The following is a 70,079-nucleotide window of genomic DNA, read 5'->3' as shown; positions in this document are numbered from 1 at the left end:
TGGATGGGGGATGGTGGACGGTGGACAGTTTGGTCCTGGATGGTGGATTGTTTGATCCTCGATGGTGGATGATCTGATCGTGGATGGTTTGTTCCTGGATGATACATGGTGGAGAGCTTGATACTGTCTGGTGGATGGTGGACGGATTGATCCTGGATGGTTTGATCCTGGATGGTGGATTGTGGATGATTTGATCCTAAATGGTGGATGGTGGGTGGTGGACTGTTTTATCCTGGATGGTGGATAGTTGATGGTCTGATCCTGGATGGGTGATGGTGGCTGGTTTGATCCTGGATGGTGGATGGTTTGGTCCAGGATGGTGGCTTGTGAATGCTGTATGATGAATGTTGGATGGTTTGATAGTGGATGGTGGATCGTTGATGGTGGATTGTGGATTGTTTGACGCAATTCTTTGAAGCAATGTGAACACTTCTGCTTCCCAGGCACAGAGAAGGTGCTAGCAGGGAATTCTCTGCCTGCCTTTCCCCAGTGCTCTGCAAGCTCTCCAGGACAACATAAAATGTGGGGCTCTGTGCTTTCTTTCGTTCTGAACAAGTGTTACTGTTTTCTGCACAAAAGCGATTCTGCGAAGCAATGTGAACACTTCTGCTTCCCAGGCACAGAGAAGGTGCTAGCAGGGAAATCTCTCCCTGCCTTTCCCCAGTGCTCTGCAAGCTCTCCAGGACAACATAAAATCTGGGGCTCTGTGCTTTCTTTCGTTCTGAACAAGTGTTACTGTTTTCTGCACAAAAGCGATTCTGCGAAGCAATGGGAACACTTCTGTTTCCCAGGCACAGAGAAGGTGCTAGCAGGGCAATCTCTGCCTGCCTTTCCCCAGTGCTCTGCAAGCTCTCCAGGACAACATAAAATGTGGGGCTCTGTGCTTTCTTTCGTTCTGAACAAGTGTTACTGTTTTCTGCACAAAAGCGATTCTGCGAAGCAATGTGAACACTTCTGCTTCCCAGGCACAGAGAAGGTGCTAGCAGGGAATTCTCTGCCTGCCTTTCCCCAAGTGCTCTGTAACCTGGATGGCGGATGGTAGATGCTTTGATACTGGATGGTGGATGGTTTGATCCTAGATGGTGGATGGTTTGGTCCAGGATGGTGCATGGTAGAGAGTTTGATACTGTATGGTGGACGGTTTGATCCTGGATGGTGGATGGTTTGATGCTGGATGGTGGATGATCTGATGGTGGATGGTTTGATCGTTGATGGTGGACGGATTGATCCTGGATGGTGCATGGTGGTTGGTTAAATGCTGGATTGTGGATGGTGGTCGGTTTGATCCTGGATGGTGGATGGTGGATGGTGGTCGGTTTGATCCTGGATGGTGAATGATGGACGGTTTAATCCTGGATGGTGGGTGATGGACGCTTTGATCCTGGGAGGGGTGTATGGTGGATGGTTTGTTCCTGGATGATGCATGGTGGAGAGTTTGATACTGTCTGGTGGAATGTGGAGGCATCGATCCTTGATGTTTTGATCCTGGATGGAGGATTATGGATGATTTGATCCTAAATGGTGGATGGTGGGTGGTGGACTGTTTTATCCTGATGGTGGCTGGTGGACGGTTTGTTCCTGGATGGTGGATAGTTGATGGTCTGATCCAGGATGGTTTGATCCTGGATGGTGGATGGTTTGGTCCAGGATGGTGGCTTGTGAATGGTGTATGATGATGGTGGGATGGTGGATCGTTGATGGTGGATTGTGGATTGTTTGACGCAATTCTTTGAAACAATGTGAACACTTCTCCTTCCCGCGCAGAGAGAAGGTGCTAGCAGGGAATTCTCTGCGTGCCTTTCCCCAGTGCTCTGCGAGCTCTCCAGGGCAACAGCAAATCTGGGGCTCTGTGCTTTCTTTCGTCCTGAACATGCGTTTGTGTTGTCTGCAGCGACGCAAATGCGATTCTGTGAAAAAATGTGAACACTTCTCCTGCCCGCGCAGAGAGAAGGTGCTAGCAGGGAAGTCTCTGCCTGCCTTTCCCCAAGTGCTCTGTAACCTGGATGGCGGATGGTAGATGCTTTGATACTGGATGGTGGATGGTTTGATCCTAGATGGTGGATGGTTTTGTCCAGGATGGTGCATGGTGGAGAGTTTGATACTGTATGGTGGACGGATTGATCCTGGATGGTGGATGGTGGTTGGTTAGATCCTGGATTGTGGATGGTGGTCGGTTTGATCCTGAATGGTGGATGGTTTGATAGTGGATGGTGGATGATCTGATGGTGGATGGTTTGATCCTGGATGGTGCATGGTGGATGGTGGACGGATTGATCCTGGATGGTGCATGGTGTTTGGTTAGATGCTGGATTGTGGATGGTGGTCGGTTTGATCCTGGATGGTGGATGGATTGATCCTGGATGGTGGATTGTGGATGGTGGTCGGTTTGATCCTGGATGGTGGTTGGTGGATGGTTTGATCCTAAATGGTGGATGGTGGATGGTGGTCGGTTTGATCCTGGATGGTGGATGATGGACGGTTTGTTCCTGGGTGGTGAATGATGGACGGTTTAATCGTGGATGGTGGGTGATGGACGCTGTGATCCCGCGGGGTGTATGGTGGATGGTTTGTTCCTGGATGATGCATGGTGGAGAGTTTGATACTGTATGGTGGAGGGATCGATCCTTGATGGTTTGATCCTGGATGGAGGATTATGGATGATTTGATCCTAAATGGTGGATGGTGGGTGGTGGACTGTTTTATCCTGGATGGTGGATGATGGACGGTTTGTTCCTGGGTGGTGGATAGTTGATGGTCTGATCCGGGATGGTTTGATCCTGGATGGTGGATGCTTTGGTCCAGGATGGTGGCTTGTGAATGGTGTATGATGATGGTTGGATGGTGGATCGTTGATGGTGGATTGTGGATTGTTTGACGCAATTCTTTGAAACAATGTGAACACTTCTCCTTCCCGCGCAGAGAGAAGGTGCTAGCAGGGAATTCTCTGCGTGCCTTTCCCCAGTGCTCTGCAAGTTCTCCAGGGCAACAGCAAATCTGGGGCTCTGTGCTTTCTTTTCTCCTAAACAAGCGTTAGTGTTCTCTGCAGAAAAGCGATTCTGCGAAGCAAAGGTGAACTCTCTTCCTTCCCAAACACAGAGAAGGTGCTAGCAGGGAACTCTCTGCCTGCCTTTCCCCAGTGCTCTGCAAGCTCTCCAGGGCAACAGCAAATCTGGGGCTCTGTGCTTTCTTTCGTCCTGAACATGCGTTTGTGTTGTCTGCAGCGACGCAAATGCGATTCTGCAAAAAAATGTGAACACTTCTCCTTCCCGCGCAGAGAGAAGGTGCTAGCAGGGAAGTCTCTGCCTGCCTTTCCCCAAGTGCTCTGTAACCTGGATGGCGGATGGTAGATGCTTTGATACTGGATGGTGGATGGTTTGATCCTAGATGGTGGATGGTTTTGTCCAGGATGGTGCATGGTGGAGAGTTTGATACTGTATGGTGGACGGATTGATCCTGGATGGTAGATGGTGGTTGGTTAGAACCTGGATTGTGGATGGTGGTCGGTTTGATCCTGGATGGTGGATGCTTTGATGCTGGATGGTGGATGATCTGATGGTGGATGGTTTGATCCTGGATGGTGCGTGGTGGATGGTGGACGGACTGATCCTGGATGGTGCATGGTGGTTGGTTAGATGCTGGATTGTGGATGGTGGTCGGTTTGATCCTGGATGGTGGATGGTGGATGGTTTGATCCTGGATGGTGGATGATTTGATCCTAAATGGTGGATGGTGGATGGTGGTCGGTTTGATCCTGGATGGAGGATGGTGGCTGGTTTGATCCTGGATGGTGGATGATTTGATCCTAAATGGTGGATGGTGGTCGGTTTGATCCTGGATGGTGAATGATGGACGGTTTAATCCTGGATGGTGGGTGATGGACGCTTTGATCCTGGGGGGGTGTATGGTGGATGGTTTGTTCAGGATGGTGCATGGTGGAGAGTTTGAAACTGTGTGGTGGATGGTGGATGGATTGATCCTGGATGGTGGTTGGTTTGATCCTGGATTGTGGATGGTGGATGCTGGTCGGTTTGATCCTGGACGGTGGATGGTGGATGATTTGATCCTAAATGGTGGATGGTGGGTGGTGCACTGTTTTATCCTGGATGGTGGCTGGTGGACGGTTTGGTCGTGGATGGTGGATGGTTTGATCCTGGATGGGCGATGGTGGATTGTTTGGTCCAGGATGGTGGATTGTGGATCGTGTATAATGGGTGTTGGATGGTTTGATGGTGGATCGTTGATGGTGGATGGTGGCTTGTTTGATCCTGGATGGTGGATTGTGGATGGTGGACGGTTTTATCCTGGAAGGTGGATGGTGGACGGTTTGGTCCTGGATGGTGTATTGTGGATCGTGAATTGTTTGATCCTGGATGGGGGATGGTGGATGGTGAATGTTGAATGGTTTTATACTGGATGGTGGACGGTTGTGTCCTGGATGTTGGATGGTGGATGGTTTCATCCTGGATGGTGGATGATTTGATCCTGGATGGTGATTCCTGGACGGTTTGATCCTGGATTGCTGATGGTGGCTGGTGGACGGTTTGGTCCTGGATGGTGGACGGTTTGATCCTGGATGGTGGATGGTAGACTGTCTGGTCCTGGATGGTGTATTGTGGATCGTGAATTGTTTAATCCTGGATGGGGGATGGTGGACGGTGGACAGTTTGGTCCTGGATGGTGGATTGTTTGATCCTCGATGGTGGATGATCTGATCGTGGATGGTTTGTTCCTGGATGATACATGGTGGAGAGCTTGATACTGTCTGGTGGATGGTGGACGGATTGATCCTGGATGGTTTGATCCTGGATGGTGGATTGTGGATGATTTGATCCTAAATGGTGGATGGTGGGTGGTGGACTGTTTTATCCTGGATGGTGGATAGTTGATGGTCTGATCCTGGATGGGTGATGGTGGCTGGTTTGATCCTGGATGGTGGATGCTTTGGTCCAGGATGGTGGCTTGTGAATGCTGTATGATGAATGTTGGATGGTTTGATAGTGGATGGTGGATCGTTGATGGTGGATTGTGGATTGTTTGACGCAATTCTTTGAAGCAATGTGAACACTTCTGCTTCCCAGGCACAGAGAAGGTGCTAGCAGGGAATTCTCTGCCTGCCTTTCCCCAGTGCTCTGCAAGCTCTCCAGGACAACATAAAATGTGGGGCTCTGTGCTTTCTTTCGTTCTGAACAAGTGTTACTGTTTTCTGCACAAAAGCGATTCTGCGAAGCAATGGGAACACTTCTGTTTCCCAGGCACAGAGAAGGTGCTAGCAGGGAAATCTCTGCCTGCCTTTCCCCAGTGCTCTGCAAGCTCTCCAGGACAACATAAAATGTGGGGCTCTGTGCTTTCTTTCGTTCTGAACAAGTGTTACTGTTTTCTGCACAAAAGCGATTCTGCGAAGCAATGTGAACACTTCTGCTTCCCAGGCACAGAGAAGGTGCTAGCAGGGAATTCTCTGCCTGCCTTTCCCCAGTGCTCTATAACCTGGGTGGCGGATGGTAGATGCTTTGATACATGATGGTGTATGGTTTTATCCTAGATTGTGGATGGTTTAGTCCAGGATGGTGGATTGTGGTTGGTTAGATCTTGGATGGTGCATGGTGGATGTTTGATCCTGATGGTGGATGGTGGGTGGTGTAGAATTTGATCCTCAATGGTGCATGGTGGGTGGTGTAGAATTTGGTCCTCGATGGTGGATGGTAGATGCTTTGATCCTGGATGGTGAATGATGGACTGTTTAATCCTGGATGGTGGGTGATGGACGCTTTGATCCTGGGGGGTGTATGGCTGACGGTTTGATCCTGGATGGTGGACGCTTTGAATGTGGATGCTGGATGGTAGATGCTTTGATCCTGGATGGTGGATGGTGGATGGTCTGATCCTTGATGGTTGATGGTTTGATCCTGGATGGTGCATGGTGGATGGCGGATGGTTAGATTTTGGATGGTGCATGGTGGATGTTTGATCCTGATGGTGGATGGTGGATGCTTGGATCCTGGATGGTGAATGATGGACGGTTTCATCCTGGATGGTGGGTGATGGACGCTTTGATCCTGGGGGCGTTGTATGGTGGATGGTTTGTTCAGGATGGTGCATGGTGGAGAGTTTGATACTGTGTGGTGGATGGTGGACGGATTGATCCTTGATGGTTTGATCCTGGATGGTGGATTGTGGATGATTTGATCCTAAATGGTGGATGGTGGGTGGTGCACTGTTTTATCCTGGATGGTGGCTGGTGGACGGTTTGGTTGTGGATGGTCAATGGTTTGATCCTGGATGGGCGATGGTAGATTGTTTAGTCCAGGATGGTGGATTGTGGATCGTGTATAATGGGTGTTGGATGGTTTGATGGTGGATCGTTGATGGTGGATGGTGGCTTGTTTGATCCTGGATGGTGGATTGTGGATGGTGGACGGTTATATCCTGGAAGGTGGATGGTGGACGGTTTGGTCCTGGATGGTGTATTGTGGATCGTGAATTGTTTGATCCTGGATGGGGGATGGTGGATGGTGAATGTTGAATGGTTTTATACTGGATGGTGGACGGTTGTGTCCTGGATGTTGGATGGTGGATGGTTTCATCCTGGATGGTGGATGGTGGATGATTTGATCCTGGATGGTGATTCCTGGACGGTTTGATCCTGGATTGCTGATGGTGGCTGGTGGACGGTTTGGTCATGGGTGGTGGACGGTTTGATCCTGGATGGTGGATGGTGGAGGGTTTGGTCCTGGGTGGTGGATGGTGGATCGTGAATTGTTTAATCCTGGATGGGGGATGGTGGACGGTGGACAGTTTGGTCCTGGATGGTGGAATGTTTCATCCTCGATGGTGGATGATCTGATCGTGGATGGTTTGTTCCTCGATGATACATGGTGGAGAGCTTGATACTGTCTGGTGGATGGTGGACGGATTGATCCTGGATGGTTTGATCCTGGATGGTGGATTGTGGATGATTTGATCCTAAATGGTGGATGGTGGGTGGTGGACTGTTTTATCCTGGATGGTGGATAGTTGATGGTCTGATCCTGGATGGGTGATGGTGGCTCGTTTGATCCTGGATGGTGGATGCTTTGGTCCAGGATGGTGGCTTGTGAATGCTGTATGATGAATGTTGGACGGTTTGATGGTGGATGGTGGACCGTTGATGGTGGATTGTGGATTGTTTGACGCAATTCTTTGAAGCAATGTGAACACTTCTGCTTCCCAGGCACAGAGAAGGTGCTAGCAGGGAATTCTCTGCCTGCCTTTCCCCAGTGCTCTGCAAGCTCTCCAGGACAACATAAAATGTGGGGCTCTGTGCTTTCTTTCGTTCTGAACAAGTGTTACTGTTTTCTGCACAAAAGCGATTCTGCGAAGCAATGTGAACACTTCTGCTTCCCAGGCACAGAGAAGGTGCTAGCAGGGAATTCTCTGCCTGCCTTTCCCCAGTGCTTTGCAAGTTCTCCAGGACAACATAAAATCTGGGGCTCTGTGCTTTCTTTCGTTCTGAACAAGTGTTACTGTATTCTGCACAAAAGCGATTCTGCGAAGCAATGGGAACACTTCTGCTTCCCAGGCACAGAGAAGGTGCTAGCAGGGAATTCTCTGCCTGCCTTTCCCAGTGCTCTGCAAGCTCTCCAGGACAACACAAAATCTGGGGCTCTGTGCTTTCTTTCGTTCTGAACAAGTGTTAGTGTTTCCTGCACAAAAGCGATTCTGCGAAGCAATGGGAACACTTCTGTTTCCCAGGCACAGAGAAGGTGCTAGCAGGGAATTCTCTGCCTGCATTTCCCCAGTGCTCTGCAAGCTCTCCAGGACAACATAAAATGTGGGGCTCTGTGCTTTCTTTCGTTCTGAACAAGTGTTACTGTTTTCTGCACAAAAGCGATTCTGCGAAGCAATGGGAACTCTTCTGCTTCCCAGGCACAGAGAAGGTGCTAGCAAGCAATTCTCTGCCTGCCTTTCCCCAGTGCTCTGCAAGCTCTCCAGGACAACAGCAAATCTGGGGCTCTGTGCGTCCTTTCATTCTGAACAAGTTTTAGTGTTTTCTGCACAAAAGCGATTCTGCGAAGCAGTGTGAACACATCTGCTTCCCAAGCACAGAGAAGGTGCTAGGAGGAATTCTCTGCCTGCCTTTCACCAGTGCTCTACAAGCTCTCCAGGACAACAGCAAATCTGGGGCTCTGTGCTTTCTTTCGTTCTGAACAAGTGTTACTGTTTTCTGCACAAAAGCGATTCTGCGAAGCAATGGGAACACTTCTGCTTCCCAGGCACAGAGAAGGTGCTAGCAGGGAATTCTCTGCCTGCATTTCCCCAGTGCTCTGCAAGCTCTCCAGGACAACATAAAATGTGGGGCTCTGTGCTTTCTTTCGTTCTGAACAAGTGTTACTGTTTTCTGCACAAAAGCGATTCTGCGAAGCAATGGGAACACTTCTGTTTCCCAGGCACAGAGAAGGTGATAGCAGGGAATTCTCTGCCTGCCTTTCCCCAGTGCTCTGCAAGCTCTCCAGGACAACATAAAATGTGGGGCTCTGTGCTTTCTTTCGTTCTGAACAAGTGTTACTGTTTTCTGCACAAAAGCGATTCTACGAAGCAATGGGAACACTTCTGCTTCCCAGGCACAGAGAAGGTGCGAGCAGGGAATTCTCTACCTGCATTTCCCCAGTCCTCTGCAAGCTCTCCAGGACAACATAAAATGTGGGGCTCTGTGCTTTCTTTCGTTCTGAACAAGTGTTACTGTTTTCTGCACAAAAGCGATTCTGCGAAGCAATGGGAACACTTCTGCTTCCCAGGCACAGAGAAGGTGCTAGCAGGCAATTCTCTGCCTGCCTTTCCCCAGTGCTCTGCAAGCTCTCCAGGACAACATAAAATGTGGGGCTCTGTGCTTTCTTTCGTTCTGAACAAGTGTTACTGTTTTCTGCACAAAAGCGATTCTGCGAAGCAATGGGAACACTTCATCTTCCCAGGCACAGAGAAGGTGCTAGCAGGGAATTCTCTACCTGCATTTCCCCAGTGCTCTGCAAGCTCTCCAGGACAACAGCAAATCTGGGGCTCTGTGCTTTCTTTCGTTCTGAACAAGTGTTACTGTTTTCTGCACAAAAGCGATTCTGCGAAGCAATGGGAACACTTCTGTTTCCCAGGCACAGAGAAGGTGCTAGCAGGGAATTCTCTGCCTGCCTTTCCCCAGTGCTCTGCCAGCTCTCCAGGACAACAGCAACTCTGGGGCTCTGTGCTTTCTTTCGTTCTGAACAAGTGTTACTGTTTTCTGCACAAAAGCGATTCTGCGAAGCAATGGGAACACTTCTGTTTCCCAGGCACAGAGAAGGTGCTAGCAGGGAATTCTCTGCCTGCCTTTCCCCAGTGCTCTGCCAGCTCTCCAGGACAACAGCAACTCTGGGGCTCTGTGCTTTCTTTCGTTCTGAACAAGTGTTACTGTTTTCTGCACAAAAGCGATTCTGCGAAGCAATGTGAACACTTCTGCTTCCCAGGCACAGAGAAGGTGCTAGGAGGAATTCTCTGCCTGCCTTTCCCCAGTGCTCTGCAAGCTCTCCAGGACAACATAAAATGTGGGGCTCTGTGCTTTCTTTCGTTCTGAACAAGTTTTAGTATTTTTTGCACAAAAGCGATTCTGCGAAGCAGTGTGAATACTTCTGCTTCCCAGGCACAGAGAAGGTGCTAGGAGGAATTCTCTGCCTGCCTTTCCCCAGTGCTCTGCAAGCTCTCCAGGACAACAGCAAATCTGGGGCTCTGTGCTTTCTTTCGTTCTGAACAAGTGTTACTGTTTTCTGCACAAAAACGATTCTGCGAAGCAATGGGAACACTTCTGCTTCCCAGGCACAGAGAAGGTGCTAGCAGGGAATTCTCTGCCTGCCTCTCCCCAGTGCTCTGCAAGCTCTCCAGGACAACAGCAAATCTGGGGCTCTGTGCTTTCTTTCGTTCTGAACAAGAGTTATTGTTTTCTGCACAAAAGCGATTCTGCGAAACAATGGGAACACTTCTACTTCCCAGGCACAGAGAAGGTGCTAGGAGGAATTCTCTGCCTGCCTTTCCCCAGTGATCTGCAAGCTCTCCAGGACAACAGCAAATCTGGGGCTCTGTGCGTCCTTTCATTCTGAACAAGTTTTAGTGTATTCTGCACAAAACCGATTCTGCGAAGCAGTGTGAACACATCTGCTTCCCAGGCACAGAGAAGGTGCTAGCAGGGAATTCTCTGCCTGCCTTTCCCCAGTGCTCTGCAAGCTCTCCAGGACAACAGCAAATCTGGGGCTCTGTGCTTTCTTTCGTTCTGAACAAGTGTTACTGTTTTCTGCACAAAAGCGATTCTGCGAAGCAATGGGAACACTTCTGCTTCCCAGGCACAGAGAAGGTGCAAGCAGGGAATTCTCTGCCTGCCTTGCCCCAGTGCTCTGCAAGCTCTCCAGGACAACAGCAAATCTGGGCTCTGTGATTTCTTTCGTTCTGAACAAGTGTTACTGTTTTCTGCACAAAAGCGATTCTGCGAAGCAATGGGAACACTTCTGCTTCCCAGGCACAGAGAAGGTGCTAGGAGGAATTCTCTGCCTGCCTTGCCCCAGTGCTCTGCAAGCTCTCCAGGACAACATAAAATGTGGGGCTCTGTGCTTTCTTTCGTTCTGAACAAGTGTTACTGTTTTCTGCACAAAAGCGATTCTGCGAAGCAATGGGAACACTTCTGTTTCCCAGGCACAGAGAAGGTGCTAGCAGGGAATTCTCTACCTGCATTTCCCCAGTGCTCTGCAAGCTCTCCAGGACAACATAAAATGTGGGGCTCTGTGCTTTCTTTCGTTCTGAACAAGTGTTACTGTTTTCTGCACAAAAGCGATTCTACGAAGCAATGGGAACACTTCTGCTTCCCAGGCACAGAGAAGGTGCGAGCAGGGAATTCTCTACCTGCATTTCCCCAGTCCTCTGCAAGCTCTCCAGGACAACATAAAATCTGGGGCTCTGTGCTTTCTTTCGTTCTGACCAAGTGTTACTGTTTTCTGCACAAAAGCGATTCTGCGAAGCAATGGGAACACTCCTGCTTCCCAGGCACAGAGAAGGTGCTAGGAGGAATTCTCTGCCTGCCTTTCCCCAGTGCTCTGCAAGCTCTCCAGGACAACATAAAATGTGGGGCTCTGTGCTTTCTTTCGTTCTGAACAAGTGTTACTGTTTTCTGCACAAAAGCGATTCTGCGAAGCAATGGGAACACTCCTGCTTCCCAGGAACAGAGAAGGTGCTAGCAGGGAATTCTCTGCCTGCCTTTCCCCAGTGCTCTGCAAGCTCTCCAGGACAACATAAAATGTGGGGCTCTGTGCTTTCTTTCGTTCTGAACAAGTGTTACTGTTTTCTGCACAAAAGCGATTCTGCGAAGCAATGGGAACACTCCTGCTTCCCAGGCACAGAGAAGGTGGTAGCAGGGAATTCTCTGCCTGCCTTTCCCCAGTGCTCTGCAAGCTCTCCAGGACAACATAAAATGTGGGGCTCTGTGCTTTCTTTCGTTCTGAACAAGTTTTAGTGTTTTTTTGCACAAAAGCGATTCTGCGAAGCAGTGTGAATACTTCTGCTTCCCAGGCACAGAGAAGGTGCTAGGAGGAATTCTCTGCCTGCCTTTCCCCAGTGCTCTGCAAGCTCTCCAGGACAACATAAAATGTGGGGCTCTGTGCTTTCTTTCGTTCTGAACAAGTGTTACTGTTTTCTGCACAAAAGCGATTCTGCGAAGCAATGGGAACACTTCTGCTTCCCAGGCACAGAGAAGGTGCTAGCAGGGAATTCTCTGCCTGCCTCTCCCCAGTGCTCTGCAAGCTCTCCAGGACAACAGCAAATATGGGGCTCTGTGCTTTCTTTCGTTCTGAACAAGTGTTACTGTTTTCTGCACAAAAGCGATTCTGCGAAGCAATGGGAACACTTCTACTTCCCAGGCACAGAGAAGGTGCTAGCAGGGAATTCTCTGCCTGCCTTTCCCCAGTGCTCTGCAAGCTCTCCAGGACAACATAAAATCTGGTGCTCTGTGCTTTCTTTCGTTCTGAACAAGTGTTACTGTTTTCTGCACAAAAGCGATTCTGCGAAGCAATGGGAACACTTCTGTTTCCCAGGCACAGAGAAGGTGCTAGCAGGGAATTCTCTGCCTGCCTTTCCCCAGTGCTCTGCCAGCTCTCTAGGACAACAGCAACTCTGGGGCTCTGTGCTTTCTTTCGTTCTGAACAAGTGTTACTGTTTTCTGCACAAAAGCGATTCTGCGAAGCAATGTGAACACTTCTGCTTCCCAGGCACAGAGAAGGTGCTAGCAGGGAATTCTCTGCCTGCCTTTCCCCAGTGCTCTTCAAGCTCTCCAGGACAACATAAAATGTGGGGCTCTGTGCTTTCTTTCGTTCTGAACAAGTGTTACTGTTTTCTGCACAAAAGCGATTCTGCGAAGCAATGGGAACACTTCTGTTTCCCAGGCACAGAGAAGGTGCTAGCAGGGAATTCTCTGCCTGCCTCTCCCCAGTGCTCTGCAAGCTCTCCAGGACAACAGCAAATCTGGGGCTCTGTGCGTCCTTTCATTCTGAACAAGTTTTAGTGTATTCTGCACAAAACCGATTCTGCGAAGCAGTTTGAACACATCTGCTTCCCAGGCACAGAGAAGGTGCTAGCAGGGAATTCTCTACCTGCATTTCCCCAGTGCTCTGCAAGCTCTCCAGGACAACATAAAATGTGGGGCTCTGTGCATTCTTTCGTTCTGAACAAGTGTTACTGTTTTCTGCACAAAACCGTTTCTGCGAAGCAATGGGAACACTTCTGCTTCCCAGGCACAGAGAAGGTGCTAGGAGGAATTCTCTGCCTGCCTTTCCCCAGTGCTATGCAAGCTCTCCAGGACAACAGCAAATCTGGGGCTCTGTGCTTTCTTTCGTTCTGAACAAGTGTTACTGTTTTCTGCACAAAAGCGATTCTGCGAAGCAATGGGAACACTTCTGCTTCCCAGGCACAGAGAAGGTGCTAGCAGGGAATTCTCTACCTGCATTTCCCCAGTGCTCTGCAAGCTCTCCAGGACAACATAAAATGTGGGGCTCTGTGCTTTCTTTCGTTCTGAACAATTGTTAGTATTTCCTGCACAAAAGCGATTCTGCTAAGCAATGGGAACACTTCTGTTTCCCAGGCACAGAGAAGGTGCTAGCAGGGAATTCTCTACCTGCATTTCCCCAGTGCTCTGCAAGCTCTCCAGGACAACAGCAAATCTGGGGCTCTGTGCTTTCTTTTGTTCTGAACAAGTGTTACTGTTTTCTGCATAAAAGCGATTCTGCGAAGCAATGGGAACACTTCTGCTTCCCAGGCACAGAGAAGGTGCTAGCAGGGAATTCTCTGCCTGCCTTTCCCCAGTGCTCTGCAAGCTCTCCAGGACAACAGCAAATCTGGGGCTCTGTGCTTTCTTTCGTTCTGAACAAGTGTTACTGTTTTCTGCACAAAAGCGATTCTGCGAAGCAATGGGAACACTTCTGCTTCCCAGGCACAGAGAAGGTGCTAGCAGGGAATTCTCTGCCTGCCTCTCCCCAGTGCTCTGCAAGCTCTCCAGGACAACAGCAAATCTGGGCTCTGTGATTTCTTTCGTTCTGAACAAGTTTTAGTGTTTTTTGCACAAAAGCGATTCTGCGAAGCAATGGGAACACTTCTGCTTCCCAGGCACAGAGAAGGTGCTAGGAGGAATTCTCTGCCTGCCTTGCCCCAGTGCTCTGCAAGCTCTCCAGGAGAACATAAAATGTGGGGCTCTGTGCTTTCTTTCGTTCTGAACAAGTGTTACTGTTTTCTGCACAAAAGCGATTCTGCGAAGCAATGGGAACACTTCTGTTTCCCAGGCACAGAGAAGGTGCTAGCAAGCAATTCTCTGCCTGCCTTTCCCCAGTGCTCTGCAAGCTCTGCAGGACAACAGCAAATCTGGGGCTCTGTGCGTCCTTTCATTCTGAACAAGTTTTAGTGTTTTCTGCACAAAAGCGATTCTGCGAAGCAGTGTGAACACTTCTGCTTCCCAGGCACAGAGAAGGTGCTATGAGGGAACTCTCTTCCTGCCTTTCCCCAGTGCTCTGCAAGCTCTCCAGGACAACATAAAATCTGGGGCTCTGTGCTTTCTTTCGTTCTGAACAAGTGTTACTGTTTTCTGCACAAAAGCGATTCTGCAAAGCAATGGGAACACTTCTGCTTCCCAGGCACAGAGAAGGTGCTAGCAGGGAATTCTCTGCCTGCCTTTCCCCAGTGCTCTGCAAGCTCTCCAGGACAACATAAAATCTGGTGCTCTGTGCTTTCTTTCGTTCTGAACAAGTGTTACTGTTTTCTGCACAAAAGCGATTCTGCGAAGCAATGGGAACACTTCTGTTTCCCAGGCACAGAGAAGGTGCTAGCAGGGAATTCTCTGCCTGCCTTTCCCCAGTGCTCTGCCAGCTCTCTAGGACAACAGCAACTCTGGGGCTCTGTGCTTTCTTTCGTTCTGAACAAGTGTTACTGTTTTCTGCACAAAAGCGATTCTGCGAAGCAATGGGAACACTTCTGCTTCCCAGGCACAGAGAAGGTGATAGCAGGGAATTCTCTGCCTGCCTCTCCCCAGTGTTCTGCAAGCTCTCCAGGACAACAGCAAATCTGGGGCTCTGTGCTTTCTTTCGTTCTGAACAAGTGTTACTGTTTTCTGCACAAAAGCGATTCTGCGAAGCAATGGGAACACTTCTGTTTCCCAGGCACAGAGAAGGTGCTAGCAGGGAATTCTCTGCCTGCCTCTCCCCAGTGCTCTGCAAGCTCTCCAGGACAACAGCAAATCTGGGGCTCTGTGCGTCCTTTCATTCTGAACAAGTTTTAGTGTATTCTGCACAAAACCGATTCTGCGAAGCAGTGTGAACACATCTGCTTCCCAGGCACAGAGAAGGTGCTAGCAGGGAATTCTCTACCTGCATTTCCCCAGTGCTCTGCAAGCTCTCCAGGACAACATAAAATGTGGGGCTCTGTGCATTCTTTCGTTCTGAACAAGTGTTACTGTTTTCTGCACAAAACCGTTTCTGCGAAGCAATGGGAACACTTCTGCTTCCCAGGCACAGAGAAGGTGCTAGGAGGAATTCTCTGCCTGCCTTTCCCCAGTGCTCTGCAAGCTCTCCAGGACAACAGCAAATCTGGGGCTCTGTGCTTTCTTTCGTTCTGAACAAGTGTTACTGTTTTCTGCACAAAAGCGATTCTGCGAAGCAATGGGAACACTTCTGCTTCCCAGGCACAGAGAAGGTGCTAGCAGGGAATTCTCTACCTGCATTTCCCCAGTGCTCTGCAAGCTCTCCAGGACAACATAAAATGTGGGGCTCTGTGCTTTCTTTCGTTCTGAACAATTGTTAGTATTTCCTGCACAAAAGCGATTCTGCTAAGCAATGGGAACACTTCTGTTTCCCAGGCACAGAGAAGGTGCTAGCAGGGAATTCTCTACCTGCATTTCCCCAGTGCTCTGCAAGCTCTCCAGGACAACAGCAAATCTGGGGCTCTGTGCTTTCTTTCGTTCTGAACAAGTGTTACTGTTTTCTGCATAAAAGCGATTCTGCGAAGCAATGGGAACACTTCTGCTTCCCAGGCACAGAGAAGGTGCGAGCAGGGAATTCTCTACCTGCATTTCCCCAGTGCTCTGCAAGCTCTCCAGGACAACATAAAATGTGGGACTCTGTGCTTTCTTTCGTTCTGAACAAGTGTTACTGTTTTCTGCACAAAAGCGATTCTGCGAAGCAATGGGAACACTTCTGTTTCCCAGGCACAGAGAAGGTGCTAGCAGGGAATTCTCTGCCTGCCTTTCCCCAGTGCTCTGCAAGCTCTCCAGGACAACAGCAAATCTGGGGCTCTGTGCTTTCTTTCGTTCTGAACAAGTTTTAGTGTTTTTTGCACAAAAGCGATTCTGCGAAGCAGTGTGAACACTTCTGCTTCCCAGGCACAGAGAAGGTGCTAGCAGGGAATTCTCTGCCTGCCTTTCCCCAGTGCTCTGCAAGCTCTCCAGGACAACATAAAATCTGGGGCTCTGTGCTTTCTTTCGTTGTGAACAAGTGTTACTGTTTTCTGCACAAAAGCGATTCTGCGAAGCAATGGGAACACTTCTGTTTCCCAGGCACAGAGAAGGTGCTAGCAGGGAATTCTCTGCCTGCCTTTCCCCAGTGCTCTGCAAGCTCTCCAGGACAACAGCAAATCTGGGGCTCTGCGCTTTCTTTCGTTCTGAACAAGTGTTAGTGTTTTTTGCACAAAAGCGATTCTGCGAAGCAGTGTGAACACTTCTGCTTCCCAGGCACAGAGAAGGTGCTAGGAGGAATTCTCTGCCTGCCTTTCCCCAGTGCTCTGCAAGCTCTCCAGGACAACATAAAATGTGGGGCTCTGTGCTTTCTTTCGTTCTGAACAAGTGTTACTGTTTTCTGCACAAAAGCGATTCTGCGAAGCAATGGGAACACTTCTGCTTCCCAGGCACAGAGAAGGTGCGAGCAGGGAATTCTCTACCTGCCTTTCCTCAGTGCTCTCCAAGCTCTCCAGGACAACAGCAAATCTGGGGTTCTGTGCTTTCTTTCGTTCTGAACAAGTGTTACTGTTTTCTGCACAAAAGCGATTCTGCGAAGCAATGGGAACACTCCTGCTTCCCAGGCACAGAGAAGGTGCTAGGAGGAATTCTCTGCCTGCCTTGCCCCAGTGCTCTGCAAGCTCTCCAGGACAACAGCAAATCTGGGGCTCTGTGCTTTCTTTCGTTCTGAACAAGTGTTACTGTATTCTGCACAAAAGCGATTCTGCGAAGCAATGGGAACACTTCTGCTTCCCAGGCACAGAGAAGGTGCTAGCAGGGAATTCTCTGCCTGCCTTTCCCAGTGCTCTGCAAGCTCTCCAGGACAACACAAAATCTGGGGCTCTGTGCTTTCTTTCGTTCTGAACAAGTGTTAGTGTTTCCTGCACAAAAGCGATTCTGCGAAGCAATGGGAACACTTCTGTTTCCCAGGCACAGAGAAGGTGCTAGCAGGGAATTCTCTGCCTGCATTTCCCCAGTGCTCTGCAAGCTCTCCAGGACAACATAAAATGTGGGGCTCTGTGCTTTCTTTCGTTCTGAACAAGTGTTACTGTTTTCTGCACAAAAGCGATTCTGCGAAGCAATGGGAACTCTTCTGCTTCCCAGGCACAGAGAAGGTGCTAGCAAGCAATTCTCTGCCTGCCTTTCCCCAGTGCTCTGCAAGCTCTCCAGGACAACAGCAAATCTGGGGCTCTGTGCGTCCTTTCATTCTGAACAAGTTTTAGTGTTTTCTGCACAAAAGCGATTCTGCGAAGCAGTGTGAACACTTCTGTTTCCCAGGCACAGAGAAGGTGCTAGCAGGGAATTCTCTGCCTGCCTTTCCCCAGTGCTCTGCAAGCTCTCCAGGACAACATAGAATCTGGGGCTCTGTGCGTCCTTTCATTCTCAACAAGTTTTAGTGTATTCTGCACAAAAGCGATTCTGCGAAGCAGTGTGAACACATCTGCTTCCCAAGCACAGAGAAGGTGCTAGCAGGGAATTGTATGCCTGCCTTTCACCAGTGCTCTACAAGCTCTCCAGGACAACAGCAAATCTGGGGCTCTGTGCTTTCTTTCGTTCTGAACAAGTGTTACTGTTTTCTGCACAAAAGCGATTCTGCGAAGCAATGGGAACACTTCTGCTTCCCAGGCACAGAGAAGGTGCTAGCAGGGAATTCTCTGCCTGCATTTCCCCAGTGCTCTGCAAGCTCTCCAGGACAACATAAAATGTGGGGCTCTGTGCTTTCTTTCGTTCTGAACAAGTGTTACTGTTTTCTGCACAAAAGCGATTCTGCGAAGCAATGGGAACACTTCTGTTTCCCAGGCACAGAGAAGGTGATAGCAGGGAATTCTCTGCCTGCCTTTCCCCAGTGCTCTGCAAGCTCTCCAGGACAACATAAAATGTGGGGCTCTGTGCTTTCTTTCGTTCTGAACAAGTGTTACTGTTTTCTGCACAAAAGCGATTCTACGAAGCAATGGGAACACTTCTGCTTCCCAGGCACAGAGAAGGTGCGAGCAGGGAATTCTCTACCTGCATTTCCCCAGTCCTCTGCAAGCTCTCCAGGACAACATAAAATGTGGGGCTCTGTGCTTTCTTTCGTTCTGAACAAGTGTTACTGTTTTCTGCACAAAAGCGATTCTGCGAAGCAATGGGAACACTTCTGCTTCCCAGGCACAGAGAAGGTGCTAGCAGGCAATTCTCTGCCTGCCTTTCCCCAGTGCTCTGCAAGCTCTCCAGGACAACAGCAAATCTGGGCTCTGTGATTTCTTTCGTTCTGAACAAGTTTTAGTGTTTTTTGCACAAAAGCGATTCTGCGAAGCAATGGGAACACTCCTGCTTCCCAGGCACAGAGAAGGTGCTAGGAGGAATTCTCTGCCTGCCTTGCCCCAGTGCTCTGCAAGCTCTCCAGGACAACATAAAATGTGGGGCTCTGTGCTTTCTTTCGTTCTGAACAAGTGTTACTGTTTTCTGCACAAAAGCGATTCTGCGAAGCAATGGGAACACTTCATCTTCCCAGGCACAGAGAAGGTGCTAGCAGGGAATTCTCTACCTGCATTTCCCCAGTGCTCTGCAAGCTCTCCAGGACAACAGCAAATCTGGGGCTCTGTGCTTTCTTTCGTTCTGAACAAGTGTTACTGTTTTCTGCACAAAAGCGATTCTGCGAAGCAATGGGAACACTTCTGTTTCCCAGGCACAGAGAAGGTGCTAGCAGGGAATTCTCTGCCTGCCTTTCCCCAGTGCTCTGCCAGCTCTCCAGGACAACAGCAACTCTGGGGCTCTGTGCTTTCTTTCGTTCTGAACAAGTGTTACTGTTTTCTGCACAAAAGCGATTCTGCGAAGCAATGTGAACACTTCTGTTTCCCAGGCACAGAGAAGGTGCTAGCAGGGAATTCTCTGCCTGCCTTTCCCCAGTGCTCTGCCAGCTCTCCAGGACAACAGCAACTCTGGGGCTCTGTGCTTTCTTTCGTTCTGAACAAGTGTTACTGTTTTCTGCACAAAAGCGATTCTGCGAAGCAATGTGAACACTTCTGCTTCCCAGGCACAGAGAAGGTGCTAGGAGGAATTCTCTGCCTGCCTTTCCCCAGTGCTCTGCAAGCTCTCCAGGACAACATAAAATGTGGGGCTCTGTGCTTTCTTTCGTTCTGAACAAGTTTTAGTATTTTTTGCACAAAAGCGATTCTGCGAAGCAGTGTGAATACTTCTGCTTCCCAGGCACAGAGAAGGTGCTAGGAGGAATTCTCTGCCTGCCTTTCCCCAGTGCTCTGCAAGCTCTCCAGGACAACAGCAAATCTGGGGCTCTGTGCTTTCTTTCGTTCTGAACAAGTGTTACTGTTTTCTGCACAAAAACGATTCTGCGAAGCAATGGGAACACTTCTGCTTCCCAGGCACAGAGAAGGTGCTAGCAGGGAATTCTCTGCCTGCCTCTCCCCAGTGCTCTGCAAGCTCTCCAGGACAACAGCAAATCTGGGGCTCTGTGCTTTCTTTCGTTCTGAACAAGAGTTATTGTTTTCTGCACAAAAGCGATTCTGCGAAACAATGGGAACACTTCTACTTCCCAGGCACAGAGAAGGTGCTAGGAGGAATTCTCTGCCTGCCTTTCCCCAGTGATCTGCAAGCTCTCCAGGACAACAGCAAATCTGGGGCTCTGTGCGTCCTTTCATTCTGAACAAGTTTTAGTGTATTCTGCACAAAACCGATTCTGCGAAGCAGTGTGAACACATCTGCTTCCCAGGCACAGAGAAGGTGCTAGCAGGGAATTCTCTGCCTGCCTTTCCCCAGTGCTCTGCAAGCTCTCCAGGACAACAGCAAATCTGGGGCTCTGTGCTTTCTTTCGTTCTGAACAAGTGTTACTGTTTTCTGCACAAAAGCGATTCTGCGAAGCAATGGGAACACTTCTGCTTCCCAGGCACAGAGAAGGTGCAAGCAGGGAATTCTCTGCCTGCCTTTCCCCAGTGCTCTGCAAGCTCTCCAGGACAACAGCAAATCTGGGCTCTGTGATTTCTTTCGTTCTGAACAAGTGTTACTGTTTTCTGCACAAAAGCGATTCTGCGAAGCAATGGGAACACTTCTGCTTCCCAGGCACAGAGAAGGTGCTAGGAGGAATTCTCTGCCTGCCTTGCCCCAGTGCTCTGCAAGCTCTCCAGGACAACATAAAATGTGGGGCTCTGTGCTTTCTTTCGTTCTGAACAAGTGTTACTGTTTTCTGCACAAAAGCGATTCTGCGAAGCAATGGGAACACTTCTGTTTCCCAGGCACAGAGAAGGTGCTAGCAGGGAATTCTCTACCTGCATTTCCCCAGTGCTCTGCAAGCTCTCCAGGACAACATAAAATGTGGGGCTCTGTGCTTTCTTTCGTTCTGAACAAGTGTTACTGTTTTCTGCACAAAAGCGATTCTACGAAGCAATGGGAACACTTCTGCTTCCCAGGCACAGAGAAGGTGCGAGCAGGGAATTCTCTACCTGCATTTCCCCAGTCCTCTGCAAGCTCTCCAGGACAACATAAAATCTGGGGCTCTGTGCTTTCTTTCGTTCTGACCAAGTGTTACTGTTTTCTGCACAAAAGCGATTCTGCGAAGCAATGGGAACACTCCTGCTTCCCAGGCACAGAGAAGGTGCTAGGAGGAATTCTCTGCCTGCCTTTCCCCAGTGCTCTGCAAGCTCTCCAGGACAACATAAAATGTGGGGCTCTGTGCTTTCTTTCGTTCTGAACAAGTGTTACTGTTTTCTGCACAAAAGCGATTCTGCGAAGCAATGGGAACACTCCTGCTTCCCAGGAACAGAGAAGGTGCTAGCAGGGAATTCTCTGCCTGCCTTTCCCCAGTGCTCTGCAAGCTCTCCAGGACAACATAAAATGTGGGGCTCTGTGCTTTCTTTCGTTCTGAACAAGTGTTACTGTTTTCTGCACAAAAGCGATTCTGCGAAGCAATGGGAACACTCCTGCTTCCCAGGCACAGAGAAGGTGGTAGCAGGGAATTCTCTGCCTGCCTTTCCCCAGTGCTCTGCAAGCTCTCCAGGACAACATAAAATGTGGGGCTCTGTGCTTTCTTTCGTTCTGAACAAGTTTTAGTGTTTTTTTGCACAAAAGCGATTCTGCGAAGCAGTGTGAATACTTCTGCTTCCCAGGCACAGAGAAGGTGCTAGGAGGAATTCTCTGCCTGCCTTTCCCCAGTGCTCTGCAAGCTCTCCAGGACAACATAAAATGTGGGGCTCTGTGCTTTCTTTCGTTCTGAACAAGTGTTACTGTTTTCTGCACAAAAGCGATTCTGCGAAGCAATGGGAACACTTCTGCTTCCCAGGCACAGAGAAGGTGCTAGCAGGGAATTCTCTGCCTGCCTCTCCCCAGTGCTCTGCAAGCTCTCCAGGACAACAGCAAATATGGGGCTCTGTGCTTTCTTTCGTTCTGAACAAGTGTTACTGTTTTCTGCACAAAAGCGATTCTGCGAAGCAATGGGAACACTTCTACTTCCCAGGCACAGAGAAGGTGCTAGCAGGGAATTCTCTGCCTGCCTTTCCCCAGTGCTCTGCAAGCTCTCCAGGACAACATAAAATCTGGTGCTCTGTGCTTTCTTTCGTTCTGAACAAGTGTTACTGTTTTCTGCACAAAAGCGATTCTGCGAAGCAATGGGAACACTTCTGTTTCCCAGGCACAGAGAAGGTGCTAGCAGGGAATTCTCTGCCTGCCTTTCCCCAGTGCTCTGCCAGCTCTCTAGGACAACAGCAACTCTGGGGCTCTGTGCTTTCTTTCGTTCTGAACAAGTGTTACTGTTTTCTGCACAAAAGCGATTCTGCGAAGCAATGTGAACACTTCTGCTTCCCAGGCACAGAGAAGGTGCTAGCAGGGAATTCTCTGCCTGCCTTTCCCCAGTGCTCTTCAAGCTCTCCAGGACAACATAAAATGTGGGGCTCTGTGCTTTCTTTCGTTCTGAACAAGTGTTACTGTTTTCTGCACAAAAGCGATTCTGCGAAGCAATGGGAACACTTCTGTTTCCCAGGCACAGAGAAGGTGCTAGCAGGGAATTCTCTGCCTGCCTCTCCCCAGTGCTCTGCAAGCTCTCCAGGACAACAGCAAATCAGGGGCTCTGTGCGTCCTTTCATTCTGAACAAGTTTTAGTGTATTCTGCACAAAACCGATTCTGCGAAGCAGTTTGAACACATCTGCTTCCCAGGCACAGAGAAGGTGCTAGCAGGGAATTCTCTACCTGCATTTCCCCAGTGCTCTGCAAGCTCTCCAGGACAACATAAAATGTGGGGCTCTGTGCATTCTTTCGTTCTGAACAAGTGTTACTGTTTTCTGCACAAAACCGTTTCTGCGAAGCAATGGGAACACTTCTGCTTCCCAGGCACAGAGAAGGTGCTAGGAGGAATTCTCTGCCTGCCTTTCCCCAGTGCTATGCAAGCTCTCCAGGACAACAGCAAATCTGGGGCTCTGTGCTTTCTTTCGTTCTGAACAAGTGTTACTGTTTTCTGCACAAAAGCGATTCTGCGAAGCAATGGGAACACTTCTGCTTCCCAGGCACAGAGAAGGTGCTAGCAGGGAATTCTCTACCTGCATTTCCCCAGTGCTCTGCAAGCTCTCCAGGACAACATAAAATGTGGGGCTCTGTGCTTTCTTTCGTTCTGAACAATTGTTAGTATTTCCTGCACAAAAGCGATTCTGCTAAGCAATGGGAACACTTCTGTTTCCCAGGCACAGAGAAGGTGCTAGCAGGGAATTCTCTACCTGCATTTCCCCAGTGCTCTGCAAGCTCTCCAGGACAACAGCAAATCTGGGCTCTGTGATTTCTTTCGTTCTGAACAAGTGTTACTGTTTTCTGCACAAAAGCGATTCTGCGAAGCAATGGGAACACTTCTGCTTCCCAGGCACAGAGAAGGTGCTAGGAGGAATTCTCTGCCTGCCTTGCCCCAGTGCTCTGCAAGCTCTCCAGGACAACATAAAATGTGGGGCTCTGTGCTTTCTTTCGTTCTGAACAAGTGTTACTGTTTTCTGCACAAAAGCGATTCTGCGAAGCAATGGGAACACTTCTGTTTCCCAGGCACAGAGAAGGTGCTAGCAGGGAATTCTCTACCTGCATTTCCCCAGTGCTCTGCAAGCTCTCCAGGACAACATAAAATGTGGGGCTCTGTGCTTTCTTTCGTTCTGAACAAGTGTTACTGTTTTCTGCACAAAAGCGATTCTACGAAGCAATGGGAACACTTCTGCTTCCCAGGCACAGAGAAGGTGCGAGCAGGGAATTCTCTACCTGCATTTCCCCAGTCCTCTGCAAGCTCTCCAGGACAACATAAAATCTGGGGCTCTGTGCTTTCTTTCGTTCTGACCAAGTGTTACTGTTTTCTGCACAAAAGCGATTCTGCGAAGCAATGGGAACACTCCTGCTTCCCAGGCACAGAGAAGGTGCTAGGAGGAATTCTCTGCCTGCCTTTCCCCAGTGCTCTGCAAGCTCTCCAGGACAACATAAAATGTGGGGCTCTGTGCTTTCTTTCGTTCTGAACAAGTGTTACTGTTTTCTGCACAAAAGCGATTCTGCGAAGCAATGGGAACACTCCTGCTTCCCAGGAACAGAGAAGGTGCTAGCAGGGAATTCTCTGCCTGCCTTTCCCCAGTGCTCTGCAAGCTCTCCAGGACAACATAAAATGTGGGGCTCTGTGCTTTCTTTCGTTCTGAACAAGTGTTACTGTTTTCTGCACAAAAGCGATTCTGCGAAGCAATGGGAACACTCCTGCTTCCCAGGCACAGAGAAGGTGGTAGCAGGGAATTCTCTGCCTGCCTTTCCCCAGTGCTCTGCAAGCTCTCCAGGACAACATAAAATGTGGGGCTCTGTGCTTTCTTTCGTTCTGAACAAGTTTTAGTGTTTTTTTGCACAAAAGCGATTCTGCGAAGCAGTGTGAATACTTCTGCTTCCCAGGCACAGAGAAGGTGCTAGGAGGAATTCTCTGCCTGCCTTTCCCCAGTGCTCTGCAAGCTCTCCAGGACAACATAAAATGTGGGGCTCTGTGCTTTCTTTCGTTCTGAACAAGTGTTACTGTTTTCTGCACAAAAGCGATTCTGCGAAGCAATGGGAACACTTCTGCTTCCCAGGCACAGAGAAGGTGCTAGCAGGGAATTCTCTGCCTGCCTCTCCCCAGTGCTCTGCAAGCTCTCCAGGACAACAGCAAATATGGGGCTCTGTGCTTTCTTTCGTTCTGAACAAGTGTTACTGTTTTCTGCACAAAAGCGATTCTGCGAAGCAATGGGAACACTTCTACTTCCCAGGCACAGAGAAGGTGCTAGCAGGGAATTCTCTGCCTGCCTTTCCCCAGTGCTCTGCAAGCTCTCCAGGACAACATAAAATCTGGTGCTCTGTGCTTTCTTTCGTTCTGAACAAGTGTTACTGTTTTCTGCACAAAAGCGATTCTGCGAAGCAATGGGAACACTTCTGTTTCCCAGGCACAGAGAAGGTGCTAGCAGGGAATTCTCTGCCTGCCTTTCCCCAGTGCTCTGCCAGCTCTCTAGGACAACAGCAACTCTGGGGCTCTGTGCTTTCTTTCGTTCTGAACAAGTGTTACTGTTTTCTGCACAAAAGCGATTCTGCGAAGCAATGTGAACACTTCTGCTTCCCAGGCACAGAGAAGGTGCTAGCAGGGAATTCTCTGCCTGCCTTTCCCCAGTGCTCTTCAAGCTCTCCAGGACAACATAAAATGTGGGGCTCTGTGCTTTCTTTCGTTCTGAACAAGTGTTACTGTTTTCTGCACAAAAGCGATTCTGCGAAGCAATGGGAACACTTCTGTTTCCCAGGCACAGAGAAGGTGCTAGCAGGGAATTCTCTGCCTGCCTCTCCCCAGTGCTCTGCAAGCTCTCCAGGACAACAGCAAATCTGGGGCTCTGTGCGTCCTTTCATTCTGAACAAGTTTTAGTGTATTCTGCACAAAACCGATTCTGCGAAGCAGTTTGAACACATCTGCTTCCCAGGCACAGAGAAGGTGCTAGCAGGGAATTCTCTACCTGCATTTCCCCAGTGCTCTGCAAGCTCTCCAGGACAACATAAAATGTGGGGCTCTGTGCATTCTTTCGTTCTGAACAAGTGTTACTGTTTTCTGCACAAAACCGTTTCTGCGAAGCAATGGGAACACTTCTGCTTCCCAGGCACAGAGAAGGTGCTAGGAGGAATTCTCTGCCTGCCTTTCCCCAGTGCTATGCAAGCTCTCCAGGACAACAGCAAATCTGGGGCTCTGTGCTTTCTTTCGTTCTGAACAAGTGTTACTGTTTTCTGCACAAAAGCGATTCTGCGAAGCAATGGGAACACTTCTGCTTCCCAGGCACAGAGAAGGTGCTAGCAGGGAATTCTCTACCTGCATTTCCCCAGTTCTCTGCAAGCTCTCCAGGACAACATAAAATGTGGGGCTCTGTGCTTTCTTTCGTTCTGAACAATTGTTAGTATTTCCTGCACAAAAGCGATTCTGCTAAGCAATGGGAACACTTCTGTTTCCCAGGCACAGAGAAGGTGCTAGCAGGGAATTCTCTACCTGCATTTCCCCAGTGCTCTGCAAGCTCTCCAGGACAACAGCAAATCTGGGGCTCTGTGCTTTCTTTTGTTCTGAACAAGTGTTACTGTTTTCTGCATAAAAGCGATTCTGCGAAGCAATGGGAACACTTCTGCTTCCCAGGCACAGAGAAGGTGCTAGCAGGGAATTCTCTGCCTGCCTTTCCCCAGTGCTCTGCAAGCTCTCCAGGACAACAGCAAATCTGGGGCTCTGTGCTTTCTTTCGTTCTGAACAAGTGTTACTGTTTTCTGCACAAAAGCGATTCTGCGAAGCAATGGGAACACTTCTGCTTCCCAGGCACAGAGAAGGTGCTAGCAGGGAATTCTCTGCCTGCCTCTCCCCAGTGCTCTGCAAGCTCTCCAGGACAACAGCAAATCTGGGCTCTGTGATTTCTTTCGTTCTGAACAAGTTTTAGTGTTTTTTGCACAAAAGCGATTCTGCGAAGCAATGGGAACACTTCTGCTTCCCAGGCACAGAGAAGGTGCTAGGAGGAATTCTCTGCCTGCCTTGCCCCAGTGCTCTGCAAGCTCTCCAGGAGAACATAAAATGTGGGGCTCTGTGCTTTCTTTCGTTCTGAACAAGTGTTACTGTTTTCTGCACAAAAGCGATTCTGCGAAGCAATGGGAACACTTCTGTTTCCCAGGCACAGAGAAGGTGCTAGCAAGCAATTCTCTGCCTGCCTTTCCCCAGTGCTCTGCAAGCTCTGCAGGACAACAGCAAATCTGGGGCTCTGTGCGTCCTTTCATTCTGAACAAGTTTTAGTGTTTTCTGCACAAAAGCGATTCTGCGAAGCAGTGTGAACACTTCTGCTTCCCAGGCACAGAGAAGGTGCTAGCAGGGAATTCTCTGCCTGCCTTTCCCCAGTGCTCTGCAAGCTCTCCAGGACAACATAGAATCTGGGGCTCTGTGCGTCCTTTCATTCTCAACAAGTTTTAGTGTATTCTGCACAAAAGCGATTCTGCGAAGCAGTGTGAACACATCTGCTTCCCAAGCACAGAGAAGGTGCTAGCAGGGAATTGTATGCCTGCCTTTCACCAGTGCTCTACAAGCTCTCCAGGACAACAGCAAATCTGGGGCTCTGTGCTTTCTTTCGTTCTGAACAAGTGTTACTGTTTTCTGCACAAAAGCGATTCTGCGAAGCAATGGGAACACTTCTGCTTCCCAGGCACAGAGAAGGTGCTAGCAGGGAATTCTCTGCCTGCATTTCCCCAGTGCTCTGCAAGCTCTCCAGGACAACATAAAATGTGGGGCTCTGTGCTTTCTTTCGTTCTGAACAAGTGTTACTGTTTTCTGCACAAAAGCGATTCTGCGAAGCAATGGGAACACTTCTGTTTCCCAGGCACAGAGAAGGTGATAGCAGGGAATTCTCTGCCTGCCTTTCCCCAGTGCTCTGCAAGCTCTCCAGGACAACATAAAATGTGGGGCTCTGTGCTTTCTTTCGTTCTGAACAAGTGTTACTGTTTTCTGCACAAAAGCGATTCTACGAAGCAATGGGAACACTTCTGCTTCCCAGGCACAGAGAAGGTGCGAGCAGGGAATTCTCTACCTGCATTTCCCCAGTCCTCTGCAAGCTCTCCAGGACAACATAAAATGTGGGGCTCTGTGCTTTCTTTCGTTCTGAACAAGTGTTACTGTTTTCTGCACAAAAGCGATTCTGCGAAGCAATGGGAACACTTCTGCTTCCCAGGCACAGAGAAGGTGCTAGCAGGCAATTCTCTGCCTGCCTTTCCCCAGTGCTCTGCAAGCTCTCCAGGACAACAGCAAATCTGGGCTCTGTGATTTCTTTCGTTCTGAACAAGTTTTAGTGTTTTTTGCACAAAAGCGATTCTGCGAAGCAATGGGAACACTCCTGCTTCCCAGGCACAGAGAAGGTGCTAGGAGGAATTCTCTGCCTGCCTTGCCCCAGTGCTCTGCAAGCTCTCCAGGACAACATAAAATGTGGGGCTCTGTGCTTTCTTTCGTTCTGAACAAGTGTTACTGTTTTCTGCACAAAAGCGATTCTGCGAAGCAATGGGAACACTTCATCTTCCCAGGCACAGAGAAGGTGCTAGCAGGGAATTCTCTACCTGCATTTCCCCAGTGCTCTGCAAGCTCTCCAGGACAACAGCAAATCTGGGGCTCTGTGCTTTCTTTCGTTCTGAACAAGTGTTACTGTTTTCTGCACAAAAGCGATTCTGCGAAGCAATGGGAACACTTCTGTTTCCCAGGCACAGAGAAGGTGCTAGCAGGGAATTCTCTGCCTGCCTTTCCCCAGTGCTCTGCCAGCTCTCCAGGACAACAGCAACTCTGGGGCTCTGTGCTTTCTTTCGTTCTGAACAAGTGTTACTGTTTTCTGCACAAAAGCGATTCTGCGAAGCAATGTGAACACTTCTGTTTCCCAGGCACAGAGAAGGTGCTAGCAGGGAATTCTCTGCCTGCCTTTCCCCAGTGCTCTGCCAGCTCTCCAGGACAACAGCAACTCTGGGGCTCTGTGCTTTCTTTCGTTCTGAACAAGTGTTACTGTTTTCTGCACAAAAGCGATTCTGCGAAGCAATGTGAACACTTCTGCTTCCCAGGCACAGAGAAGGTGCTAGGAGGAATTCTCTGCCTGCCTTTCCCCAGTGCTCTGCAAGCTCTCCAGGACAACATAAAATGTGGGGCTCTGTGCTTTCTTTCGTTCTGAACAAGTTTTAGTATTTTTTGCACAAAAGCGATTCTGCGAAGCAGTGTGAATACTTCTGCTTCCCAGGCACAGAGAAGGTGCTAGGAGGAATTCTCTGCCTGCCTTTCCCCAGTGCTCTGCAAGCTCTCCAGGACAACAGCAAATCTGGGGCTCTGTGCTTTCTTTCGTTCTGAACAAGTGTTACTGTTTTCTGCACAAAAACGATTCTGCGAAGCAATGGGAACACTTCTGCTTCCCAGGCACAGAGAAGGTGCTAGCAGGGAATTCTCTGCCTGCCTCTCCCCAGTGCTCTGCAAGCTCTCCAGGACAACAGCAAATCTGGGGCTCTGTGCTTTCTTTCGTTCTGAACAAGAGTTATTGTTTTCTGCACAAAAGCGATTCTGCGAAACAATGGGAACACTTCTACTTCCCAGGCACAGAGAAGGTGCTAGGAGGAATTCTCTGCCTGCCTTTCCCCAGTGATCTGCAAGCTCTCCAGGACAACAGCAAATCTGGGGCTCTGTGCGTCCTTTCATTCTGAACAAGTTTTAGTGTATTCTGCACAAAACCGATTCTGCGAAGCAGTGTGAACACATCTGCTTCCCAGGCACAGAGAAGGTGCTAGCAGGGAATTCTCTGCCTGCCTTTCCCCAGTGCTCTGCAAGCTCTCCAGGACAACAGCAAATCTGGGGCTCTGTGCTTTCTTTCGTTCTGAACAAGTGTTACTGTTTTCTGCACAAAAGCGATTCTGCGAAGCAATGGGAACACTTCTGCTTCCCAGGCACAGAGAAGGTGCAAGCAGGGAATTCTCTGCCTGCCTTTCCCCAGTGCTCTGCAAGCTCTCCAGGACAACAGCAAATCTGGGCTCTGTGATTTCTTTCGTTCTGAACAAGTGTTACTGTTTTCTGCACAAAAGCGATTCTGCGAAGCAATGGGAACACTTCTGCTTCCCAGGCACAGAGAAGGTGCTAGGAGGAATTCTCTGCCTGCCTTGCCCCAGTGCTCTGCAAGCTCTCCAGGACAACATAAAATGTGGGGCTCTGTGCTTTCTTTCGTTCTGAACAAGTGTTACTGTTTTCTGCACAAAAGCGATTCTGCGAAGCAATGGGAACACTTCTGTTTCCCAGGCACAGAGAAGGTGCTAGCAGGGAATTCTCTACCTGCATTTCCCCAGTGCTCTGCAAGCTCTCCAGGACAACATAAAATGTGGGGCTCTGTGCTTTCTTTCGTTCTGAACAAGTGTTACTGTTTTCTGCACAAAAGCGATTCTACGAAGCAATGGGAACACTTCTGCTTCCCAGGCACAGAGAAGGTGCGAGCAGGGAATTCTCTACCTGCATTTCCCCAGTCCTCTGCAAGCTCTCCAGGACAACATAAAATCTGGGGCTCTGTGCTTTCTTTCGTTCTGACCAAGTGTTACTGTTTTCTGCACAAAAGCGATTCTGCGAAGCAATGGGAACACTCCTGCTTCCCAGGCACAGAGAAGGTGCTAGGAGGAATTCTCTGCCTGCCTTTCCCCAGTGCTCTGCAAGCTCTCCAGGACAACATAAAATGTGGGGCTCTGTGCTTTCTTTCGTTCTGAACAAGTGTTACTGTTTTCTGCACAAAAGCGATTCTGCGAAGCAATGGGAACACTCCTGCTTCCCAGGAACAGAGAAGGTGCTAGCAGGGAATTCTCTGCCTGCCTTTCCCCAGTGCTCTGCAAGCTCTCCAGGACAACATAAAATGTGGGGCTCTGTGCTTTCTTTCGTTCTGAACAAGTGTTACTGTTTTCTGCACAAAAGCGATTCTGCGAAGCAATGGGAACACTCCTGCTTCCCAGGCACAGAGAAGGTGGTAGCAGGGAATTCTCTGCCTGCCTTTCCCCAGTGCTCTGCAAGCTCTCCAGGACAACATAAAATGTGGGGCTCTGTGCTTTCTTTCGTTCTGAACAAGTTTTAGTGTTTTTTTGCACAAAAGCGATTCTGCGAAGCAGTGTGAATACTTCTGCTTCCCAGGCACAGAGAAGGTGCTAGGAGGAATTCTCTGCCTGCCTTTCCCCAGTGCTCTGCAAGCTCTCCAGGACAACATAAAATGTGGGGCTCTGTGCTTTCTTTCGTTCTGAACAAGTGTTACTGTTTTCTGCACAAAAGCGATTCTGCGAAGCAATGGGAACACTTCTGCTTCCCAGGCACAGAGAAGGTGATAGCAGGGAATTCTCTGCCTGCCTCTCCCCAGTGCTCTGCAAGCTCTCCAGGACAACAGCAAATATGGGGCTCTGTGCTTTCTTTCGTTCTGAACAAGTGTTACTGTTTTCTGCACAAAAGCGATTCTGCGAAGCAATGGGAACACTTCTACTTCCCAGGCACAGAGAAGGTGCTAGCAGGGAATTCTCTGCCTGCCTTTCCCCAGTGCTCTGCAAGCTCTCCAGGACAACATAAAATCTGGTGCTCTGTGCTTTCTTTCGTTCTGAACAAGTGTTACTGTTTTCTGCACAAAAGCGATTCTGCGAAGCAATGGGAACACTTCTGTTTCCCAGGCACAGAGAAGGTGCTAGCAGGGAATTCTCTGCCTGCCTTTCCCCAGTGCTCTGCCAGCTCTCTAGGACAACAGCAACTCTGGGGCTCTGTGCTTTCTTTCGTTCTGAACAAGTGTTACTGTTTTCTGCACAAAAGCGATTCTGCGAAGCAATGTGAACACTTCTGCTTCCCAGGCACAGAGAAGGTGCTAGCAGGGAATTCTCTGCCTGCCTTTCCCCAGTGCTCTTCAAGCTCTCCAGGACAACATAAAATGTGGGGCTCTGTGCTTTCTTTCGTTCTGAACAAGTGTTACTGTTTTCTGCACAAAAGCGATTCTGCGAAGCAATGGGAACACTTCTGTTTCCCAGGCACAGAGAAGGTGCTAGCAGGGAATTCTCTGCCTGCCTCTCCCCAGTGCTCTGCAAGCTCTCCAGGACAACAGCAAATCTGGGGCTCTGTGCGTCCTTTCATTCTGAACAAGTTTTAGTGTATTCTGCACAAAACCGATTCTGCGAAGCAGTTTGAACACATCTGCTTCCCAGGCACAGAGAAGGTGCTAGCAGGGAATTCTCTACCTGCATTTCCCCAGTGCTCTGCAAGCTCTCCAGGACAACATAAAATGTGGGGCTCTGTGCATTCTTTCGTTCTGAACAAGTGTTACTGTTTTCTGCACAAAACCGTTTCTGCGAAGCAATGGGAACACTTCTGCTTCCCAGGCACAGAGAAGGTGCTAGCAGGGAATTCTCTGCCTGCCTTTCCCCAGTGCTATGCAAGCTCTCCAGGACAACAGCAAATCTGGGGCTCTGTGCTTTCTTTCGTTCTGAACAAGTGTTACTGTTTTCTGCACAAAAGCGATTCTGCGAAGCAATGGGAACACTTCTGCTTCCCAGGCACAGAGAAGGTGCTAGCAGGGAATTCTCTACCTGCATTTCCCCAGTGCTCTGCAAGCTCTCCAGGACAACATAAAATGTGGGGCTCTGTGCTTTCTTTCGTTCTGAACAATTGTTAGTATTTCCTGCACAAAAGCGATTCTGCTAAGCAATGGGAACACTTCTGTTTCCCAGGCACAGAGAAGGTGCTAGCAGGGAATTCTCTACCTGCATTTCCCCAGTGCTCTGCAAGCTCTCCAGGACAACAGCAAATCTGGGGCTCTGTGCTTTCTTTTGTTCTGAACAAGTGTTACTGTTTTCTGCATAAAAGCGATTCTGCGAAGCAATGGGAACACTTCTGCTTCCCAGGCACAGAGAAGGTGCTAGCAGGGAATTCTCTGCCTGCCTTTCCCCAGTGCTCTGCAAGCTCTCCAGGACAACAGCAAATCTGGGGCTCTGTGCTTTCTTTCGTTCTGAACAAGTGTTACTGTTTTCTGCACAAAAGCGATTCTGCGAAGCAATGGGAACACTTCTGCTTCCCAGGCACAGAGAAGGTGCTAGCAGGGAATTCTCTGCCTGCCTCTCCCCAGTGCTCTGCAAGCTCTCCAGGACAACAGCAAATCTGGGCTCTGTGATTTCTTTCTTTCTGAACAAGTTTTAGTGTTTTTTGCACAAAAGCGATTCTGCGAAGCAATGGGAACACTTCTGCTTCCCAGGCACAGAGAAGGTGCTAGGAGGAATTCTCTGCCTGCCTTGCCCCAGTGCTCTGCAAGCTCTCCAGGAGAACATAAAATGTGGGGCTCTGTGCTTTCTTTCGTTCTGAACAAGTGTTACTGTTTTCTGCACAAAAGCGATTCTGCGAAGCAATGGGAACACTTCTGTTTCCCAGGCACAGAGAAGGTGCTAGCAAGCAATTCTCTGCCTGCCTTTCCCCAGTGCTCTGCAAGCTCTGCAGGACAACAGCAAATCTGGGGCTCTGTGCGTCCTTTCATTCTGAACAAGTTTTAGTGTTTTCTGCACAAAAGCGATTCTGCGAAGCAGTGTGAACACTTCTGCTTCCCAGGCACAGAGAAGGTGCTATGAGGGAACTCTCTTCCTGCCTTTCCCCAGTGCTCTGCAAGCTCTCCAGGACAACATAAAATCTGGGGCTCTGTGCTTTCTTTCGTTCTGAACAAGTGTTACTGTTTTCTGCACAAAAGCGATTCTGCAAAGCAATGGGAACACTTCTGCTTCCCAGGCACAGAGAAGGTGCTAGCAGGGAATTCTCTGCCTGCCTTTCCCCAGTGCTCTGCAAGCTCTCCAGGACAACATAAAATCTGGTGCTCTGTGCTTTCTTTCGTTCTGAACAAGTGTTACTGTTTTCTGCACAAAAGCGATTCTGCGAAGCAATGGGAACACTTCTGTTTCCCAGGCACAGAGAAGGTGCTAGCAGGGAATTCTCTGCCTGCCTTTCCCCAGTGCTCTGCCAGCTCTCTAGGACAACAGCAACTCTGGGGCTCTGTGCTTTCTTTCGTTCTGAACAAGTGTTACTGTTTTCTGCACAAAAGCGATTCTGCGAAGCAATGGGAACACTTCTGCTTCCCAGGCACAGAGAAGGTGCTAGCAGGGAATTCTCTGCCTGCCTTTCCCCAGTGCTCTGCAAGCTCTCCAGGACAACAGCAAATCTGGAGCTCTGTGCTTTCTTTCGTTCTGAACAAGTGTTACTGTTTTCTGCACAAAAGCGGTTCTGCGAAGCAATGGGAACACTTCTGTTTCCCAGGCACAGAGAAGGTGCTAGCAGGGAATTCTCTGCCTGCCTCTCCCCAGTGCTCTGCAAGCTCTCCAGGACAACAGCAAATCTGGGGCTCTGTGCGTCCTTTCATTCTGAACAAGTTTTAGTGTATTCTGCACAAAACCGATTCTGCGAAGCAGTGTGAACACATCTGCTTCCCAGGCACAGAGAAGGTGCTAGCAGGGAATTCTCTACCTGCATTTCCCCAGTGCTCTGCAAGCTCTCCAGGACAACATAAAATGTGGGGCTCTGTGCATTCTTTCGTTCTGAACAAGTGTTACTGTTTTCTGCACAAAACCGTTTCTGCGAAGCAATGGGAACACTTCTGCTTCCCAGGCACAGAGAAGGTGCTAGGAGGAATTCTCTGCCTGCCTTTCCCCAGTGCTCTGCAAGCTCTCCAGGACAACAGCAAATCTGGGGCTCTGTGCTTTCTTTCGTTCTGAACAAGTGTTACTGTTTTCTGCACAAAAGCGATTCTGCGAAGCAATGGGAACACTTCTGCTTCCCAGGCACAGAGAAGGTGCTAGCAGGGAATTCTCTACCTGCATTTCCCCAGTGCTCTGCAAGCTCTCCAGGACAACATAAAATGTGGGGCTCTGTGCTTTCTTTCGTTCTGAACAATTGTTAGTATTTCCTGCACAAAAGCGATTCTGCTAAGCAATGGGAACACTTCTGTTTCCCAGGCACAGAGAAGGTGCTAGCAGGGAATTCTCTACCTGCATTTCCCCAGTGCTCTGCAAGCTCTCCAGGACAACAGCAAATCTGGGGCTCTGTGCTTTCTTTCGTTCTGAACAAGTGTTACTGTTTTCTGCATAAAAGCGATTCTGCGAAGCAATGGGAACACTTCTGCTTCCCAGGCACAGAGAAGGTGCTAGCAGGGAATTCTCTGCCTGCCTTTCCCCAGTGCTCTGCAAGCTCTCCAGGACAACATAAAATGTGGGACTCTGTGCTTTCTTTCGTTCTGAACAAGTGTTACTGTTTTCTGCACAAAAGCGATTCTGCGAAGCAATGGGAACACTTCTGTTTCCCAGGCACAGAGAAGGTGCTAGCAGGGAATTCTCTGCCTGCCTTTCCCCAGTGCTCTGCAAGCTCTCCAGGACAACAGCAAATCTGGGGCTCTGTGCTTTCTTTCGTTCTGAACAAGTTTTAGTGTTTTTTGCACAAAAGCGATTCTGCGAAGCAGTGTGAACACTTCTGCTTCCCAGGCACAGAGAAGGTGCTAGCAGGGAATTCTCTGCCTGCCTTTCCCCAGTGCTCTGCAAGCTCTCCAGGACAACATAAAATCTGGGGCTCTGTGCTTTCTTTCGTTGTGAACAAGTGTTACTGTTTTCTGCACAAAAGCGATTCTGCGAAGCAATGGGAACACTTCTGTTTCCCAGGCACAGAGAAGGTGCTAGCAGGGAATTCTCTGCCTGCCTTTCCCCAGTGCTCTGCAAGCTCTCCAGGACAACAGCAAATCTGGGGCTCTGCGCTTTCTTTCGTTCTGAACAAGTGTTAGTGTTTTTTGCACAAAAGCGATTCTGCGAAGCAGTGTGAACACTTCTGCTTCCCAGGCACAGAGAAGGTGCTAGGAGGAATTCTCTGCCTGCCTTTCCCCAGTGCTCTGCAAGCTCTCCAGGACAACAGCAAATCTGGGGCTCTGTGCTTTCTTTCGTTCTGAACAAGTGTTACTGTTTTCTGCACAAAAGCGATTCTGCGAAGCAATGGGAACACTTCTGCTTCCCAGGCACAGAGAAGGTGCGAGCAGGGAATTCTCTACCTGCCTTTCCTCAGTGCTCTCCAAGCTCTCCAGGACAACAGCAAATCTGGGGTTCTGTGCTTTCTTTCGTTCTGAACAAGTGTTACTGTTTTCTGCACAAAAGCGATTCTGCGAAGCAATGGGAACACTCCTGCTTCCCAGGCACAGAGAAGGTGCTAGGAGGAATTCTCTGCCTGCCTTGCCCCAGTGCTCTGCAAGCTCTCCAGGACAACATAAAATCTGGGGCTCTGTGCTTTCTTTCGTTCTGAACAAGTGTTACTGTTTTCTGCACAAAAGCGATTCTGCGAAGCAATGGGAACACTTCTGCTTCCCAGGCACAGAGAAGGTGCTAGCAGGGAATTCTCTGCCTGCCTTTCCCCAGTGCTCTGCAAGCTCTCCAGGACAACATAAAATCTGGGGCTCTGTGCTTTCTTTCGTTCTGAACAAGTGTTACTGTTTTCTGCACAAAAGCGATTCTGCGAAGCAATGGGAACACTTCTGTTTCCCAGGCACAGAGAAGGTGCTAGCAGGGAATTCTCTGCCTGCCTTTCCCCAGTGCTCTGCCAGCTCTCTAGGACAACATAAAATGTGGGGCTCTGTGCTTTCTTTCGTTCTGAACAAGTTTTAGTGTTTTTTGCACAAAAGTGATTCTGCGAAGCAATCTGAATACTTCTGCTTCCCAGGCACAGAGAAGGTGCTAGGAGGAATTCTCTGCCTGCCTTTCCCCAGTGCTCTGCAAGCTCTCCAGGACAACAGCAAATCTGGGGCTCTGTGCTTTCTTTCGTTCTGAACAAGTTTTAGTGTTTTTTGCACAAAAGCGATTCTGCGAAGCAGTGTGAACACTTCTGCTTCCCAGGCACAGAGAAGGTGCTAGGAGGAATTCTCTGCCTGCCTTTCCCCAGTGCTCTGCAAGCTCTCCAGGACAACATAAAATGTGGGGCTCTGTGCTTCCTTTCGTTCTGAACAAGTGTTACTGTTTTCTGCACAAAAGCGATTCTGCGAAGCAATGGGAACACTTCTGCTTCCCAGGCACAGAGAAGGTGATAGCAGGGAATTCTCTGCCTGCCTCTCCCCAGTGTTCTGCAAGCTCTCCAAGACAACAGCAAATCTGGGGCTCTGTGCTTTCTTTCGTTCTGAACAAGTGTTACTGTTTTCTGCACAAAAGCGGTTCTGCGAAGCAATGGGAACACTTCTGCTTCCCAGGCACAGAGAAGGTGCGAGCAGGGAATTCTCTGCCTGCATTTCCCCAGTGCTCTGCAAGCTCTCCAGGACAACATAAAATGTGGGGCTCTGTGCTTTCTTTCGTTCTGAACAAGTGTTACTGTTTTCTGCACAAAAGCGATTCTGCGAAGCAATGGGAACACTTCTGCTTCCCAGGCACAGAGAAGGTGCGAGCAGGGAATTCTCTACCTGCCTTTCCCCAGTGCTCTGCAAGCTCTCCAGGACAACATAAAATGTGGGGCTCTGTGCTTTCTTTCGTTCTGAACAAGTGTTACTGTTTTCTGCACAAAAGCGATTCTGCGAAGCAATGGGAACACTTCTGTTTCCCAGGCACAGAGAAGGTGCTAGCAGGGAATTCTCTGCCTGCCTTTCCCCAGTGCTCTGCCAGCTCTCTAGGACAACAGCAACTCTGGGGCTCTGTGCTTTCTTTCGTTCTGAACAAGTTTTAGTGTTTTTTGCACAAAAGCGATTCTGCGAAGCAGTGTGAACACTTCTGCTTCCCAGGCACAGAGAAGGTGCTAGGAGGAATTCTCTGCCTGCCTTTCCCCAGTGCTCTGCAAGCTCTCCAGGACAACATAAAATGTGGGGCTCTGTGCTTTCTTTCGTTCTGAACAAGTGTTACTGTTTTCTGCACAAAAGCGATTCTGCGAAGCAATGGGAACACTTCTGCTTCCCAGGCACAGAGAAGGTGATAGCAGGGAATTCTCTGCCTGCCTCTCCCCAGTGTTCTGCAAGCTCTCCAAGACAACAGCAAATCTGGGGCTCTGTGCTTTCTTTCGTTCTGAACAAGTGTTACTGTTTTCTGCACAAAAGCGATTCTGCGAAGCAATGGGAACACTTCTGCTTCCCAGGCACAGAGAAGGTGCGAGCAGGGAATTCTCTGCCTGCATTTCCCCAGTGCTCTGCAAGCTCTCCAGGACAACATAAAATGTGGGGCTCTGTGCTTTCTTTCGTTCTGAACAAGTGTTACTGTTTTCTGCACAAAAGCGATTCTGCAAAGCAATGGGAACACTTCTGCTTCCCAGGCACAGAGAAGGTGCGAGCAGGGAATTCTCTACCTGCCTTTCCCCAGTGCTCTGCAAGCTCTCCAGGACAACATAAAATGTGGGGCTCTGTGCTTTCTTTCGTTCTGAACAAGTGTTACTGTTTTCTGCACAAAAGCGATTCTGCGAAGCAATGGGAACACTTCTGTTTCCCAGGCACAGAGAAGGTGCTAGCAGGGAATTCTCTGCCTGCCTTTCCCCAGTGCTCTGCCAGCTCTCTAGGACAACAGCAACTCTGGGGCTCTGTGCTTTCTTTCGTTCTGAACAAGTTTTAGTGTTTTTTGCACAAAAGCGATTCTGCGAAGCAATGGGAACACTTCTGCTTCCCAGGCACAGAGAAGGTGCTAGGAGGAATTCTCTGCCTGCCTTTCCGCAGTGCTCTGCAAGCTCTCCAGGACAACAGCAAATCTGGGGCTCTGTGCTTTCTTTCGTTCTGAACAAGTTTTAGTGTTTTTTGCACAAAAGCGATTCTGCGAAGCAGTGTGAACACTTCTGCTTCCCAGGCACAGAGAAGGTGCTAGGAGGAATTCTCTGCCTGCCTTTCCCCAGTGCTCTGCAAGCTCTCCAGGACAACATAAAATGTGGGGCTCTGTGCTTTCTTTCGTTCTGAACAAGTGTTACTGTTTTCTGCACAAAAGCGATTCTGCGAAGCAATGGGAACACTTCTGCTTCCCAGGCACAGAGAAGGTGATAGCAGGGAATTCTCTGCCTGCCTCTCCCCAGTGTTCTGCAAGCTCTCCAGGACAACAGCAAATTTGGGGCTCTGTGCTTTCTTTCGTTCTGAACAAGTGTTACTGTTTTCTGCACAAAAGCGGTTCTGCGAAGCAATGGGAACACTTCTGCTTCCCAGGCACAGAGAAGGTGCGAGCAGGGAATTCTCTACCTGCATTTCCCCAGTGCTCTGCAAGCTCTCCAGGACAACATAAAATCTGGGGCTCTGTGCTTTCTTTCGTTCTGAACAAGTGTTACTGTTTTCTGCACAAAAGCGATTCTGCGAAGCAATGGGAACACTTCTGCTTCCCAGGCACAGAGAAGTTGCGAGCAGGGAATTCTCTGCCTGCCTTTCCCCAGTGCTCTCCAAGCTCTCCAGGACAACAGCAAATCTGGGGTTCTGTGCTTTCTTTCGTTCTGAACAAGTGTTACTGTTTTCTGCACAAAAGCGATTCTGCGAAGCAATGGGAACACTTCTGCTTCCCAGGCACAGAGAAGGTGCTAGGAGGAATTCTCTGCCTGCCTTGCCCCAGTGCTCTGCAAGCTCTCCAGGACAACATAAAATGTGGGGCTCTGTGCTTTCTTTCGTTCTGAACAAGTGTTACTGTTTTCTGCAGAAAAGCCATTCTGCGAAGCAATGGGAACACTTCTGTTTCCCAGGCACAGAGAAGGTGCTAGCAAGCAATTCTCTGCCTGCCTTTCCCCAGTGCTCTGCAAGCTCTCCAGGACAACAGCAAATCTGGGGCTCTGTGCGTCCTTTCATTCTGAACAAGTTTTAGTGTTTTCTGCACAAAAGCGATTCTGCGAAGCAGTGTGAACACTTCTGCTTCCCAGGCACAGAGAAGGTGCTATCAGGGAACTCTCTGCCTGCCTTTCCCCAGTGCTCTGCAAGCTCTCCAGGACAACATAAAATCTGGGGCTCTGTGCTTTCTTTCGTTCTGAACAAGTGTTACTGTTTTCTGCACAAAAGCGATTCTGCAAAGCAATGGGAACACTTCTGCTTCCCAGGCACAGAGAAGGTGCGAGCAGGGAATTCTCTGCCTGCCTTTCCCCAGTGCTCTGCAAGCTCTCCAGGACAACATAAAATCTGGGGCTCTGTGCTTTCTTTCGTTGTGAACAAGTGTTACTGTTTTCTGCACAAAAGCGATTCTGCGAAGCAATGGGAACACTTCTGCTTCCCAGGCACAGAGAAGGTGCTAGCAGGGAATTCTCTGCCTGCCTTTCCCCAGTGCTCTGCCAGCTCTCTAGGACAACAGCAACTCTGGGGCTCTGTGCTTTCTTTCGTTCTGAACAAGTTTTAGTGTTTTTTGCACAAAAGCGATTCTGCGAAGCAATGTGAATACTTCTGCTTCCCAGGCACAGAGAAGGTGCTAGGAGGAATTCTCTGCCTGCCTTTCCCCAGTGCTCTGCAAGCTCTCCAGGACAACATAAAATGTGGGGCTCTGTGCTTTCTTTCGTTCTGAACAAGTGTTACTGTTTTCTGCACAAAAGCGATTCTGCGAAGCAATGGGAACACTTCTGCTTCCCAGGCACAGAGAAGGTGCTAGCAGGGAATTCTCTGCCTGCCTCTCCCCAGTGCTCTGCAAGCTCTCCAGGACAACAGCAAATCTGGGGCTCTGTGCTTTCTTTCGTTCTGAACAAGAGTTACTGTTTTCTGCACAAAAGCGATTCTGCGAAGCAATGGGAACACTTCTACTTCCCAGGCACAGAGAAGGTGCTAGCAGGCAATTCTCTGCCTGCCTTTCCCCAGTGCTATGCAAGCTCTCCAGGACAACAGCAACTCTGGGGCTCTGTGCTTTCTTTCGTTCTGAACAAGTGTTACTGTTTTCTGCACAAAAGCGATTCTGCGAAGCAATGGGAACACTTCTGCTTCCCAGGCACAGAGAAGGTGCTAGCAGGGAATTCTCTACCTGCATTTCCCCAGTGCTCTGCAAGCTCTCCAGGACAACATAAAATATGGGGCTCTGTGCTTTCTTTCGTTCTGAACAATTGTTAGTATTTCCTGCACAAAAGCGATTCTGCGAAGCAATGGGAACACTTCTGTTTCCCAGGCACAGAGAAGGTGCTAGCAGGGAATTCTCTACCTGCCTTTCCCCAGTGCTCTGCCAGCTCTCCAGGACAACAGCAACTCTGGGGCTCTGTGCTTCCTTTCGTTCTGAACAAGTGTTACTGTTTTCTGCACAAAAGCGATTCTGCGAAGCAATGGGAACACTTCTGCTTCCCAGGCACAGAGAAGGTGCTAGCAGGGAATTCTCTGCCTGCCTTTCCCCAGTGCTCTTCAAGCTCTCCAGGACAACATAAAATGTGGGGCTCTGTGCTTTCTTTCGTTCTGAACAAGTGTTACTGTTTTCTGCACAAAAGCGATTCTGCGAAGCAATGGGAACACTTCTGCTTCCCAGGCACAGAGAAGGTGCTAGCAGGGAATTCTCTGCCTGCCTTTCCCCAGTGCTCTGCAAGCTCTCCAGGACAACATAAAATGTGGGGCTCTGTGCTTTCTTTCGTTCTGAACAAGTTTTAGTGTTTTTTGCACAAAAGCGATTCTGCGAAGCAGTGTGAATACTCTGCTTCCCAGGCACAGAGAAGGTTCTAGGAGGAATTCTCTGCCTGCCTTTCCCCAGTGCTCTGCAAGCTCTCCAGGACAACATAAAATGTGGGGCTCTGTGCTTCCTTTCGTTCTGAACAAGTGTTACTGTTTTCTGCACAAAAGCGATTCTGCGAAGCAATGGGAACACTTCTGCTTCCCAGGCACAGAGAAGGTGCTAGCAGGGAATTCTCTGCCTGCCTCTCCCCAGTGCTCTGCAAGCTCTCCAGGACAACAGCAAATCTGGGGCTCTGTGCTTTCTTTCGTTCTGAACAAGTGTTAGTATTTCCTGCACAAAAGCGATTCTGCGAAGCAATGGGAACACTTCTGTTTCCCAGGCACAGAGAAGGTGCTAGCAGGGAATTCTCTACCTGCATTTCCCCAGTGCTCTGCAAGCTCTCCAGGACAACATAAAATCTGGGGCTCTGTGCTTTCTTTCGTTCTGAACAAGTGTTACTGTTTTCTGCATAAAAGCGATTCTGCGAAGCAATGGGAACACTTCTGCTTCCCAGGCACAGAGAAGGTGCGAGCAGGGAATTCTCTACCTGCATTTCCCCAGTGCTCTGCAAGCTCTCCAGGACAACATAAAATGTGGGGCTCTGTGCTTTCTTTCGTTCTGAACAAGTGTTACTGTTTTCTGCACAAAAGCGATTCTGCGAAGCAATGGGAACACTTCTGCTTCCCAGGCACAGAGAAGGTGCTAGCAGGGAATTCTCTGCCTGCCTTTCCCCAGTGCTCTGCAAGCTCTCCAGGACAACATAAAATGTGGGGCTCTGTGCTTTCTTTCGTTCTGAACAAGTTTTAGTGTTTTTTGCACAAAAGCGATTCTGCGAAGCAGTGTGAACACTTCTGCTTCCCAGGCACAGAGAAGGTGCTAGGAGGAATTCTCTGCCTGCCTTTCCCCAGTGCTCTGCAAGCTCTCCAGGACAACAGCAAATCTGGGGCTCTGTGCTTTCTTTCGTTCTGAACAAGTGTTACTGTTTTCTGCACAAAAGCGATTCTGCGAAGCAATGGGAACACTTCTGCTTCCCAGGCACAGAGAAGGTGCTAGCAGGGAATTCTCTGCCTGCCTTTCCCCAGTGCTCTGCAAGCTCTCCAGGACAACAGCAAATCTGGGGTTCTGCGCTTTCTTTCGTTCTGAACAAGTGTTACTGTTTTCTGCACAAAAGCGATTCTGCGAAGCAATGGGAACACTTCTGCTTCCCAGGCACAGAGAAGGTGCGAGCAGGGAATTCTCTACCTGCCTTTCCCCAGTCCTCTGCAAGCTCTCCAGGACAACATAAAATGTGGGGCTCTGTGCTTTCTTTCGTTCTGAACAAGTGTTACTGTTTTCTGCACAAAAGCGATTCTGCGAAGCAATGGGAACACTTCTGCTTCCCAGGCACAGAGAAGGTGCTAGCAGGGAACTCTCTGCCTGCCTTTCCCCAGTGCTCTGCAAGCTCTCCAGGACAACAGCAAATCTGGGGCTCTGTGCGTCCTTTCATTCTGAACAAGTTTTAGTGTATTCTGCACAAAACCGATTCTGCGAAGCAGTGTGAACACATCTGCTTCCCAGGCACAGAGAAGGTGCTAGCAGGGAATTCTCTGCCTGCCTTTCCCCAGTGCTCTGCAAGCTCTCCAGGACAACAGCAAATCTGGGGCTCTGTGCTTTCTTTCGTTCTGAACAAGTGTTACTGTTTTCTGCACAAAAGCGATTCTGCGAAGCAATGGGAACACTTCTGCTTCCCAGGCACAGAGAAGGTGCGAGCAGGGAATTCTCTACCTGCCTTTCCCCAGTGCTCTCCAAGCTCTCCAGGACAACAGCAAATCTGGGGTTCTGTGCTTTCTTTCGTTCTGAACAAGTGTTACTGTTTTCTGCACAAAAGCGATTCTGCGAAGCAATGGGAACACTCCTGCTTCCCAGGCACAGAGAAGGTGCTAGGAGGAATTCTCTGCCTGCCTTGCCCCAGTGCTCTGCAAGCTCTCCAGGACAACAGCAAATCTGGGGCTCTGTGCTTTCTTTCGTTCTGAACAAGTGTTACTGTTTTCTGCATAAAAGCGATTCTGCGAAGCAATGGGAACACTTCTGTTTCCCAGGCACAGAGAAGGTGCTAGCAAGCAATTCTCTGCCTGCCTTTCCCCAGTGCTCTGCAAGCTCTCCAGGACAACAGCAAATCTGGGGCTCTGTGCGTCCTTTCATTCTGAACAAGTTTTAGTGTTTTCTGCACAATAGCGATTCTGCGAAGCAGTGTGAACACTTCTGCTTCCCAGGCACAGAGAAGGTGCTAGCAGGGAACTCTCTGCCTGCCTTTCCCCAGTGCTCTGCAAGCTCTCTAGGACAACATAAAATCTGGGGCTCTGTGCTTTCTTTCGTTCTGAACAAGTGTTACTGTTTTCTGCACAAAAGCGATTCTGCAAAGCAATGGGAACACTTCTGCTTCCCAGGCACAGAGAAGGTGCTAGCAGGGAATTCTCTGCCTGCCTTTCCCCAGTGCTCTGCAAGCTCTCCAGGACAACATAAAATCTGGGGCTCTGTGCTTTCTTTCGTTCTGAACAAGTGTTACTGTTTTCTGCACAAAAGCGATTCTGCGAAGCAATGGGAACACTTCTGTTTCCCAGGCACAGAGAAGGTGCTAGCAGGGAATTCTCTACCTGCATTTCCCCAGTGCTCTGCAAGCTCTCCAGGACAACATAAAATGTGGGGCTCTGTGCTTTCTTTCGTTCTGAACAAGTGTTACTGTTTTCTGCACAAAAGCGATTCTGCGAAGCAATGGGAACACTTCTGCTTCCCAGGCACAGAGAAGGTGATAGCAGGGAATTCTCTGCCTGCCTCTCCCCAGTGTTCTGCAAGCTCTCCAGGACAACAGCAAATTTGGGGCTCTGTGCTTTCTTTCGTTCTGAACAAGTGTTACTGTTTTCTGCACAAAAGCGGTTCTGCGAAGCAATGGGAACACTTCTGCTTCCCAGGCACAGAGAAGGTGCGAGCAGGGAATTCTCTGCCTGCCTTTCCCCAGTGCTCTGCAAGCTCTCCAGGACAACATAAAATCTGGGGCTCTGTGCTTTCTTTCGTTCTGAACAAGTGTTACTGTTTTCTGCACAAAAGCGATTCTGCGAAGCAATGGGAACACTTCTGCTTCCCAGGCACAGAGAAGTTGCGAGCAGGGAATTCTCTGCCTGCCTTTCCCCAGTGCTCTCCAAGCTCTCCAGGACAACAGCAAATCTGGGGTTCTGTGCTTTCTTTCGTTCTGAACAAGTGTTACTGTTTTCTGCACAAAAGCGATTCTGCGAAGCAATGGGAACACTTCTGCTTCCCAGGCACAGAGAAGGTGCTAGGAGGAATTCTCTGCCTGCCTTGCCCCAGTGCTCTGCAAGCTCTCCAGGACAACATAAAATGTGGGGCTCTGTGCTTTCTTTCGTTCTGAACAAGTGTTACTGTTTTCTGCAGAAAAGCCATTCTGCGAAGCAATGGGAACACTTCTGTTTCCCAGGCACAGAGAAGGTGCTAGCAAGCAATTCTCTGCCTGCCTTTCCCCAGTGCTCTGCAAGCTCTCCAGGACAACAGCAAATCTGGGGCTCTGTGCGTCCTTTCATTCTGAACAAGTTTTAGTGTTTTCTGCACAAAAGCGATTCTGCGAAGCAGTGTGAACACTTCTGCTTCCCAGGCACAGAGAAGGTGCTATCAGGGAACTCTCTGCCTGCCTTTCCCCAGTGCTCTGCAAGCTCTCCAGGACAACATAAAATCTGGGGCTCTGTGCTTTCTTTCGTTCTGAACAAGTGTTACTGTTTTCTGCACAAAAGCGATTCTGCAAAGCAATGGGAACACTTCTGCTTCCCAGGCACAGAGAAGGTGCGAGCAGGGAATTCTCTGCCTGCCTTTCCCCAGTGCTCTGCAAGCTCTCCAGGACAACATAAAATCTGGGGCTCTGTGCTTTCTTTCGTTGTGAACAAGTGTTACTGTTTTCTGCACAAAAGCGATTCTGCGAAGCAATGGGAACACTTCTGTTTCCCAGGCACAGAGAAGGTGCTAGCAGGGAATTCTCTGCCTGCCTTTCCCCAGTGCTCTGCCAGCTCTCTAGGACAACAGCAACTCTGGGGCTCTGTGCTTTCTTTCGTTCTGAACAAGTTTTAGTGTTTTTTGCACAAAAGCGATTCTGCGAAGCAATGTGAATACTTCTGCTTCCCAGGCACAGAGAAGGTGCTAGGAGGAATTCTCTGCCTGCCTTTCCCCAGTGCTCTGCAAGCTCTCCAGGACAACATAAAATGTGGGGCTCTGTGCTTTCTTTCGTTCTGAACAAGTGTTACTGTTTTCTGCACAAAAGCGATTCTGCGAAGCAATGGGAACACTTCTGCTTCCCAGGCACAGAGAAGGTGCTAGCAGGGAATTCTCTGCCTGCCTCTCCCCAGTGCTCTGCAAGCTCTCCAGGACAACAGCAAATCTGGGGCTCTGTGCTTTCTTTCGTTCTGAACAAGAGTTACTGTTTTCTGCACAAAAGCGATTCTGCGAAGCAATGGGAACACTTCTACTTCCCAGGCACAGAGAAGGTGCTAGCAGGCAATTCTCTGCCTGCCTTTCCCCAGTGCTATGCAAGCTCTCCAGGACAACAGCAACTCTGGGGCTCTGTGCTTTCTTTCGTTCTGAACAAGTGTTACTGTTTTCTGCACAAAAGCGATTCTGCGAAGCAATGGGAACACTTCTGCTTCCCAGGCACAGAGAAGGTGCTAGCAGGGAATTCTCTACCTGCATTTCCCCAGTGCTCTGCAAGCTCTCCAGGACAACATAAAATATGGGGCTCTGTGCTTTCTTTCGTTCTGAACAATTGTTAGTATTTCCTGCACAAAAGCGATTCTGCGAAGCAATGGGAACACTTCTGTTTCCCAGGCACAGAGAAGGTGCTAGCAGGGAATTCTCTACCTGCCTTTCCCCAGTGCTCTGCCAGCTCTCCAGGACAACAGCAACTCTGGGGCTCTGTGCTTCCTTTCGTTCTGAACAAGTGTTACTGTTTTCTGCACAAAAGCGATTCTGCGAAGCAATGGGAACACTTCTGCTTCCCAGGCACAGAGAAGGTGCTAGCAGGGAATTCTCTGCCTGCCTTTCCCCAGTGCTCTTCAAGCTCTCCAGGACAACATAAAATGTGGGGCTCTGTGCTTTCTTTCGTTCTGAACAAGTGTTACTGTTTTCTGCACAAAAGCGATTCTGCGAAGCAATGGGAACACTTCTGCTTCCCAGGCACAGAGAAGGTGCTAGCAGGGAATTCTCTGCCTGCCTTTCCCCAGTGCTCTGCAAGCTCTCCAGGACAACATAAAATGTGGGGCTCTGTGCTTTCTTTCGTTCTGAACAAGTTTTAGTGTTTTTTGCACAAAAGCGATTCTGCGAAGCAGTGTGAATACTCTGCTTCCCAGGCACAGAGAAGGTTCTAGGAGGAATTCTCTGCCTGCCTTTCCCCAGTGCTCTGCAAGCTCTCCAGGACAACATAAAATGTGGGGCTCTGTGCTTCCTTTCGTTCTGAACAAGTGTTACTGTTTTCTGCACAAAAGCGATTCTGCGAAGCAATGGGAACACTTCTGCTTCCCAGGCACAGAGAAGGTGCTAGCAGGGAATTCTCTGCCTGCCTCTCCCCAGTGCTCTGCAAGCTCTCCAGGACAACAGCAAATCTGGGGCTCTGTGCTTTCTTTCGTTCTGAACAAGTGTTAGTATTTCCTGCACAAAAGCGATTCTGCGAAGCAATGGGAACACTTCTGTTTCCCAGGCACAGAGAAGGTGCTAGCAGGGAATTCTCTACCTGCATTTCCCCAGTGCTCTGCAAGCTCTCCAGGACAACATAAAATCTGGGGCTCTGTGCTTTCTTTCGTTCTGAACAAGTGTTACTGTTTTCTGCATAAAAGCGATTCTGCGAAGCAATGGGAACACTTCTGCTTCCCAGGCACAGAGAAGGTGCGAGCAGGGAATTCTCTACCTGCATTTCCCCAGTGCTCTGCAAGCTCTCCAGGACAACATAAAATGTGGGGCTCTGTGCTTTCTTTCGTTCTGAACAAGTGTTACTGTTTTCTGCACAAAAGCGATTCTGCGAAGCAATGGGAACACTTCTGCTTCCCAGGCACAGAGAAGGTGCTAGCAGGGAATTCTCTGCCTGCCTTTCCCCAGTGCTCTGCAAGCTCTCCAGGACAACATAAAATGTGGGGCTCTGTGCTTTCTTTCGTTCTGAACAAGTTTTAGTGTTTTCTGCACAAAAGCGATTCTGCGAAGCAATGGGAACACTTCTGCTTCCCAGGCACAGAGAAGGTGCTAGGAGGAATTCTCTGCCTGCCTTTCCCCAGTGCTCTGCAAGCTCTCCAGGACAACAGCAAATCTGGGGCTCTGTGCTTTCTTTCGTTCTGAACAAGTGTTACTGTTTTCTGCACAAAAGCGATTCTGCGAAGCAATGGGAACACTTCTGCTTCCCAGGCACAGAGAAGGTGCTAGCAGGGAATTCTCTGCCTGCCTTTCCCCAGTGCTCTGCAAGCTCTCCAGGACAACAGCAAATCTGGGGTTCTGCGCTTTCTTTCGTTCTGAACAAGTGTTACTGTTTTCTGCACAAAAGCGATTCTGCGAAGCAATGGGAACACTTCTGCTTCCCAGGCACAGAGAAGGTGCGAGCAGGGAATTCTCTACCTGCCTTTCCCCAGTCCTCTGCAAGCTCTCCAGGACAACATAAAATGTGGGGCTCTGTGCTTTCTTTCGTTCTGAACAAGTGTTACTGTTTTCTGCACAAAAGCGATTCTGCGAAGCAATGGGAACACTTCTGCTTCCCAGGCACAGAGAAGGTGCTAGCAGGGAACTCTCTGCCTGCCTTTCCCCAGTGCTCTGCAAGCTCTCCAGGACAACAGCAAATCTGGGGCTCTGTGCGTCCTTTCATTCTGAACAAGTTTTAGTGTATTCTGCACAAAACCGATTCTGCGAAGCAGTGTGAACACATCTGCTTCCCAGGCACAGAGAAGGTGCTAGCAGGGAATTCTCTGCCTGCCTTTCCCCAGTGCTCTGCAAGCTCTCCAGGACAACAGCAAATCTGGGGCTCTGCGCTTTCTTTCGTTCTGAACAAGTTTTAGTGTTTTTTGCACAAAAGCGATTCTGCGAAGCAGTGTGAACACTTCTGCTTCCCAGGCACAGAGAAGGTGATAGCAGGGAATTCTCTGCCTGCCTCTCCCCAGTGTTCTGCAAGCTCTCCAAGACAACAGCAAATCTGGGGCTCTGTGCTTTCTTTCGTTCTGAACAAGTGTTACTGTTTTCTGCACAAAAGCGATTCTGCGAAGCAATGGGAACACTTCTGCTTCCCAGGCACAGAGAAGGTGCGAGCAGGGAATTCTCTACCTGCCTTTCCCCAGTGCTCTCCAAGCTCTCCAGGACAACAGCAAATCTGGGGTTCTGTGCTTTCTTTCGTTCTGAACAAGTGTTACTGTTTTCTGCACAAAAGCGATTCTGCGAAGCAATGGGAACACTCCTGCTTCCCAGGCACAGAGAAGGTGCTAGGAGGAATTCTCTGCCTGCCTTGCCCCAGTGCTCTGCAAGCTCTCCAGGACAACAGCAAATCTGGGGCTCTGTGCTTTCTTTCGTTCTGAACAAGTGTTACTGTTTTCTGCATAAAAGCGATTCTGCGAAGCAATGGGAACACTTCTGTTTCCCAGGCACAGAGAAGGTGCTAGCAAGCAATTCTCTGCCTGCCTTTCCCCAGTGCTCTGCAAGCTCTCCAGGACAACAGCAAATCTGGGGCTCTGTGCGTCCTTTCATTCTGAACAAGTTTTAGTGTTTTCTGCACAATAGCGATTCTGCGAAGCAGTGTGAACACTTCTGCTTCCCAGGCACAGAGAAGGTGCTAGCAGGGAACTCTCTGCCTGCCTTTCCCCAGTGCTCTGCAAGCTCTCCAGGACAACATAAAATCTGGGGCTCTGTGCTTTCTTTCGTTCTGAACAAGTGTTACTGTTTTCTGCACAAAAGCGATTCTGCAAAGCAATGGGAACACTTCTGCTTCCCAGGCACAGAGAAGGTGCTAGCAGGGAATTCTCTGCCTGCCTTTCCCCAGTGCTCTGCAAGCTCTCCAGGACAACATAAAATCTGGGGCTCTGTGCTTTCTTTCGTTCTGAACAAGTGTTACTGTTTTCTGCACAAAAGCGATTCTGCGAAGCAATGGGAACACTTCTGTTTCCCAGGCACAGAGAAGGTGCTAGCAGGGAATTCTCTACCTGCATTTCCCCAGTGCTCTGCAAGCTCTCCAGGACAACATAAAATGTGGGGCTCTGTGCTTTCTTTCGTTCTGAACAATTGTTAGTATTTCCTGCACAAAAGCGATTCTGCGAAGCAATGGGAACACTTCTGTTTCCCAGGCACAGAGAAGGTGCTAGCAGGGAATTCTCTACCTGCCTTTCCCCAGTGCTCTGCCAGCTCTCCAGGACAACAGCAACTCTGGGGCTCTGTGCTTCCTTTCGTTCTGAACAAGTGTTACTGTTTTCTGCACAAAAGCGATTCTGCGAAGCAATGGGAACACTTCTGCTTCCCAGGCACAGAGAAGGTGCTAGCAGGGAATTCTCTGCCTGCCTTTCCCCAGTGCTCTTCAAGCTCTCCAGGACAACATAAAATGTGGGGCTCTGTGCTTTCTTTCGTTCTGAACAAGTGTTACTGTTTTCTGCACAAAAGCGATTCTGCGAAGCAATGGGAACACTTCTGCTTCCCAGGCACAGAGAAGGTGCTAGCAGGGAATTCTCTGCCTGCCTTTCCCCAGTGCTCTGCAAGCTCTCCAGGACAACATAAAATCTGGGGCTCTGTGCTTTCTTTCGTTCTGAACAAGTTTTAGTGTTTTTTGCACAAAAGCGATTCTGCGAAGCAGTGTGAATACTTCTGCTTCCCAGGCACAGAGAAGGTTCTAGGAGGAATTCTCTGCCTGCCTTTCCCCAGTGCTCTGCAAGCTCTCCAGGACAACATAAAATGTGGGGCTCTGTGCTTTCTTTCGTTCTGAACAAGTGTTACTGTTTTCTGCATAAAAGCGATTCTGCGAAGCAATGGGAACACTTCTGCTTCCCAGGCACAGAGAAGGTGCGAGCAGGGAATTCTCTACCTGCATTTCCCCAGTGCTCTGCAAGCTCTCCAGGACAACAGCAAATCTGGGGCTCTGTGCTTTCTTTCGTTCTGAACAAGTGTTACTGTTTTCTGCACAAAAGCGATTCTGCGAAGCAATGGGAACACTTCTGCTTCCCAGGCACAGAGAAGGTGCTAGCAGGGAATTCTCTGCCTGCCTTTCCCCAGTGCTCTGCAAGCTCTCGAGGACAACTTAAAATGTGGGGCTCTGTGCTTTCTTTCGTTCTGAACAAGTTTTAGTGTTTTTTGCACAAAAGCGATTCTGCGAAGCAGTGTGAACACTTCTGCTTCCCAGGCACAGAGAAGGTGCTAGGAGGAATTCTCTGCCTGCCTTTCCCCAGTGCTCTGCAAGCTCTCCAGGACAACAGCAAATCTGGGGCTCTGTGCTTTCTTTCGTTGTGAACAAGTGTTACTGTTTTCTGCACAAAAGCGATTCTGCGAAGCAATGGGAACACTTCTGTTTCCCAGGCACAGAGAAGGTGCTAGCAGGGAATTCTCTGCCTGCCTTTCCCCAGTGCTCTGCAAGCTCTCCAGGACAACAGCAAATCTGGGGCTCTGCGCTTTCTTTCGTTCTGAACAAGTGTTAGTGTTTTTTGCACAAAAGCGATTCTGCGAAGCAGTGTGAACACTTCTGCTTCCCAGGCACAGAGAAGGTGCTAGGAGGAATTCTCTGCCTGCCTTTCCCCAGTGCTCTGCAAGCTCTCCAGGACAACATAAAATGTGGGGCTCTGTGCTTTCTTTCGTTCTGAACAAGTGTTACTGTTTTCTGCACAAAAGCGATTCTGCGAAGCAATGGGAACACTTCTGCTTCCCAGGCACAGAGAAGGTGCGAGCAGGGAATTCTCTACCTGCCTTTCCTCAGTGCTCTCCAAGCTCTCCAGGACAACAGCAAATCTGGGGTTCTGTGCTTTCTTTCGTTCTGAACAAGTGTTACTGTTTTCTGCACAAAAGCGATTCTGCGAAGCAATGGGAACACTCCTGCTTCCCAGGCACAGAGAAGGTGCTAGGAGGAATTCTCTGCCTGCCTTGCCCCAGTGCTCTGCAAGCTCTCCAGGACAACAGCAAATCTGGGGCTCTGTGCTTTCTTTCGTTCTGAACAAGTGTTACTGTTTTCTGCATAAAAGCGATTCTGCGAAGCAATGGGAACACATCTGCTTCCCAGGCACAGAGAAGGTTCTAGCAAGCAATTCTCTGCCTGCCTTTCCCCAGTGCTCTGCAAGCTCTCCAGGACAACAGCAAATCTGGGGCTCTGTGCGTCCTTTCATTCTGAACAAGTCTTAGTGTTTTCTGCACCATAGCGATTCTGCGAAGCAGTGTGAACACTTCTGCTTCCCAGGCACAGAGAAGGTGCTATCAGGGAACTCTCTGCCTGCCTTTCCCCAGTGCTCTGCAAGCTCTCCAGGACAACATAAAATCTGGGGCTCTGTGCTTTCTTTCGTTCTGAACAAGTGTTACTGTTTTCTGCACAAAAGCGATTCTGCAAAGCAATGGGAACACTTCTGCTTCCCAGGCACAGAGAAGGTGCTAGCAGGGAATTCTCTGCCTGCCTTTCCCCAGTGCTCTGCAAGCTCTCCAGGACAACATAAAATCTGGGGCTCTGTGCTTTCTTTCGTTCTGAACAAGTGTTACTGTTTTCTGCACAAAAGCGATTCTGCGAAGCAATGGGAACACTTCTGTTTCCCAGGCACAGAGAAGGTGCTAGCAGGGAATTCTCTGCCTGCCTTTCCCCAGTGCTCTGCCAGCTCTCTAGGACAACATAAAATGTGGGGCTCTGTGCTTTCTTTCGTTCTGAACAAGTTTTAGTGTTTTTTGCACAAAACTGATTCTGCGAAGCAATCTGAATACTTCTGCTTCCCAGGCACAGAGAAGGTGCTAGGAGGAATTCTCTGCCTGCCTTTCCCCAGTGCTCTGCAAGCTCTCCAGGACAACAGCAAATCTGGGGCTCTGTGCTTTCTTTCGTTCTGAACAAGTTTTAGTGTTTTTTGCACAAAAGCGATTCTGCGAAGCAGTGTGAACACTTCTGCTTCCCAGGCACAGAGAAGGTGCTAGGAGGAATTCTCTGCCTGCCTTTCCCCAGTGCTCTGCAAGCTCTCCAGGACAACATAAAATGTGGGGCTCTGTGCTTCCTTTCGTTCTGAACAAGTGTTACTGTTTTCTGCACAAAAGCGATTCTGCGAAGCAATGGGAACACTTCTGCTTCCCAGGCACAGAGAAGGTGATAGCAGGGAATTCTCTGCCTGCCTCTCCCCAGTGTTCTGCAAGCTCTCCAAGACAACAGCAAATCTGGGGCTCTGTGCTTTCTTTCGTTCTGAACAAGTGTTACTGTTTTCTGCACAAAAGCGGTTCTGCGAAGCAATGGGAACACTTCTGCTTCCCAGGCACAGAGAAGGTGCGAGCAGGGAATTCTCTGCCTGCATTTCCCCAGTGTTCTGCAAGCTCTCCAGGACAACATAAAATGTGGGGCTCTGTGCTTTCTTTCGTTCTGAACAAGTGTTACTGTTTTCTGCACAAAAGCGATTCTGCGAAGCAATGGGAACACTTCTGCTTCCCAGGCACAGAGAAGGTGCGAGCAGGGAATTCTCTACCTGCCTTTCCCCAGTGCTCTGCAAGCTCTCCAGGACAACATAAAATGTGGGGCTCTGTGCTTTCTTTCGTTCTGAACAAGTGTTACTGTTTTCTGCACAAAAGCGATTCTGCGAAGCAATGGGAACACTTCTGTTTCCCAGGCACAGAGAAGGTGCTAGCAGGGAATTCTCTGCCTGCCTTTCCCCAGTGCTCTGCCAGCTCTCTAGGACAACAGCAACTCTGGGGCTCTGTGCTTTCTTTCGTTCTGAACAAGTTTTAGTGTTTTTTGCACAAAAGCGATTCTGCGAAGCAGTGTGAACACTTCTGCTTCCCAGGCACAGAGAAGGTGCTAGGAGGAATTCTCTGCCTGCCTTTCCCCAGTGCTCTGCAAGCTCTCCAGGACAACATAAAATGTGGGGCTCTGTGCTTTCTTTCGTTCTGAACAAGTGTTACTGTTTTCTGCACAAAAGCGATTCTGCGAAGCAATGGGAACACTTCTGCTTCCCAGGCACAGAGAAGGTGATAGCAGGGAATTCTCTGCCTGCCTCTCCCCAGTGTTCTGCAAGCTCTCCAAGACAACAGCAAATCTGGGGCTCTGTGCTTTCTTTCGTTCTGAACAAGTGTTACTGTTTTCTGCACAAAAGCGATTCTGCGAAGCAATGGGAACACTTCTGCTTCCCAGGCACAGAGAAGGTGCGAGCAGGGAATTCTCTGCCTGCATTTCCCCAGTGCTCTGCAAGCTCTCCAGGACAACATAAAATGTGGGGCTCTGTGCTTTCTTTCGTTCTGAACAAGTGTTACTGTTTTCTGCACAAAAGCGATTCTGCAAAGCAATGGGAACACTTCTGCTTCCCAGGCACAGAGAAGGTGCGAGCAGGGAATTCTCTACCTGCCTTTCCCCAGTGCTCTGCAAGCTCTCCAGGACAACATAAAATGTGGGGCTCTGTGCTTTCTTTCGTTCTGAACAAGTGTTACTGTTTTCTGCACAAAAGCGATTCTGCGAAGCAATGGGAACACTTCTGTTTCCCAGGCACAGAGAAGGTGCTAGCAGGGAATTCTCTGCCTGCCTTTCCCCAGTGCTCTGCCAGCTCTCTAGGACAACAGCAACTCTGGGGCTCTGTGCTTTCTTTCGTTCTGAACAAGTTTTAGTGTTTTTTGCACAAAAGCGATTCTGCGAAGCAATGTGAACACTTCTGCTTCCCAGGCACAGAGAAGGTGCTAGGAGGAATTCTCTGCCTGCCTTTCCGCAGTGCTCTGCAAGCTCTCCAGGACAACAGCAAATCTGGGGCTCTGTGCTTTCTTTCGTTCTGAACAAGTTTTAGTGTTTTTTGCACAAAAGCGATTCTGCGAAGCAGTATGAACACTTCTGCTTCCCAGGCACAGAGAAGGTGCTAGCAGGGAATTCTCTGCCTGCCTTTCCCCAGTGCTCTGCAAGCTCTCCAGGACAACATAAAATGTGGGGCTCTGTGCTTTCTTTCGTTCTGAACAAGTGTTACTGTTTTCTGCACAAAAGCGATTCTGCGAAGCAATGGGAACACTTCTGCTTCCCAGGCACAGAGAAGGTGATAGCAGGGAATTCTCTGCCTGCCTCTCCCCAGTGTTCTGCAAGCTCTCCAGGACAACAGCAAATTTGGGGCTCTGTGCTTTCTTTCGTTCTGAACAAGTGTTACTGTTTTCTGCACAAAAGCGGTTCTGCGAAGCAATGGGAACACTTCTGCTTCCCAGGCACAGAGAAGGTGCGAGCAGGGAATTCTCTACCTGCATTTCCCCAGTGCTCTGCAAGCTCTCCAGGACAACATAAAATCTGGGGCTCTGTGCTTTCTTTCGTTCTGAACAAGTGTTACTGTTTTCTGCACAAAAGCGATTCTGCGAAGCAATGGGAACACTTCTGCTTCCCAGGCACAGAGAAGTTGCGAGCAGGGAATTCTCTGCCTGCCTTTCCCCAGTGCTCTCCAAGCTCTCCAGGACAACAGCAAATCTGGGGTTCTGTGCTTTCTTTCGTTCTGAACAAGTGTTACTGTTTTCTGCACAAAAGCGATTCTGCGAAGCAATGGGAACACTTCTGCTTCCCAGGCACAGAGAAGGTGCTAGGAGGAATTCTCTGCCTGCCTTGCCCCAGTGCTCTGCAAGCTCTCCAGGACAACATAAAATGTGGGGCTCTGTGCTTTCTTTCGTTCTGAACAAGTGTTACTGTTTTCTGCAGAAAAGCCATTCTGCGAAGCAATGGGAACACTTCTGTTTCCCAGGCACAGAGAAGGTGCTAGCAAGCAATTCTCTGCCTGCCTTTCCCCAGTGCTCTGCAAGCTCTCCAGGACAACAGCAAATCTGGGGCTCTGTGCGTCCTTTCATTCTGAACAAGTTTTAGTGTTTTCTGCACAAAAGCGATTCTGCGAAGCAGTGTGAACACTTCTGCTTCCCAGGCACAGAGAAGGTGCTATCAGGGAACTCTCTGCCTGCCTTTCCCCAGTGCTCTGCAAGCTCTCCAGGACAACATAAAATCTGGGGCTCTGTGCTTTCTTTCGTTCTGAACAAGTGTTACTGTTTTCTGCACAAAAGCGATTCTGCAAAGCAATGGGAACACTTCTGCTTCCCAGGCACAGAGAAGGTGCGAGCAGGGAATTCTCTGCCTGCCTTTCCCCAGTGCTCTGCAAGCTCTCCAGGACAACATAAAATCTGGGGCTCTGTGCTTTCTTTCGTTGTGAACAAGTGTTACTGTTTTCTGCACAAAAGCGATTCTGCGAAGCAATGGGAACACTTCTGTTTCCCAGGCACAGAGAAGGTGCTAGCAGGGAATTCTCTGCCTGCCTTTCCCCAGTGCTCTGCCAGCTCTCTAGGACAACAGCAACTCTGGGGCTCTGTGCTTTCTTTCGTTCTGAACAAGTTTTAGTGTTTTTTGCACAAAAGCGATTCTGCGAAGCAATGTGAATACTTCTGCTTCCCAGGCACAGAGAAGGTGCTAGGAGGAATTCTCTGCCTGCCTTTCCCCAGTGCTCTGCAAGCTCTCCAGGACAACATAAAATGTGGGGCTCTGTGCTTTCTTTCGTTCTGAACAAGTGTTACTGTTTTCTGCACAAAAGCGATTCTGCGAAGCAATGGGAACACTTCTGCTTCCCAGGCACAGAGAAGGTGCTAGCAGGGAATTCTCTGCCTGCCTCTCCCCAGTGCTCTGCAAGCTCTCCAGGACAACAGCAAATCTGGGGCTCTGTGCTTTCTTTCGTTCTGAACAAGAGTTACTGTTTTCTGCACAAAAGCGATTCTGCGAAGCAATGGGAACACTTCTACTTCCCAGGCACAGAGAAGGTGCTAGCAGGCAATTCTCTGCCTGCCTTTCCCCAGTGCTATGCAAGCTCTCCAGGACAACAGCAACTCTGGGGCTCTGTGCTTTCTTTCGTTCTGAACAAGTGTTACTGTTTTCTGCACAAAAGCGATTCTGCGAAGCAATGGGAACACTTCTGCTTCCCAGGCACAGAGAAGGTGCTAGCAGGGAATTCTCTACCTGCATTTCCCCAGTGCTCTGCAAGCTCTCCAGGACAACATAAAATATGGGGCTCTGTGCTTTCTTTCGTTCTGAACAATTGTTAGTATTTCCTGCACAAAAGCGATTCTGCGAAGCAATGGGAACACTTCTGTTTCCCAGGCACAGAGAAGGTGCTAGCAGGGAATTCTCTACCTGCCTTTCCCCAGTGCTCTGCCAGCTCTCCAGGACAACAGCAACTCTGGGGCTCTGTGCTTCCTTTCGTTCTGAACAAGTGTTACTGTTTTCTGCACAAAAGCGATTCTGCGAAGCAATGGGAACACTTCTGCTTCCCAGGCACAGAGAAGGTGCTAGCAGGGAATTCTCTGCCTGCCTTTCCCCAGTGCTCTTCAAGCTCTCCAGGACAACATAAAATGTGGGGCTCTGTGCTTTCTTTCGTTCTGAACAAGTGTTACTGTTTTCTGCACAAAAGCGATTCTGCGAAGCAATGGGAACACTTCTGCTTCCCAGGCACAGAGAAGGTGCTAGCAGGGAATTCTCTGCCTGCCTTTCCCCAGTGCTCTGCAAGCTCTCCAGGACAACATAAAATGTGGGGCTCTGTGCTTTCTTTCGTTCTGAACAAGTTTTAGTGTTTTTTGCACAAAAGCGATTCTGCGAAGCAGTGTGAATACTCTGCTTCCCAGGCACAGAGAAGGTTCTAGGAGGAATTCTCTGCCTGCCTTTCCCCAGTGCTCTGCAAGCTCTCCAGGACAACATAAAATGTGGGGCTCTGTGCTTCCTTTCGTTCTGAACAAGTGTTACTGTTTTCTGCACAAAAGCGATTCTGCGAAGCAATGGGAACACTTCTGCTTCCCAGGCACAGAGAAGGTGCTAGCAGGGAATTCTCTGCCTGCCTCTCCCCAGTGCTCTGCAAGCTCTCCAGGACAACAGCAAATCTGGGGCTCTGTGCTTTCTTTCGTTCTGAACAAGTGTTACTATTTCCTGCACAAAAGCGATTCTGCGAAGCAATGGGAACACTTCTGTTTCCCAGGCACAGAGAAGGTGCTAGCAGGGAATTCTCTACCTGCATTTCCCCAGTGCTCTGCAAGCTCTCCAGGACAACATAAAATCTGGGGCTCTGTGCTTTCTTTCGTTCTGAACAAGTGTTACTGTTTTCTGCATAAAAGCGATTCTGCGAAGCAATGGGAACACTTCTGCTTCCCAGGCACAGAGAAGGTGCGAGCAGGGAATTCTCTACCTGCATTTCCCCAGTGCTCTGCAAGCTCTCCAGGACAACATAAAATGTGGGGCTCTGTGCTTTCTTTCGTTCTGAACAAGTGTTACTGTTTTCTGCACAAAAGCGATTCTGCGAAGCAATGGGAACACTTCTGCTTCCCAGGCACAGAGAAGGTGCTAGCAGGGAATTCTCTGCCTGCCTTTCCCCAGTGCTCTGCAAGCTCTCCAGGACAACATAAAATGTGGGGCTCTGTGCTTTCTTTCGTTCTGAACAAGTTTTAGTGTTTTTTGCACAAAAGCGATTCTGCGAAGCAGTGTGAACACTTCTGCTTCCCAGGCACAGAGAAGGTGCTAGGAGGAATTCTCTGCCTGCCTTTCCCCAGTGCTCTGCAAGCTCTCCAGGACAACAGCAAATCTGGGGCTCTGTGCTTTCTTTCGTTCTGAACAAGTGTTACTGTTTTCTGCACAAAAGCGATTCTGCGAAGCAATGGGAACACTTCTGCTTCCCAGGCACAGAGAAGGTGCTAGCAGGGAATTCTCTGCCTGCCTTTCCCCAGTGCTCTGCAAGCTCTCCAGGACAACAGCAAATCTGGGGTTCTGCGCTTTCTTTCGTTCTGAACAAGTGTTACTGTTTTCTGCACAAAAGCGATTCTGCGAAGCAATGGGAACACTTCTGCTTCCCAGGCACAGAGAAGGTGCGAGCAGGGAATTCTCTACCTGCCTTTCCCCAGTCCTCTGCAAGCTCTCCAGGACAACATAAAATGTGGGGCTCTGTGCTTTCTTTCGTTCTGAACAAGTGTTACTGTTTTCTGCACAAAAGCGATTCTGCGAAGCAATGGGAACACTTCTGCTTCCCAGGCACAGAGAAGGTGCTAGCAGGGAACTCTCTGCCTGCCTTTCCCCAGTGCTCTGCAAGCTCTCCAGGACAACAGCAAATCTGGGGCTCTGTGCGTCCTTTCATTCTGAACAAGTTTTAGTGTATTCTGCACAAAACCGATTCTGCGAAGCAGTGTGAACACATCTGCTTCCCAGGCACAGAGAAGGTGCTAGCAGGGAATTCTCTGCCTGCCTTTCCCCAGTGCTCTGCAAGCTCTCCAGGACAACAGCAAATCTGGGGCTCTGCGCTTTCTTTCGTTCTGAACAAGTTTTAGTGTTTTTTGCACAAAAGCGATTCTGCGAAGCAGTGTGAACACTTCTGCTTCCCAGGCACAGAGAAGGTGATAGCAGGGAATTCTCTGCCTGCCTCTCCCCAGTGTTCTGCAAGCTCTCCAAGACAACAGCAAATCTGGGGCTCTGTGCTTTCTTTCGTTCTGAACAAGTGTTACTGTTTTCTGCACAAAAGCGATTCTGCGAAGCAATGGGAACACTTCTGCTTCCCAGGCACAGAGAAGGTGCGAGCAGGGAATTCTCTACCTGCATTTCCCCAGTCCTCTGCAAGCTCTCCAGGACAACATAAAATGTGGGGCTCTGTGCTTCCTTTCGTTCTGAACAAGTGTTACTGTTTTCTGCACAAAAGCGATTCTGCGAAGCAATGGGAACACTTCTGCTTCCCAGGCACAGAGAAGGTGCGAGCAGGGAATTCTCTACCTGCCTTTCCCCAGTGCTCTCCAAGCTCTCCAGGACAACAGCAAATCTGGGGTTCTGTGCTTTCTTTCGTTCTGAACAAGTGTTACTGTTTTCTGCACAAAAGCGATTCTGCGAAGCAATGGGAACACTCCTGCTTCCCAGGCACAGAGAAGGTGCTAGGAGGAATTCTCTGCCTGCCTTGCCCCAGTGCTCTGCAAGCTCTCCAGGACAACAGCAAATCTGGGGCTCTGTGCTTTCTTTCGTTCTGAACAAGTGTTACTGTTTTCTGCATAAAAGCGATTCTGCGAAGCAATGGGAACACTTCTGTTTCCCAGGCACAGAGAAGGTGCTAGCAAGCAATTCTCTGCCTGCCTTTCCCCAGTGCTCTGCAAGCTCTCCAGGACAACAGCAAATCTGGGGCTCTGTGCGTCCTTTCATTCTGAACAAGTTTTAGTGTTTTCTGCACAATAGCGATTCTGCGAAGCAGTGTGAACACTTCTGCTTCCCAGGCACAGAGAAGGTGCTATCAGGGAACTCTCTGCCTGCCTTTCCCCAGTGCTCTGCAAGCTCTCCAGGACAACATAAAATCTGGGGCTCTGTGCTTTCTTTCGTTCTGAACAAGTGTTACTGTTTTCTGCACAAAAGCGATTCTGCAAAGCAATGGGAACACTTCTGCTTCCCAGGCACAGAGAAGGTGCTAGCAGGGAATTCTCTGCCTGCCTTTCCCCAGTGCTCTGCAAGCTCTCCAGGACAACATAAAATCTGGGGCTCTGTGCTTTCTTTCGTTCTGAACAAGTGTTACTGTTTTCTGCACAAAAGCGATTCTGCGAAGCAATGGGAACACTTCTGTTTCCCAGGCACAGAGAAGGTGCTAGCAGGGAATTCTCTACCTGCATTTCCCCAGTGCTCTGCAAGCTCTCCAGGACAACATAAAATGTGGGGCTCTGTGCTTTCTTTCGTTCTGAACAATTGTTAGTATTTCCTGCACAAAAGCGATTCTGCGAAGCAATGGGAACACTTCTGTTTCCCAGGCACAGAGAAGGTGCTAGCAGGGAATTCTCTACCTGCCTTTCCCCAGTGCTCTGCCAGCTCTCCAGGACAACAGCAACTCTGGGGCTCTGTGCTTCCTTTCGTTCTGAACAAGTGTTACTGTTTTCTGCACAAAAGCGATTCTGCGAAGCAATGGGAACACTTCTGCTTCCCAGGCACAGAGAAGGTGCTAGCAGGGAATTCTCTGCCTGCCTTTCCCCAGTGCTCTTCAAGCTCTCCAGGACAACATAAAATGTGGGGCTCTGTGCTTTCTTTCGTTCTGAACAAGTGTTACTGTTTTCTGCACAAAAGCGATTCTGCGAAGCAATGGGAACACTTCTGCTTCCCAGGCACAGAGAAGGTGCTAGCAGGGAATTCTCTGCCTGCCTTTCCCCAGTGCTCTGCAAGCTCTCCAGGACAACATAAAATCTGGGGCTCTGTGCTTTCTTTCGTTCTGAACAAGTTTTAGTGTTTTTTGCACAAAAGCGATTCTGCGAAGCAGTGTGAATACTTCTGCTTCCCAGGCACAGAGAAGGTTCTAGGAGGAATTCTCTGCCTGCCTTTCCCCAGTGCTCTGCAAGCTCTCCAGGACAACATAAAATGTGGGGCTCTGTGCTTTCTTTCGTTCTGAACAAGTGTTACTGTTTTCTGCATAAAAGCGATTCTGCGAAGCAATGGGAACACTTCTGCTTCCCAGGCACAGAGAAGGTGCGAGCAGGGAATTCTCTACCTGCATTTCCCCAGTGCTCTGCAAGCTCTCCAGGACAACATAAAATGTGGGGCTCTGTGCTTTCTTTCGTTCTGAACAAGTGTTACTGTTTTCTGCACAAAAGCGATTCTGCGAAGCAATGGGAACACTTCTGCTTCCCAGGCACAGAGAAGGTGCTAGCAGGGAATTCTCTGCCTGCCTTTCCCCAGTGCTCTGCAAGCTCTCGAGGACAACTTAAAATGTGGGGCTCTGTGCTTTCTTTCGTTCTGAACAAGTTTTAGTGTTTTTTGCACAAAAGCGATTCTGCGAAGCAGTGTGAACACTTCTGCTTCCCAGGCACAGAGAAGGTGCTAGGAGGAATTCTCTGCCTGCCTTTCCCCAGTGCTCTGCAAGCTCTCCAGGACAACAGCAAATCTGGGGCTCTGTGCGTCCTTTCATTCTGAACAAGTTTTAGTGTTTTCTGCACAAAAGCGATTCTGCGAAGCAGTGTGAACACTTCTGCTTCCCAGGCACAGAGAAGGTGCTATCAGGGAACTCTCTGCCTGCCTTTCCCCAGTGCTCTGCAAGCTCTCCAGGACAACATAAAATGTGGGGCTCTGTGCTTTCTTTCGTTCTGAACAAGTGTTACTGTTTTCTGCACAAAAGCGATTCTGCAAAGCAATGGGAACACTTCTGCTTCCCAGGCACAGAGAAGGTGCTAGCAGGGAATTCTCTGCCTGCCTTTCCCCAGTGCTCTGCAAGCTCTCCAGGACAACATAAAATCTGGGGCTCTGTGCTTTCTTTCGTTGTGAACAAGTGTTACTGTTTTCTGCACAAAAGCGATTCTGCGAAGCAATGGGAACACTTCTGTTTCCCAGGCACAGAGAAGGTGCTAGCAGGGAATTCTCTGCCTGCATTTCCCCAGTGCTCTGCAAGCTCTCTAGGACAACAGCAAATCTGGGGCTCTGTGCTTTCTTTCGTTCTGAACAAGAGTTACTGTTTTCTGCACAAAAGCGATTCTGCGAAGCAATGGGAACACTTCTGCTTCCCAGGCACAGAGAAGGTGCTAGCAGGCAATTCTCTGCCTGCCTTTCCCCAGTGCTCTGCAAGCTCTCCAGGACAACAGCAAATCTGGGGCTCTGTGCTTTCTTTCGTTCTGAACAAGTGTTACTGTTTTCTGCACAAAAGCGATTCTGCGAAGCAATGGGAACACTTCTGCTTCCCAGGCACAGAGAAGGTGCTAGCAGGGAATTCTCTACCTGCATTTCCCCAGTGCTCTGCAAGCTCTCCAGGACAACATAAAATATGGGGCTCTGTGCTTTCTTTCGTTCTGAACAATTGTTAGTATTTCCTGCACAAAAGCGATTCTGCGAAGCAATGGGAACACTTCTGTTTCCCAGGCACAGAGAAGGTGCTAGCAGGGAATTCTCTACCTGCCTTTCCCCAGTGCTCTGCCAGCTCTCCAGGACAACAGCAACTCTGGGGCTCTGTGCTTCCTTTCGTTCTGAACAAGTGTTACTGTTTTCTGCACAAAAGCGATTCTGCGAAGCAATGGGAACACTTCTGCTTCCCAGGCACAGAGAAGGTGCTAGCAGGGAATTCTCTGCCTGCCTTTCCCCAGTGCTCTTCAAGCTCTCCAGGACAACATAAAATGTGGGGCTCTGTGCTTTCTTTCGTTCTGAACAAGTGTTACTGTTTTCTGCACAAAAGCGATTCTGCGAAGCAATGGGAACACTTCTGCTTCCCAGGCACAGAGAAGGTGCTAGCAGGGAATTCTCTGCCTGCCTTTCCCCAGTGCTCTGCAAGCTCTCCAGGACAACATAAAATGTGGGGCTCTGTGCTTTCTTTCGTTCTGAACAAGTTTTAGTGTTTTTTGCACAAAAGCGATTCTGCGAAGCAGTGTGAATACTCTGCTTCCCAGGCACAGAGAAGGTTCTAGGAGGAATTCTCTGCCTGCCTTTCCCCAGTGCTCTGCAAGCTCTCCAGGACAACATAAAATGTGGGGCTCTGTGCTTCCTTTCGTTCTGAACAAGTGTTACTGTTTTCTGCACAAAAGCGATTCTGCGAAGCAATGGGAACACTTCTGCTTCCCAGGCACAGAGAAGGTGCTAGCAGGGAATTCTCTACCTGCCTCTCCCCAGTGCTCTGCAAGCTCTCCAGGACAACAGCAAATCTGGGGCTCTGTGCTTTCTTTCGTTCTGAACAAGTGTTACTGTTTTCTGCACAAAAGCGATTCTGCGAAGCAATGGGAACACTTCTGTTTCCCAGGCACAGAGAAGGTGCTAGCAGGGAATTCTCTACCTGCATTTCCCCAGTGCTCTGCAAGCTCTCCAGGACAACATAAAATCTGGGGCTCTGTGCTTTCTTTCGTTCTGAACAAGTGTTACTGTTTTCTGCATAAAAGCGATTCTGCGAAGCAATGGGAACACTTCTGCTTCCCAGGCACAGAGAAGGTGCGAGCAGGGAATTCTCTACCTGCATTTCCCCAGTGCTCTGCAAGCTCTCCAGGACAACATAAAATGTGGGGCTCTGTGCTTTCTTTCGTTCTGAACAAGTGTTACTGTTTTCTGCACAAAAGCGATTCTGCGAAGCAATGGGAACACTTCTGCTTCCCAGGCACAGAGAAGGTGCTAGCAGGGAATTCTCTGCCTGCCTTTCCCCAGTGCTCTGCAAGCTCTCCAGGACAACATAAAATGTGGGGCTCTGTGCTTTCTTTCGTTCTGAACAAGTTTTAGTGTTTTTTGCACAAAAGCGATTCTGCGAAGCAGTGTGAACACTTCTGCTTCCCAGGCACAGAGAAGGTGCTAGCAGGGAATTCTCTGCCTGCCTTTCCCCAGTGCTCTGCAAGCTCTCCAGGACAACAGCAAATCTGGGGCTCTGTGCTTTCTTTCGTTCTGAACAAGTGTTACTGTTTTCTGCACAAAAGCGATTCTGCGAAGCAATGGGAACACTTCTGCTTCCCAGGCACAGAGAAGGTGCGAGCAGGGAATTCTCTGCCTGCCTTTCCCCAGTGCTCTGCAAGCTCTCCAGGACAACAGCAAATCTGGGGTTCTGCGCTTTCTTTCGTTCTGAACAAGTGTTACTGTTTTCTGCACAAAAGCGATTCTGCGAAGCAATGGGAACACTTCTGCTTCCCAGGCACAGAGAAGGTGCGAGCAGGGAATTCTCTACCTGCCTTTCCCCAGTCCTCTGCAAGCTCTCCAGGACAACATAAAATGTGGGGCTCTGTGCTTTCTTTCGTTCTGAACAAGTGTTACTGTTTTCTGCACAAAAGCGATTCTGCGAAGCAATGGGAACACTTCTGCTTCCCAGGCACAGAGAAGGTGCTAGCAGGGAACTCTCTGCCTGCCTTTCCCCAGTGCTCTGCAAGCTCTCCAGGACAACAGCAAATCTGGGGCTCTGTGCGTCCTTTCATTCTGAACAAGTTTTAGTGTATTCTGCACAAAACCGATTCTGCGAAGCAGTGTGAACACATCTGCTTCCCAGGCACAGAGAAGGTGCTAGCAGGGAATTCTCTGCCTGCCTTTCCCCAGTGCTCTGCAAGCTCTCCAGGACAACAGCAAATCTGGGGCTCTGCGCTTTCTTTCGTTCTGAACAAGTTTTAGTGTTTTTTGCACAAAAGCGATTCTGCGAAGCAGTGTGAACACTTCTGCTTCCCAGGCACAGAGAAGGTGCTAGGAGGAATTCTCTGCCTGCCTTTCCCCAGTGCTCTGCAAGCTCTCCAGGACAACATAAAATGTGGGGCTCTGTGCTTTCTTTCGTTCTGAACAAGTGTTACTGTTTTCTGCACAAAAGCGATTCTGCGAAGCAATGGGAACACTTCTGCTTCCCAGGCACAGAGAAGGTGATAGCAGGGAATTCTCTGCCTGCCTCTCCCCAGTGTTCTGCAAGCTCTCCAAGACAACAGCAAATCTGGGGCTCTGTGCTTTCTTTCGTTCTGAACAAGTGTTACTGTTTTCTGCACAAAAGCGATTCTGCGAAGCAATGGGAACACTCCTGCTTCCCAGGCACAGAGAAGGTGCTAGGAGGAATTCTCTGCCTGCCTTTCCCCAGTGCTCTGCAAGCTCTCCAGGACAACAGCAAATCTGGGGCTCTGTGCTTTCTTTCGTTCTGAACAAGTGTTACTGTTTTCTGCATAAAAGCGATTCTGCGAAGCAATGGGAACACTTCTGTTTCCCAGGCACAGAGAAGGTGCTAGCAAGCAATTCTCTGCCTGCCTTTCCCCAGTGCTCTGCAAGCTCTCCAGGACAACAGCAAATCTGGGGCTCTGTGCGTCCTTTCATTCTGAACAAGTTTTAGTGTTTTCTGCACAATAGCGATTCTGCGAAGCAGTGTGAACACTTCTGCTTCCCAGGCACAGAGAAGGTGCTATCAGGGAACTCTCTGCCTGCCTTTCCCCAGTGCTCTGCAAGCTCTCCAGGACAACATAAAATCTGGGGCTCTGTGCTTTCTTTCGTTCTGAACAAGTGTTACTGTTTTCTGCACAAAAGCGATTCTGCAAAGCAATGGGAACACTTCTGCTTCCCAGGCACAGAGAAGGTGCTAGCAGGGAATTCTCTGCCTGCCTTTCCCCAGTGCTCTGCAAGCTCTCCAGGACAACATAAAATCTGGGGCTCTGTGCTTTCTTTCGTTCTGAACAAGTGTTACTGTTTTCTGCACAAAAGCGATTCTGCGAAGCAATGGGAACACTTCTGTTTCCCAGGCACAGAGAAGGTGCTAGCAGGGAATTCTCTACCTGCATTTCCCCAGTGCTCTGCAAGCTCTCCAGGACAACATAAAATGTGGGGCTCTGTGCTTTCTTTCGTTCTGAAGAATTGTTAGTATTTCCTGCACAAAAGCGATTCTGCGAAGCAATGGGAACACTTCTGTTTCCCAGGCACAGAGAAGGTGCTAGCAGGGAATTCTCTACCTGCCTTTCCCCAGTGCTCTGCCAGCTCTCCAGGACAACAGCAACTCTGGGGCTCTGTGCTTCCTTTCGTTCTGAACAAGTGTTACTGTTTTCTGCACAAAAGCGATTCTGCGAAGCAATGGGAACACTTCTGCTTCCCAGGCACAGAGAAGGTGCTAGCAGGGAATTCTCTGCCTGCCTTTCCCCAGTGCTCTTCAAGCTCTCCAGGACAACATAAAATGTGGGGCTCTGTGCTTTCTTTCGTTCTGAACAAGTGTTACTGTTTTCTGCACAAAAGCGATTCTGCGAAGCAATGGGAACACTTCTGCTTCCCAGGCACAGAGAAGGTGCTAGCAGGGAATTCTCTGCCTGCCTTTCCCCAGTGCTCTGCAAGCTCTCCAGGACAACATAAAATCTGGGGCTCTGTGCTTTCTTTCGTTCTGAACAAGTTTTAGTGTTTTTTGCACAAAAGCGATTCTGCGAAGCAGTGTGAATACTTCTGCTTCCCAGGCACAGAGAAGGTTCTAGGAGGAATTCTCTGCCTGCCTTTCCCCAGTGCTCTGCAAGCTCTCCAGGACAACATAAAATGTGGGGCTCTGTGCTTTCTTTCGTTCTGAACAAGTGTTACTGTTTTCTGCATAAAAGCGATTCTGCGAAGCAATGGGAACACTTCTGCTTCCCAGGCACAGAGAAGGTGCGAGCAGGGAATTCTCTACCTGCATTTCCCCAGTGCTCTGCAAGCTCTCCAGGACAACATAAAATGTGGGGCTCTGTGCTTTCTTTCGTTCTGAACAAGTGTTACTGTTTTCTGCACAAAAGCGATTCTGCGAAGCAATGGGAACACTTCTGCTTCCCAGGCACAGAGAAGGTGCTAGCAGGGAATTCTCTGCCTGCCTTTCCCCAGTGCTCTGCAAGCTCTCGAGGACAACTTAAAATCTGGGGCTCTGTGCTTTCTTTCGTTCTGAACAAGTTTTAGTGTTTTTTGCACAAAAGCGATTCTGCGAAGCAGTGTGAACACTTCTGCTTCCCAGGCACAGAGAAGGTGCTAGGAGGAATTCTCTGCCTGCCTTTCCCCAGTGCTCTGCAAGCTCTCCAGGACAACAGCAAATCTGGGGCTCTGTGCTTTCTTTCGTTCTGAACAAGTGTTACTGTTTTCTGCACAAAAGCGATTCTGCGAAGCAATGGGAACACTTCTGCTTCCCAGGCACAGAGAAGGTGCTAGCAGGGAATTCTCTGCCTGCCTTTCCCCAGTGCTCTGCAAGCTCTCCAGGACAACAGCAAATCTGGGGCTCTGCGCTTTCTTTCGTTCTGAACAAGTGTTACTGTTTTCTGCACAAAAGCGATTCTGCGAAGCAATGGGAACACTTCTGCTTCCCAGGCACAGAGAAGGTGCGAGCAGGGAATTCTCTACCTGCCTTTCCCCAGTGCTCTGCAAGCTCTCCAGGACAACATAAAATGTGGGGCTCTGTGCTTTCTTTCGTTCTGAACAAGTGTTACTGTTTTCTGCACAAAAGCGATTCTGCGAAGCAATGGGAACACTTCTGCTTCCCAGGCACAGAGAAGGTGCTAGCAGGGAATTCTCTGCCTGCCTCTCCCCAGTGTTCTGCAAGCTCTCCAAGACAACAGCAAATCTGGGGCTCTGTGCTTTCTTTCGTTCTGAACAAGTGTTACTGTTTTCTGCACAAAAGCGATTCTGCGAAGCAATGGGAACACTTCTGCTTCCCAGGCACAGAGAAGGTGCGAGCAGGGAATTCTCTACCTGCATTTCCCCAGTCCTCTGCAAGCTCTCCAGGACAACATAAAATGTGGGGCTCTGTGCTTCCTTTCGTTCTGAACAAGTGTTACTGTTTTCTGCACAAAAGCGATTCTGCGAAGCAATGGGAACACTTCTGCTTCCCAGGCACAGAGAAGGTGCGAGCAGGGAATTCTCTACCTGCCTTTCCCCAGTACTCTCCAAGCTCTCCAGGACAACAGCAAATCTGGGGTTCTGTGCTTTCTTTCGTTCTGAACAAGTGTTACTGTTTTCTGCACAAAAGCGATTCTGCGAAGCAATGGGAACACTCCTGCTTCCCAGGCACAGAGAAGGTGCTAGGAGGAATTCTCTGCCTGCCTTGCCCCAGTGCTCTGCAAGCTCTCCAGGACAACAGCAAATCTGGGGCTCTGTGCTTTCTTTCGTTCTGAACAAGTGTTACTGTTTTCTGCATAAAAGCGATTCTGCGAAGCAATGGGAACACTTCTGTTTCCCAGGCACAGAGAAGGTGCTAGCAAGCAATTCTCTGCCTGCCTTTCCCCAGTGCTCTGCAAGCTCTCCAGGACAACAGCAAATCTGGGGCTCTGTGCGTCCTTTCATTCTGAACAAGTTTTAGTGTTTTCTGCACAATAGCGATTCTGCGAAGCAGTGTGAACACTTCTGCTTCCCAGGCACAGAGAAGGTGCTATCAGGGAACTCTCTGCCTGCCTTTCCCCAGTGCTCTGCAAGCTCTCCAGGACAACATAAAATCTGGGGCTCTGTGCTTTCTTTCGTTCTGAACAAGTGTTACTGTTTTCTGCACAAAAGCGATTCTGCAAAGCAATGGGAACACTTCTGCTTCCCAGGCACAGAGAAGGTGCTAGCAGGGAATTCTCTGCCTGCCTTTCCCCAGTGCTCTGCAAGCTCTCCAGGACAACATAAAATCTGGGGTTCTGTGCTTTCTTTCGTTCTGAACAAGTGTTACTGTTTTCTGCACAAAAGCGATTCTGCGAAGCAATGGGAACACTTCTGTTTCCCAGGCACAGAGAAGGTGCTAGCAGGGAATTCTCTACCTGCATTTCCCCAGTGCTCTGCAAGCTCTCCAGGACAACATAAAATGTGGGGCTCTGTGCTTTCTTTCGTTCTGAACAATTGTTAGTATTTCCTGCACAAAAGCGATTCTGCGAAGCAATGGGAACACTTCTGTTTCCCAGGCACAGAGAAGGTGCTAGCAGGGAATTCTCTACCTGCCTTTCCCCAGTGCTCTGCCAGCTCTCCAGGACAACAGCAACTCTGGGGCTCTGTGCTTCCTTTCGTTCTGAACAAGTGTTACTGTTTTCTGCACAAAAGCGATTCTGCGAAGCAATGGGAACACTTCTGCTTCCCAGGCACAGAGAAGGTGCTAGCAGGGAATTCTCTGCCTGCCTTTCCCCAGTGCTCTTCAAGCTCTCCAGGACAACATAAAATGTGGGGCTCTGTGCTTTCTTTCGTTCTGAACAAGTGTTACTGTTTTCTGCACAAAAGCGATTCTGCGAAGCAATGGGAACACTTCTGCTTCCCAGGCACAGAGAAGGTGCTAGCAGGGAATTCTCTGCCTGCCTTTCCCCAGTGCTCTGCAAGCTCTCCAGGACAACATAAAATGTGGGGCTCTGTGCTTTCTTTCGTTCTGAACAAGTTTTAGTGTTTTTTGCACAAAAGCGATTCTGCGAAGCAGTGTGAATACTTCTGCTTCCCAGGCACAGAGAAGGTTCTAGGAGGAATTCTCTGCCTGCCTTTCCCCAGTGCTCTGCAAGCTCTCCAGGACAACATAAAATGTGGGGCTCTGTGCTTTCTTTTGTTCTGAACAAGTGTTACTGTTTTCTGCACAAAAGCGATTCTGCGAAGCAATGGGAACACTTCTGCTTCCCAGGCACAGAGAAGTTGCTAGCAGGGAATTCTCTGCCTGCCTCTCCCCAGTGCTCTGCAAGCTCTCCAGGACAACAGCAAATCTGGGGCTCTGTGCTTTCTTTCGTTCTGAACAAGTGTTAGTATTTCCAGCACAAAAGCGATTCTGCGAAGCAATGGGAACACTTCTGTTTCCCAGGCACAGAGAAGGTGCTAGCAGGGAATTCTCTACCTGCATTTCCCCAGTGCTCTGCAAGCTCTCCAGGACAACATAAAATCTGGGGCTCTGTGCTTTCTTTCGTTCTGAACAAGTGTTACTGTTTTCTGCACAAAAGCGATTCTGCGAAGCAATGGGAACACTTCTGCTTCCCAGGCACAGAGAAGGTGCTAGCAGGGAATTCTCTGCCTGCCTTTCCCCAGTGCTCTGCAAGCTCTCGAGGACAACTTAAAATCTGGGGCTCTGTGCTTTCTTTCGTTCTGAACAAGTTTTAGTGTTTTTTGCACAAAAGCGATTCTGCGAAGCAGTGTGAACACTTCTGCTTCCCAGGCACAGAGAAGGTGCTAGGAGGAATTCTCTGCCTGCCTTTCCCCAGTGCTCTGCAAGCTCTCCAGGACAACAGCAAATCTGGGGCTCTGTGCTTTCTTTCGTTCTGAACAAGTGTTACTGTTTTCTGCACAAAAGCGATTCTGCGAAGCAATGGGAACACTTCTGCTTCCCAGGCACAGAGAAGGTGCTAGCAGGGAATTCTCTGCCTGCCTTTCCCCAGTGCTCTGCAAGCTCTCCAGGACAACAGCAAATCTGGGGCTCTGCGCTTTCTTTCGTTCTGAACAAGTGTTACTGTTTTCTGCACAAAAGCGATTCTGCGAAGCAATGGGAACACTTCTGCTTCCCAGGCACAGAGAAGGTGCGAGCAGGGAATTCTCTACCTGCCTTTCCCCAGTGCTCTGCAAGCTCTCCAGGACAACATAAAATGTGGGGCTCTGTGCTTTCTTTCGTTCTGAACAAGTGTTACTGTTTTCTGCACAAAAGCGATTCTGCGAAGCAATGGGAACACTTCTGCTTCCCAGGCACAGAGAAGGTGCTAGCAGGGAATTCTCTACCTGCCTCTCCCCAGTGCTCTGCAAGCTCTCCAGGACAACAGCAAATCTGGGGCTCTGTGCTTTCTTTCGTTCTGAACAAGTGTTACTGTTTTCTGCACAAAAGCGATTCTGCGAAGCAATGGGAACACTTCTGTTTCCCAGGCACAGAGAAGGTGCTAGCAGGGAATTCTCTACCTGCATTTCCCCAGTGCTCTGCAAGCTCTCCAGGACAACATAAAATCTGGGGCTCTGTGCTTTCTTTCGTTCTGAACAAGTGTTACTGTTTTCTGCATAAAAGCGATTCT

This window comes from Strix aluco, chromosome 3 (assembly GCF_031877795.1).
Source record: "Strix aluco isolate bStrAlu1 chromosome 3, bStrAlu1.hap1, whole genome shotgun sequence".
In the NCBI taxonomy this organism is placed as follows: Eukaryota; Metazoa; Chordata; class Aves; order Strigiformes; family Strigidae; genus Strix; species Strix aluco.
Note: the sequence above shows the minus strand (reverse complement) of the source record.